The 72,089-nt window shown below is 39.1% G+C and overlaps 4 protein-coding genes and 1 pseudogene across 4 annotated transcripts; 3 read left to right on the plus strand and 2 right to left on the minus strand.

Moving 5' to 3' along the window:
- Positions 1 to 7,567: 7,567 nt before the first annotated feature.
- On the minus strand, positions 7,568 to 8,956 carry LOC138884160 (uncharacterized; annotated as a pseudogene).
- Positions 8,957 to 32,755: 23,799 nt separating this feature from the next.
- Positions 32,756 to 34,407, plus strand: LOC104239038 (uncharacterized). Its single transcript, XM_070163870.1, has 3 exons — positions 32,756 to 33,237; positions 33,339 to 33,703; positions 33,773 to 34,407. The coding sequence occupies exons 1-3, from the start codon at positions 32,756 to 32,758 to the stop codon at positions 34,405 to 34,407; spliced, it is 1,482 nt and encodes a 493-aa protein (XP_070019971.1).
- A 1,042-nt stretch (positions 34,408 to 35,449) lies between these two features.
- LOC104243587 (uncharacterized) lies at positions 35,450 to 36,220 on the plus strand. The gene has a single exon (XM_009798798.2). The coding sequence runs from the start codon at positions 35,450 to 35,452 to the stop codon at positions 36,218 to 36,220; it is 771 nt and encodes a 256-aa protein (XP_009797100.2).
- Positions 36,221 to 41,481: 5,261 nt separating this feature from the next.
- On the plus strand, positions 41,482 to 46,371 carry LOC104243586 (F-box only protein 6). Its single transcript, XM_009798797.2, has 2 exons — positions 41,482 to 41,740; positions 44,869 to 46,371. The coding sequence occupies exons 1-2, from the start codon at positions 41,586 to 41,588 to the stop codon at positions 46,106 to 46,108; spliced, it is 1,395 nt and encodes a 464-aa protein (XP_009797099.1). The 5' UTR covers positions 41,482 to 41,585; the 3' UTR covers positions 46,109 to 46,371.
- A 434-nt stretch (positions 46,372 to 46,805) lies between these two features.
- On the minus strand, positions 46,806 to 49,379 carry LOC104243585 (uncharacterized). Its single transcript, XM_009798796.2, has 3 exons — positions 49,217 to 49,379; positions 47,127 to 47,283; positions 46,806 to 47,021 (listed from the first exon to the last, which is right to left on the minus strand). The coding sequence occupies exons 1-3, from the start codon at positions 49,217 to 49,219 to the stop codon at positions 46,975 to 46,977; spliced, it is 207 nt and encodes a 68-aa protein (XP_009797098.1). The 5' UTR covers positions 49,220 to 49,379; the 3' UTR covers positions 46,806 to 46,974.
- Positions 49,380 to 72,089: the final 22,710 nt, after the last annotated feature.

A 72,089-nucleotide genomic window follows, 5' to 3' on the forward strand; every position in this document is an offset into this window, starting at 1 on the left:
ATATGTACGAGATGAGCAACGAAAGTAACCTAAGATTTTGTAGCAGACCTCAGTAATGAGAAATCGAGGTAAGTGTTATGGTATAGTATGACCTATGTAGATGCAGTAAAGTCATACGAATAGATAACCAGGTCTATAAAATAAGATATAGCAGTATTCGTAAGTTCAACAAAATACCAAGCGAAGAACTTCAGGATTGGCTAAAAGCTGGAGGAAAAAGGAGAAGAGAGTCGCATAGGCACACTTACAAGGTTAGTGTCGTAGAAACTGCATAATGGAAGGTAGCAACAGTTACGAGATTAGAAGGAATTCAAACACAAGTCAGGGCGTGGGAAAGAGGCCTAAAGGGGGGAATGCCCTGGCCTTTGAACTTATTCACAGAACAGTTGCCTAGATGACAAAAGGACTACTAAAGTATTCGCAAGAGCTATGGGATATGAGAATGATAAGCGCATAGGTCAACATTCGAGGACGAATGTTCCAAAGGGGGGAATGATGTTACACCCCATATTTTCGTACATGAAAATACGCCATAAATAAATTAGTGAGAGCCCGAAGTGATATGTCACGTCCCGCAATACTACATTAGGATGATGTTGCACCCTGTAGTGTTGTACATTGAATTTGTCGTATGGTAATTGACATCAGTCCAAGGAAAAGATTATTTGGAGATTATAAGGCTTATGCTATTTTCAAACAAGTGATGAGTAAATTCGTGAAGGTGAGAGGGGAAGCAAGTCAAAGAAAATAAATTTTCGTCCAAGTTTGGCATGTTGGGATAAAATACGGGCCGAGCGTTGATACCCGATATTTATGAACTAGTACCACACAAGGTACCATATGATCATGATAGTGGGATATATAATGTGTATTAAAAATAAGTAGAATTTTAAGTAATTAGAGACAATTATTAATTATGCTGGTAATTAAGTAATTACTGGATAGTGGGATATTACCAAATTAAATTAATTGAAAAATATTGGCTAATGATGGGAAAAGTAACGTGGCATAAGCCCCATTCTAATCAAATGAGTAAGAGTCTTTTAAGATTAGGTGGAAACCTAAGGCATTAAAATGAAGACACATCTCATTCTAATATATTAACTTCATGTATTCATTTCTAAAGATCTTGAATACCAAAACCCATTTTTCATTCTCTCAAATACATATATCAGATACTAAACTTTACACAACAAAGAAAACGTGAAAGCTCTCTGTCCAAACGTTCAAGCCTATAAAACTTTACAATGACCAAACGTTAAAGTCTATGAACCTTTACAATGTCCAAACGTTAAAGCCTCCGAATTTTTACAATGTCCAAATGTGATATTCTCTGAAATACTACAAGGCCCAGCATGAAATGTTAATTTAAAGAAAGCCCGATACAATCTTTCTCAAAAATATCATATTGATTTTCCCTACTTCAATCTGTCATTACGTGTTTTCGCAAAAAAGAATCGGTTCAGGTATGTTAAGGTTATCCCTTCTTTCTTTTGGCATAATCTATATGATATGAACAAAACGTGCAAATGCACAAATTCCATAAGTGATTCTACTCATAGAAGTAATAGAAATATCTATGTTATTTAATTTTCATGTGTCATAATATTTTATCATATGTTCATGGGTCTCAGAAAAATACGAAAGTTGAAAAGATGTTACTTTATGATATTGCTCAAGAGGCAAAATGGTCTTATTACATTCCGAATGACTTTATTGATGTACTTTACATGCATTGCGTTCATGTGCATTGAACCATGAACAGATGGTGTTATATACGCGTATATATGTAAATATATATATATGGGATATGGGAAAAGGTTACGGTGTTATATACGCACCACCACCTGATCAGCTGGTATACAATGATGATTTTGCCCACAGTGGCTGATATGATATGATGGGATGCCCTCAGAGGCTGATGATATTATGAAACATGTACCTATGCACGACATGACATTCATACGCATATGCATGACGTTAAAAGTAATTTATAATTTACAAAGTTATTCATAATTACAGATTGAGTCATGTACTCTATATGTCTTCCATATCTCTCATGTATTTATTTATGTGCCTTACATACTCGGTACATTATTCGTGCTGACGTCACTTTTGCCTGGGGACGCTGCGTTTCATGCCCGCAGGTCCCGATAGACAGGTCGTGAGCTCTCCAATTAGGCTATCAGCTCAGCGGAAGATGTTGGTGTGCTCCATTTGCTTCGGAGTTGCTCGTTTGGTTAGTATGATTTAGACGTGTATTGTTTGGTATGGCAGGACTCTGTCCCGACCCTTATGACATTTATGTATTCTTAGAGGCTTATAGACATATGTTGTGTACATAAAAGATAGTAAGGCCTTGTCGGCCTATGTTTTAAGTATATAAAGGATCTCGTTGGCCTATTAGGCCCGTATGCATGTGTATATGATGATGTATTAAGAAAGATACATTACGTTGGTAATCGAATGAGTAAGGTACCTGGTACTCGTCCCGGCCCATCGGTTTGGATCGTGACAAAAGTGGTATCAGAGCAGTTCTATCCTAGGGAGTCTATAAGTCGTGTCTAGTAGAGTCTTGTTTATGGGTGTGTCGTGCACCACACTTTTAAGCAGGAGGCTATATGGCATTTAGGATTGTCACTCTTTCTTCTTACTCTAGATCGTGTGGTAGAGCTCACTTATAAGAATTCAAGTTCCGAAATTTTATTTTATTCGTAATAAAAAGATTCCTACATCAGGAAAGAAGGTTGGGAAGAGAGATGGTTGTGGAAGAGCTGAGTCAGAGGAATTGGATTTTCGTATGATGCCTACGATAAGTAACTATGAGGTCTTTAGCAGATCATGGGTGTACTGAAAGGTGCAAGCTTCCTGATAAGAAGCCTTAAGGCAGGAATGCCTATCCATCTTTATGGTAAAGGACAATGAGAGATTAAGAAGATAAGTACAAGTTTCAGCAAGTAAAAGGAGCAAGATGAAAAAGGGTACGTGGTACCCAGTTAATAAAGGTTAACATCGTTTATAATTGAGGCAGAGGAATGTAAGCTTTTTGATTTATATTCAATAGTAACAGAGGTATATACAATTGGTCGCACCCCTTCCAGATATGCCCTATGGGGGTTAACAAAAGTAGTATAAGAAGATATGATGGATGAATTGATTGCGTCAGTTGACATTTCCAAAGGATATTGCAAATGTGCAAATAAATCTCTTTATGAGACATCTAGATGGTGCACTCTAAAATAGTGCAGACAGATATGAGTACTACAAAGACATGCACTATAAGCCTTAAAGTTATAAATATTACCTTAGTGTGGCTCGCGTCCCTATTAAAGCGAGAATGTTAAGCAACTTGAAGAGCTACTGAATGGAGCAAAGGAAAGCTAAAAGTGAAAGAATGGCGTATTGATGTTTTCACAAGAAAAGGGATATGTAGAAATATTAGTAGAGCAATGAGAAGAGAGATAAGGAAGTATTATGAATTAGGTCTGATACATGGATGAAAACGGTAGAGTGTTACGGAACCTATAGTCAAAGGAAGGAAGAGACGAAATGTGATGGGACTTAAGACAACAAAAGAGTATATGCCATAAGGTTATATCCTCATTTCGAGAAATAAGTTCGTGACTCCAACGCGACTACCAAAGAGGAGAGTTAATCCCCAGAGTAACAGAAATCGGTATGGACTGGTAAACAAGATAAACTAAATATGAATTAGGGACTGAATGATTGGAAAGTACTTGGCATCATGGGAATTTCAAATTTTGTTCTGGCGGTAATAGAATGGACCACAGAAGAAGATTCATGTTGAATTAAGAGAATGGTCATTCAAGGTGACGCTTCCCTAGAGCAAGCAATGTGAGTAAAGTTAAGCTTAAGAGACTGTATTGACCCATGACCAGATGGTGTTATATACGCGTATATATGTAAATATATGTATATGGGATATGGGAAAAGGTTACGGCGTTATATACGCACCACCACCTGATCAGCTGGTATACGCTGATGATTTTGTCCACAGTGGCCGATATGATATGATGGGATGCCCTTAGAGGCTGATGATATTATGAAACATGTACATATGCACGATATGACATTCATACGCATATGCATGATGTTAAAAGTAATTTATGATTTACAAAGTTATTCAGAATTACAGGTTGAGTCATGTACTCTATATGTCTTCCATATCTCTCATGTATTTTTTTATGTGCCTTACATACTCAGTACATTATTTGTACTGACGTCCCTTTTGCCTGGGGACGCTGCGTTTCATGCCTGCAGGTCCCGATAGACAGGTCGAGAGCTCTCTAAGTAGGCTATCAGCTCAGCGGAAGATGTTGGTGTGCTCCATTTGCTTCGGAGTTGCTCGTTTGGTTAGTATGATTTAGACGTGTATTGTTTGGTATGGCGGGACTCTGTCCCGACCCTTATGACATTTATGTATTCTTAGAGGCTTGTAGACATATGTTGTGTACATAAAAGATAGTACGGCCTTGTCAGCCTATGTTTTGAGTTTATAAAGGATCTTGTTGGCCTATTAGGCCCGTATGCATGTGTATATGATGATGTATTAAGAAAGATACGTTACGTTGGTACTCGGTTGAGTAAGGTACCGGGTAACCTTCCTAGCCCATCGTTTTGGGTCGTGACACCAGCACTTTTTTGTATCATGACCCGGGGTACCAGAACAATACTCATAGCTGACAGTATAGTCAAGATTCTTTGGAGGAGGATTTGGCAGTTTGGACTGTATCGGCTTTAGCATATCTAGCTGTTTTAGCCTGTGGAACAGACTAGTGTATGATTCTCCCAACGGAGTAAAGGTTTTCTTTTTCTGCAACCTTTCACCCTTGAATGCTTGACTAGGCCGGAAAATTGGTCCGGGAGTGTTTTGGTAGGCTCGTGGATGTGGATAAGTATTTTATAGGACGGGAGCACGCCATTGAGTGTGGGCAAGAGGTTGGTTGTATACTTCTGCATGGTGGACGGAAAAATGAGGTTCTGGTGGGGGATAGCAGTGTTGGGGTGGATTATGGTGATAAGTTTGTTGGTGGGGTCGAGGTTGATTGTAGTGGTAAGGTGAACCTCTGGATCCGGACCAAGTTCCTGAATCAACCATTGTTGCTTCCTCTCTCTTCTTCTTCCCAATCCCTCTTATGCCGCCCTGAATAGCCAGAGTAGTTGCTTTGATAGCCGAATAGCTCATGATTTATTAGACTTGAGGCCCTCTTCTACCATGCCCCCCATCTTTACCACTTCGTTGAATGACTTTCCCACAGCTGAGACCAAATGGCCATAGTAAGTAGGCTCCAAAGCCTGTAGGAAGTAATCTACCATCTCACTTTTCTTCATTGGGGGATCTACTCTTGCTGCTTGCTCCCTCCATCGGAAACCATATTCTCTGAAGCTTTCACTGTGCTTCTTCTCCAGTTTAGTCAAGGACAGTCTATCTGGAATGATCTCAAGATTATATTGGAAGTGACAAGCAAATGCTTGCGCCAGATCATCCCATGTGTACCATCTTCCATGGTCTTGGCGGGTATACCATTCCAATGTTGATCAACTCAAACTCTGACTGAAGTAATCCATTAACAATTCATCTTTTCCTCCAGCTCCCCTCATCTTGCTGCAAAAACCCCTCAAGTGGGCTACTGGATCACCGTGCCCGTTGTATAGATCGAACTTGGGCATCTTGAAACCTACCGGTAATTGTGCATTCGGGAACAGACATAGGTCCTTGTAGGCCACGCTGACTTGCCCTCCCAACCACCGCATGTCTCTGAATGATTGTTCGAAGCTTTTAACTTTCCTGAACATCTCCTCCTGTTCAGTATTTTTTACTAGTTTATCAACTTCTATCGGGAGGTCAAAGCGATGAGTATAGGAATGGGTTTCTGGAGCTTTGAAAGTGGGATCTGAGGGGTAGTATTGGTTGTCCTGGGCCTGGAACATAGGCTTGCTAGGAGATTTGTGGAGTGTAGCTGGTGGAGGTGCTACAAAGACAGGAGTTACTGGTGGAGGAGGGTATGGAATTGGTTTAGGGGGTGGAGATTGTGGTGTATGAGAAGTGGTGCCCCGGTAGTGTTGGTAAATGAGAAATCTCGGGGATAGATCGGTGGCAGGATGATCCTAAGTTTGAGCTGGTGGTGGAGTGAAGGTAGGGTTAGTCGGGTAAGCGAATGGAGGTTGTCCTTTAGCCCAGGCCTGATACATTTCGGCCATTTGTTGTTTTAATTTGTACATCTCTTCTTTTATGGCGTTAACGTCCAACTCTTCTCCTTCAATGACACTGGTGTCTACATCTGGGATAGACATGATTATTTCTCCTTTGGATCTGGTTTGGTATGGGTGGGTTGCCAGTATGCTTAGGTGAACTAACTGCTTGAATTCTGGGACAACAACCAAACTTGTTAGAGATTAGAGTTTTAACAAATAAGCAACCACACATAGAAATGCAATGCACCTAGGCAATTAGTCATTTCTACCATGTATTTGCTCGGTTGCTTGTGTCATCCCGGCTTTTCCTGACCTTTTCCTTTTATTGTCACTCACGCCTATCTTTTATTCCCCTCCCCTTTTTTTCATTTTATTCTTTTCTTTTGGTTGTGGTCGAATCTTATGAAGATTGCCTACGTATCATGACCCTGTATGAATCAGACCGAGCGTAGTTCTGGTGGAAACAATTATTATTATTTTTATTTATTTTAACAAACGAAACAGTACAAAGACAGAAATGACCTTACATTTGGACAACACTTTAAGAAAATGGTTTAAAAGACTCGACATGTACTCAAACTAAAACATGACTATTATATGAAAAGTTTCAACAACTATGACTATGCTTCACTCCATAATCTTTTGCTTTCAATCACTAGAACATCTGCTCATGGCGGAGCTTGACCCGGCTGACCCCCTAATGTACGGTACATCCTCTCTAACTCTACTGTAAGATGACGGTCAAAAGTAGGCGCATGCTCCAAAAACCTTTCATAATCTATCCCCTGGCAGTTCACATAACTTTGATAAGTATAAACGGCCAAATCATGGATTTGTGCTCTGAAATCTTGGAGATTTTGGTCTTGGTTTTGCAATTGTTGTTGGCGAGTGGTGGTTATATCTCTTATGTGGCCCTCGCGATCTAAAGCCGACTCCAATTGAGCCCAAGTCTGGCTTGCTCGAGTCTTGCCTGTGCTATCTCCTTATCAATATCTGCATGTTGATGTTCTCTGTTGTACCTTCTCATTTCTTCCAATTATGCATAGAGCTGAGCCTTTGAACGTATCCAATGATCCTTCTCTTTCTCGAATTGAGCCACTTCTTCTTCAAATCTCATTACTTGGTGTTTTTTGCTAGATTTGGCCTCCTCATTCAACTGTATGATTTTTTCCTTAGCTTTATCTAACGCCTTCTTGGTTCTTGCCAAAATGGAGTCATAATCTTGCATCCTTTCCATCAGATTGGAAATGATTTTATGATCTTTCCAACTTCTCACTGGCGCTTCAGAGGCTTTCTTCATCTGTTGAAACTGAGCGCAGAGAGTTTTATTCTCGCAAATCAGACTCTTCTTTTCACCTTCTGCTTCTTGTGCTTGTAAGTTTTTCTCCAAATTGAGGTTCCTAAGGCTTTCTTCTAAGGCATGAATAGTTGCTTTGTACCCCTTTTCCTTTTCACCCCAAGCCAACCGTTCTTGGATTTTGTCATCAAAGGCTTGGATATGCGGTCTTTTTATGGTCCTTCTAGGATCGGTTTCTGGTGCATCATCCACATGAGATCTTTTCTCAAACCACCTAGCATAACCCGGATTTATCTCACCTTTCGCAGGATCTGGAACTTGGGTATCATCTTTCAAGTATCGACAACCATTCCAAATCCATTGGATTAAAGCCTCAGGGAGTGTGGCTTCAGGGTGTAGCTCAATCACTTGCACACTCAAATCTTCATCATCAAGCACCACTTGGTATCTCCCTAGCTGTCTTAGAACTCTCTATGGTGCATACGGCTGGACACTTCTTAAACCCAACAACAGCAAATAACTCTTTAAGGTTGACATGTGTATCACCTCTCTTACCGGGACCCATCCCAAAGTCCACTCAATTTGACTTGCCATTAAAGATCTTAAATGGGATATCCAGGCTTCCACCCCTTTTGGAGATTTATAATCTTTTATTCTTTCTTCATAACTCTCAATGAAATTGTCCTTGCTCGGACCATACTGCATGAACTTGGGGTGATGTCGGAGATGTTCAGTCAACCACATTTGCAACAAAATATTGCACCGTTCGAAGAATTTTGCCCCGGACTTACACAAAGTCAACGTCCGATAAATGTTTGAGAGAATGATCGGGGCAAGAGTGTGATGTTCTTTGGTAGTGGGGACTTGTACGACTCTGGCTATGCGAATATCAATCGTCCGCTCTTTGTTTGGGAAGACCATGATTCCCAGAAAAGCCACCATGAAAGCGAAGCAACGGTGAATCTGCCAGGTGTCCTTGTTTTGTTTGTTAGTAAGGCCCTTTTCATGAATTTCAAATCCACCCGGCTTTCCGAACCTTGAATATAGGAAGTTGAAAGAACAACACCCTTTGACAACGTTGCTTTTTCTGATTTGATTACTGATATTTAGAAGACCAAAGAATCGGTGTACAGAGGGAGCCTTTGGGAATATAAGATTCCGGTTTCTCATATCTCTGTCAAACCCGGAATATCCAGTTGTTTCTTCTAATGTGGGAGTAAGCTCGAAATCAGAGAAGCGAAAGACATTGTGAACAGGGTCCCAAAAAGTCACTAGTGCTGTAATCAAATCATCGCGTGGTTTAACTTTCATAATATCTGTGAGAGCTCCCATATACTTAATGACCCATTTCTGACCATCTCCTCTTAATTCATACCACCACATCTGAAGCCGAAATAGAAACTCATCTACATCTGTGAACGGTGGGTTTTGGATGGTGCTCATTTTGTACCTGTGAGTGATTTTAATTTTTAAAATTAAGACTCATTTTGAAAAAAAAAATCATCAATATTTCTAAAAAAAATCATAAAAAATCACTTCGATGAAGAAGATTTAAAGGCTGTGTTTGCTCACCGGCCAAATTTTTTTAAAAAAAATTACCAAAGGCGGTTGTTCTTGCAAAAATGGCCTTCCGGCGCCCTTTTAGGGACATTCAGCATATTTTGGACAAGAATGGCATCGCCTTACTTATGACAACACAATGACATTTACGTACCCACATTTTTATTTATTTATTATCTTTTTCTTTATTAAAAAAAATAACTGGGCCCGATGTGAGTTGCCTACGTATCTCACATCCGGCGAGAATCAAACTTACGTAGTTCATAATAATAAAACTATTTTTAAAAGAAACACAAAATTTCCTTCTTTTGTTTTTCAAAATTTCGAAAGAATTTCAAAATATTTTGGAAATTGTATTTTTTTCGAAAAACAACCAATTTTCTTTCTCGGTCCTCACATTGATTTTCCTTTTCTAACTTTTTCCTATAATCTGGTCAACATGCAAATCCGAAACAAATGAATGCACAAGTAAGATGCATCAGGATGGTCTTTTCATTTCGGGTACACCTGTCCTAGACAGACCCAACCCTTGTGTTGAGTCTCCGAAGTCAAATGTACATGATACAAACAAACGTTCCTACTAGGGATCCGGCATGAAGCTGAGTTATTCTAAGTGTAAATCCTGGGGTATACTGTTCTAGACTTGGCTTACCCAAGCGGATAGCTCGAGCCGAAGTGGGGGCAATGTACCGGGAGCACGAAAGTCTACCCGGCCTAGTAACTTGGACCAACTTAGTTCTATTTGGTATGACTTCTAATAGAAAGGTGGGCCACATGCACATGTGCACCATAAATTCAGAAGACTCAGAAAGAAGAAGGGTTTCGTAACAGTTTATATATACAGTTCAGATAATATCAAAGCGGTAAAAAGCAACATTTAGCACATTAGGCCCAAACATGTAAAAATTAGATAATAATAAAGCCAAATATAACAGTTACTATAAGCTCGAATTCTTGAACCCTGAACCAGAGATTCTGGGTTCGGGTCCCCAGCAGAGTCGCCAGAGCTGTCACACCTCCTTTTTTACCTACACCCCCATAAGGGTGTAAGGGAGTTTTCCAATTAAAGTGATATTATTCGAAATGGGATTATTTAATTAAAATTCAGAGTCACCACGGGATAATTTATGATGTCCCAAGTCACCAGTTCAAATCCCAAATCGAGGAAAAAATTGACTCTGCTTAACAGTCCCTGAATCAGAAATTCGGGTAAGGAATTTTGTTACCCGGGAGAAGGTATTAGGCATTCCCGAGTTCCGTGGTTCTAGCATGGTTGCTCAACTATTATTATTGGCCTAATTATCTGATTTAAAACATTTTCAAACCTGTGTGCATTTTTCAACTATTAAACCGCTTTTTAAATCACTTGATTTATTCGTAAATAAAGAATTGAATTACGCATATGTATACTCTTTCCCTTTGGCGCGTCAAAAATCATGTCACGCGAACGTGTCCACAATTAATAACGCTTTGTTTATTTATTTAAGAAAAATTTGATTGAGGTTGCGCAAACGCATCCCTCGAGTCTTTTTTAGAGTTAAATTCGCAATTATGTTACGCGAACGTATACATAATCACAATACTAATCTAAATCGAGCCTAAATCAAACTACAAATATTTGTTATTTTTATATTTAGGGTGTGAAATTTATACGAGGGGCATGTGTGATTTAATGGTGGATGGCACACCTCGGACTATATGAACTAAATTTAGTTAGTACCCTATGAAAACCCATTTTTATTATCAAGAAGAAATTGATCGAAGTTGCGCGAACGCATAATCCAAATTGGTATGAAGATTATAACTATGTCACATGGACGTGTACATAATCACAATAATTTATCTATTAAATACATTGCCCAATTCTTCTCAAATCCAAACAAAGAAGGCACCATGCGTACTATCCTTGCATTTTGTAATTGCATATTCAATTAGATCATCTATTTGCAATTTTAGATTCGTGTACAATTTATCATGTGAGTAAAACTTCATAGAAGTAGAATTGATATTTAATATTGTGCAGAAAAGGAAAAACTAATCTGATAGCATTCTATATGGGAGAAAGTGTTAAAAGTAGACAACTTAGGACAAGGATGTATTCAATCAATTGCTGCACAAACAAAGATATTCATCTCAAACAAACAAATTAAATTAAAGATATGACATTCTATTCAACTCCAAATCACTCAATAAACACGGCCATTTGAAACTAATAAGTTGAACCTATTATTTTGGTAGGTACATACATATTCGTTTGCATATGTACTAATCTACTCACTTTTCAATTCAATGGTCGTTCAACAAACCAAATCAATAAGAGGTAATTAACTTGTCTAAATGAAAATTGGAAATGGACTAAGACTCTAACAGATGTCAAGAAATTTAATTACAACATGATATGAATCCATTTATCATTATTGGAATACTACAACCCCATAAATATAAACAGACTATATAATGACTAGCCTTTTTTTTTAAAACCAACCAATTTGGAGTTTCGAACATTCACGTTAGTACATACTTATAAAGTAATATATACCTTCTTGCAACAACATCGATTAGTGCTTGATTAAGAAATAAATGAGCTATATATTCAACTAATTAAAGCTTAAGTCATATTTAGCCACACAAAAATAAAACATGAATTTTAAATAATCAAAGTCCATAGTCCACTTATCAATATACATACAAAACACTTTATAAGTCACTCTCCTATACACAATTTCAGGAAAAAAAAGTCTAGTTAATGTCTATAATTCAAATCCTAAGTACAGAATACAAAAATAGTAAAGAAACAAGGAAATCAACTTTGAATGCAGCCTTAACGTTATTCCAATCCTATTACATATCCAACAGTCTTTCCTTAATCATTCTTCATATGAAATAGGATTTAAGAACATTTACCTGGGAAATAGGAGAAACAAGAAGAAAACGAAGGTTCAGTAAATGTACAACACAACAGCAACACAGCTAAACTCAACCATATGAGTCCCTTTCAACCAGAAGATGAAGGGAAATAGTCCAAAATTCACTCTCAATCAACCAATAATCAGAGTTGTCCTAAAACCAAACTTCTAATGATTCGAATGCAAACTTATTTCACCTCAAATGAACCAGAAAAGTTTTTTGTTTCAGCAATCAGAACCTCAAGATTTAAAAAAAGAATTTTAATGGAATAGTAGTTTTTTTTAGTATTTTTTCGGGTTTTTTTTTTTTTACTCTATAACTGTATTTTCCAGTCCTAAATCTCTCCTACTCGTGTCCCTTAACACCTCTCAAGTTCAGCCTTTAAATAGGCATTCATTTTAGTGTATCCTCCATTATCAATTCACTTTTTCATTTTTAACTACCCACTAGCTTAGTGCTTTCTTAATTTAAACAGTTATTGCAATCCCAACCCTACTACTATTAGAAGCTTCTTAAGTAGGTAAACACTTGAATTATACTTATATTAATCAGTTCTTATCAACATAATTAAACAAGAAGTTAAACCAAACTATTGAACTAATCCTAATTATTCTGACTAAGTGATTAAATGAGATACGATTTTCAAATTCTAAACAAACTGACCACACGAACTTATGAAACCAAAAACAAATTTACCAAACATTCTGAAAAACAAAACAACGAATCAAAAGATAGTTTATACCAGAAGATTGGTCGAGTTTTCAATTGAAATTGACCAGAGAAAAGAAAAAGAGATGGGGAAAGACGAACAATAGAATAATAATAGCGAAAATAAACAAAAACTAGGAAAGAACTCACCGGACAGGCTCGAACTTGGAATTGGCATTCTGAATCAACCCAAAATAATACCAAATGTTTGTTCTTGGTGCAGAACAAACGAGCATCATTATTTTGTAATGAAACAAACTTGAATAAGCCCAGAATTCCAGCCAAAAGATATTTCATGCACTGATCAGAATTTTAGGGTTCTAAGGCTCAAACTCAGATTTGATATTTGAAGGGTTCTGGATACATTCGAGGGAAACTAATGATATATTGGGCATGAGGAGGTTTTGGAGGTTATGGGGTGTTAGTTTGGGGTCGATTGGAGGTGGCGCCGCCACCGGAGAAAGTTAGGGCGGCGCTAGGGTTCATCCCTTCGAATCGATATTCGAAGGGCTCCAGGAATGTTCGAAGTTAACGGGTTACGGATTTGTGAAGAGGGGAGTGAGGGGGTTCTACGGTGTAAATTTGGGGCTGGTTAGCCACCGTCCGCCGCCGTGGGTGATTTCCGGCGGGCGGAAGGTGGTGGTATGTTGGTTGGTCTCTGAAGAGAGACGAGAGACAAAGGAGGCGGGTTCTGAAGGGGTAAGGGGATCTGATGGGTTTTGACATATTAAAATTATTGATTCAATCAGGGCCCTTGGATGATTGGAATCCAACGGTTCTGATTGAATCAATAATTAAAATGGGGTCGTTTTGGTTTCATGGGGCCAGACCGGTTCAGGGGCGGGTCAGAGGCGGGTAACGAGCGAAGCTCTGGACTGTTTGATCATCAAAGATCAACGGCCAGGGTTAGCCGTTACAAAAATGACGTTGTTTTGGGTCTAGGCTGAGACGGACCAGTTAGGGGTTTGTATTAGGCTGGGTTAATTGGATTTGGACCCGGAAAATAGAATTGGGCTTATGAATTTAATTAATTCTGGCCTCAGATTCCGATTTTCTTGTTTTCCTTTCTTATTTTATTTTTCTTTTCAATTTTCTTTCTAATAAAAATACAAACCTAAACTAAACCTTGACCAAATTATCCTAAAAATACTAACTAACTCTAAGTAGTAATTATCACAAATAATTAAAGACCAATTTAAAAGAAAATCACACAATTTTGACATTAAATACTAAAATGCAAACGTTATTTTTTGTGATTTTTCTTTTTTGTAAAACACCTAATTATTAATTAATTCCAAAAAAATATAAAATCAAATCCTAAATGCAGATGCTATATTTTTGTATTTTTAATGTATTAATAAAATTAAACATGCACACAAACATATACAAACACTCAGGCAAATTGCACAATAATTCCTAATTTTAGCAAATAATTAGATAAAAATCTAATTTTGGGAATTCTTTTTGGAGTAATTCGTATGAGGCAAAACTCACGTGCTCACACTCGGTACGAGGACTCGCCACAGCAACCAAAGTCGAGACCTAGGCGTCAGGCCGAGGACTTCAATCTTTAGGTTTCTCTAATTTGGGAGACTCAGTCGATGCCTCTTTCTTCCTCTTTTTACCCTTATCGGGTTTCGAGGTCCCTTCCTCACCATCAGGAGATGGTATCATCAACACTCCATCCCTGAGGCCTACACGAGCGTGATACTCAAATTTACCACCATAAAAGATATACATAAGCAAACACGGTAAAGATAGCAATAAAGAGTATATCGTGGTTCTTGGCTTGCCACCAAGTTTTGGCCAAGTCATGCCAAGAACGCTCGATATAAGGAAAAGTGGAGTCCAACTATCTGATCCATCCCGCTAGGTTCTAAACTGCGTCGGGGTACCAAACGGTGGTTGTATAATCAAAAGAAGATCATTTTTTAAAAGGGGATGAAAGGGCAATAAAATATGCTCGAAGTAGGGGCACTTACGGTTCATATTCCATTCCTCCGGGAATGACATCCTATTAGCCGGGATGATGTCCGAGGTCCTCACTCGGACAAACCAGCTCATCCACCCCCGATCCTTATCCTCATCGATGCTCAAAAAGAACGGCCTCGCGGATCGAGGGTGAAGCTTGATCAAACCCCGAAAGAGACGAAGGCTGTATAATCTGACCAAGTGGTTGAGGGTGAAGGTCATACCCTCAACCTGGTTGAAAAAGTATCGGAGCATATAAATGATCCTCTAAAAAAAGGATAGATTTGACCGAATGTCACTCAGTACTCATGACAAAAGTCGAGAATCACCAGATCTATCGACGGGGAAAAAGGATTCAAAGAATCTACGGGACCTAGAGTAAATGGGCATGTATACATACTGAGGAAGACAACTTTGTGGTCTACTATGCTTTCCCCAGAATTGAGGATCTTTACTAATATTGCCTTCTCCCATCGGCAGTCTTCTTTCACTCTATTCGTATTGGTTACCATGCTGATGTACCTAGACACGTGCTCACATCGACCTAGTGTAGAAGGGGGATGCTTGATAGAAAAATAGGATACAGTATCGAATTAGGGAGGAGTATATTGCTCGACAATTAGGGGTACTTTTGGTTTACCCCTGGATGGGCAAGACGAAGAAGCAGTGCCCTTTTTCTGAGGTATCGCTCTAGAGGTCCTAGCCATGACTATTAAAAAGGTTTCCAAGAAGGAAAGTAACAAGGCAAGCGTAGAAGGGAGAAGAATGTAGAAGATGGTGAACTTGGATCTAGAAAATTGAAGATGTTGTAAAAGTGTGAATAACAAAACGGTCGAGGTATTTATAGAAGCCATATGGGCAGCGTTTGGGAAGCAGAAAGGCCAAACCAATAGCGGTTCGTGGGCTTCTCGATAGTCATGTTGACAGCGACTCCTGCGCAGCCTTTGAGTCATGGCATTTAATGCTCTGATGGGCTGACGTCACGATGGTAGTACCGAAGAGGCAAGAATTTAAGACCGTTTCTTATCATTTTCATTCTAAGAAATGCGAGGACTATCTATATACGGTGCAAATTAGAGGGTCCGATTTTATGGTCATAATGACGCTTCATAAGCACGTCTCCAAAGGGTCGAGGTTCAAAACTAAAGGGTTCTTACCGATCGACCTCGAGGCAGTGCAAATCAATAGCTATGATGGAAAAACAAAAAATTCCCAAGGCACGTGATTAAGGCTGACCCAGTCTACTAGCCTAGAACTAGCCCGTACCGTGGCATTAAATGTTTGCACCAGCCATATATCTTTGCAATAAATGTGTCTATACTATATTGGGATTCCCCCTCATATATAAAGGGGACCCTTGTCATTTTGTAACATAGAACATTACATACAACATTCAATACAAGAACATTCTTTGCTCTCTAACTTAAACACATTCTCCTTTGATTCTATTACTTACATTTATTGCTTACATTTATTGTGTTTCATTAATTGTTCTTCATTTATTACTCATTATTGATTATAAAGAGCTCTTATCAAAGCTCTTAGAATTGTTAGACCTTCATCGGCCGGTCACTGCCTAATGCTTAGCTCGACCTCGAGGCCCCGTATAGGCCAACTCGAGGCCCAGATTCTCAGCCACTCAATTTGCTTAATCTACTACCTTCAGGCTTTTACCTTAATTTCTAGTCTCACACTTAGCATCTGCTGCCTAACAACTAGCATAAAAATAAATCACGTATTTTTAGAACTGCAAAATCAAATCTAATTGTTATTACCATTATCAAGGTAAACAAACACCCGCTCAAAAGAAAGCAAAATTTTGATATTTTTTTTGCTACAAATAGCTAATTGGATAATATTAGTAATTTTTTATGAACTGGCCAATTTTTGTAATGAACTACTTATAAATGGACATAGCTGGTTTTTGCAGTGCATTTGCATCTATACCTGCTATTTGTGTCACGTTTTAACTTGTGCCCGTGTGATGACATCACTTGCTTTAAATTAAAATCTGTGTTCTGAGGCCTTGAAAACCTCATTTAGAGTTACCTCGATTTGCGTGCACAGTCCGAGCGCATAGCCGGAAAGTTCAAATATGAAATTCTGTGAAAAATGATAAAATTTGGTTACAAAATGAGTTAATTTGACTTCGGTCAACGTTTTGGGAAAATGGACCCGGACCCATGATTTGACAATCCCGGAGGGTCCGTAGGAAAATGTGTGACTTGGGCGTATGCCCGGAATCAAATTCCGATGTCCCAAGCCCGAGAAATGAATCATTAAAGGAAATTGTTTTCTGAAATTGTTTAAGGAAAATTGAAATGAAATTTGATTAGAACATGATGGTATCGAGCGTGTATTTTGGTTCCGGCTCCTAGTACAAGTCTTATATATGATTTAAAACATTTCTGTGGAATTTAGTGAAAAACGGATGTCATATGACGTGATTTGGACTTAAATTGCAAAGTTGATGTTTAAAGAAGTATTGAGAAGATTTCATTGATCTTGAGATTTAATTTGATGTTCATGACGTTATTTTGATGATTTGATTACATGAACAAGTTCGTAGGATATTCTTGAGGTTTTGTGTGCACTTGATTTGGAGTTCTGAGGGCTCGGGTATGTTTTGGGTAGGTTTCGGGATGTTTTAGGCTTAAAACCAGAAATTTGCAGGTCTCTGAACCCCACCAGTGCGGTCCGCGGTCGACCTTGTGCGGTGCGCGGTGAAGGTTGTGCGGCTGTGGTCGGCTTTGTGCGGTCCGCACATGGCGCTATTGTGCGGCCGCAGTTGACTTTGTGTGGTCCGCACAGGGCCCTGCTGTGCGGCCGCAATTGACTTTGTGCGGTTCGCACAGGGGGTCTGAGAGGGGTATAAATAGACGGGATTTTCAGTCATTTTTTAATTTTCAAAACCCCAAAAACATAAGAGGCGATTTTTCAAATAACCTTTCTTCTCCAAATCAATTGTAAGTCATTTTTAACTAGTTTTCTTCAATCATTAACATCTTTTAACATGATTTCAACTTCAAATCAGTGATTTTCATGGGGGAAATTGGGTGTTTTGGGTAGAACCTAGGTTTTTCAAAATTTGGGGATTTGGACATCGATTTGAGGTCCGATTTCAAAACAAATTACATATTTGAACTCGTGGGGGAATGGGTAATCGGGTTGTTGGTTTGAACCTCGGGTTTTGACCACGTGGGCCCAGGGGAAATTTTGACTTTTTGGGTAAAACTTTTGATAACTCATTTTCATGCATTCAAATTGATTCATTTAGCATTTATTGATGTAATTAAGTAACTTGTGGCTAGATACGAGCGAATTGGTGGTGGAATCAATAGGTAAAGCGATAGTTGAGGCTTGAATTGCATTCGTGACATCGAGGTAAGTGTCTGGTCCAACCTTAGCTTGAGGGATTAGGAGTTGAGTCCTATTTGCTATTTGCTTCTTGTTGAGTACGACGTATAAGCATAGTAACGAGTATCTATACATTGGTGTTAAGCATGACCGTGAGTCTTAAATTGATACTTGTTGTATTCTTGAATGTTACTATGGTTGAAATAGTGAGTAAATCCTTGATATTGAGCAAAGACTTAGTTTGTTTATCGTGGAATCTACTTATGATTGAGAAATGGTGGTATTTGAGACGAGTAGGAGTTGAGTTAAGATTGGTTATAGCTGATTCTCCCTTTCCGGGACGTATATACTTGTACTGTTGAGTTCCCTTGCCAGGATAGTGTAGTCTATTGTTGATCCCTTGCCGGGATGGTTAATTATGATTATTGGTGACTATATAGTTGGAACGGGTTGCGCGCCGCAATAGATATTATATCGGATCGGGTTGCACGTCGCAACAGATATTATATTGGATCGGGTTGCACACCACAATAGCTATATATATGTGGATCGGGTTGTACACCGCAACGATGTTAAATAATAAGGGATCGGGTTGCGCGTCGCAACAGTATTGTTATTGTATCGTTGTAGATATTGAGTTGTCCTTTCATATTTTATTAAGTTTCTGTTGGTCTTGATATGTCTCCCCTAAGCATGTACCCCCTCCTATTTTAAACTGCTCATTCCTGTTTATTTTCCGCCATATATTATATAACTACACAGGTTTATCTGGAGTCTAGTCCTAGCCTCGTCACTACCTCTCCGGGGTTAGGCCAGGCACTTACCAGCATATGGGGTCGGTTGTGCCGATACTACACTCTGCACTCTGTGCAGATGCTGGAGCGGCGCTTGATCAGCAGCAGTAGGGGAGCCAGCCTTCAGTCCACCGAGACACTGAGGTAGCCTTGCAGGCGTCCGTAGGTTTGGCATCTCCTCTATCTTTTATTATGTTCTGTTATCTCATGTATCCGAGACAGACAGTGTTATTTTTCCTTCAAATTGTTGTATGTAGTACTCTTAGTAGTCCGTAGATATTGTGACATCAGTTTCTGGCTAGAGGCATGTGTTGACTTTAGAAGCATTTTGGTTTTATATTTCTTTAAGACTTCCGCTTAAATCTCATATTCCGCTATCATTTAGATGTTTATCACTTGTTAATATAAGTTGTAAAAAAAGATTAAAACAGAATAGTTAAAGATTTCTAAGTTCGTGGCTTGCCTAGCTTCTACGAGTAGGCGCCATCACGACTCTCGAAGGTGGGAATTCCGGGTCGTAACAAGTTGGTATCAGAGCTCTAGGTTACCTAGGTCTCACAATTCACGAACAAGCTCAGTAGAGTCTGAGGGATCGGTACGTAGATGTCTGTATTTATCCCTCAGAGGCTACAGAGTTAGGAAAAACTTCACATTTGTTCTTTCATGTCGTGCGGTCCTGTTTCTTAATGCTAATTGAATTTTTACTCTGTTCTTTCACAGATGGCGAGAACATGCGCTTCCTCATCTACCGCTCAGCAGCCTGAGCCCCCAGCAGAAGCTCCCACGAGGGGCAGAGGGCGAGGCCAAGGCCGTGCCAGAGGCCGAGGTAAGGGTAGAGCTTAACCCCGAGTAGCAGCCCTAGTAGCGGAGTCTCAGGTTGACTTTGATGGCGAGGTTCTGTCTCCAGTAGCTCCGGTGAGCCCAGCTCAGGTCCTAGAAGGGTTTATTGCTACCCCAGTCCTTCAGGATGCTCTTGTCCGATTAGTGGGCCTCATGGAGAGTGTCACCCGAGCGGGCTTGCTTCTTGTATCACCAGCTATCTCTCAGGCTGAAAGAGGGGCCCAGACTCTTGCTACTCGCACTCCGGAGCAGGTAGCTCCTCAGATTCAGACTCCAGCGGTTCAGCCAGTTGGAGCAGTTCATCCGGGTGTGGTAGCTCAGACTAGTGATGGAGCGGCTATGTCTGCCGATGCTTTGTGGAGGCTGGATAGGTTCACCAAGCTCTTCACTTCCACTTTCAGCGGTGCATCTACTGAGGATCCCTAGGATTATCTAGACAGCTAACACGAGGTTCTTAGGAACATGGGTATTGTTGAGACTAATAGGGTTTATTTTGCTACATTTTACTTGTCTGGATCCGCCAAGACTTGGTGGAGGGATTATTGCTTAGCTAGACCAGCTGGATCGCCAGCCTTGACTTGGGAGCAGTTCACACAGCTATTTATGGAGAAGTTCCTCCCCATTACTCAACGAGAGGCTTATTGTAGGCAGTTTGAGCGCCTCTAGTAGGATTTCATGACGGTTACCCAGTATGAGACCAGGTTCATCGACTTAGCTCGCCATGATCTTGTCATACTTCCTACCGAGAGAGAGAGGGTGAGGAGGTTTATTGATGGTCTTATTCAGCCGATTCGCCTTCAGATGGCTAGGGAGGCTGGGAGTGAGATCACTTTTCAGGAGGCGGCCAATGTGGCCCGTAGAGTGGAGATGGTCCTGTCGCAGGGAGGTGGTCATGGGTCGGATAAGAGGCCTCGTCATTCAGGTAGATTCAGTGGTGCCTCGTCTAGAGGTAGGGATTCATATGGTAGAGGCCATCCTCCTAGGCCATTTCAGTCAGCTCTTTAGGTCTCTCACGGTGTTTCAGGTAGTTGTGGTTCGTAGATGCAGTATTCCGATCAGCATTCCTACAGTGCACCGTCGCTCCAGAGTTTTCGGGTTGGTCATTCGGGTTGCCAGGGTCAGTCTCAGTTTCCTTAGCCATAACACTCAGGTGGATGCTATGAGTGTGGTAAGTATGGTCATATCAGGAGGGCTTGTCCGAGATTGGTGGGTACTCAGTCGCAGCAGCAGGGTTCCCGTGCTATGGTCTAGGTACCGGGTGTTCCACAGATCGCCCAGCCAGCTAAGGGTGGGGGTAGAGGTTCTAGAGGTGGAGGTAGAGGATTTAGAGGTGGAGCTCAGGCCGCTAGAGGTGGAGGCCAGCCAGCTATAGTCCATCCCAGAGATAGAGCCCAGGGTGGTGGGGCCCAGCCCCGATGTTATGCTCTTCCAGCCAGGCCCGAGGTTGAGGCTTTAGATGCAGTTATCATAGGTACTATTCTGGTTTTTGATAGAGATGCTTCAGTGTTATTTGATCCAGGGTCCACCTACTCGTATGTGTCATCTTATTTTGCACCATATCTGGTTATGCTTAGTGATTCATTGAGTGTTCCTGTTTATGTGTCTACACCGGTGGGTGATTCTATTGTAGTTGATCGAGTCCATCGTTCTTGTATTGTGGTGATTGGGGGTCTTGAGACTCGTGTAGATTTGTTGCTTTTAGACATGGTCGATTTCGATATTATATTGGGGATGGACTGGTTATCACCTTACCACGTTATCTTGGACTGTCATGCCAAGACTGTAACCTGAATTTATCGGGTATGCCACGTTTAGAGTGGAAAGGGACTCCTAGTCATTCTACCCATAGTGTTATCTCTTATGTGAAGGCTCGGCGCATGGTCGAGAAGGGGTGTTTGGCCTATTTGGCATATGTTCGTGATTCTAGTGTTGAGGTTCCATCTATTGATTTTGTGCCCGTTGTTTGTGAGTTTCCTTAGGTATTCCCTTCAGACTTACCGAGTATGCCACCTGAAAGGGATATTGATTTTTGCATTGATTTGGCTCCAGGCACTCAGCCCATTTCTATCCCGTCGTATCGTATGGCCCCGCCTGAGTTGAAGAAGTTGAAGGAACAGTTGCAAGACTTGCTTGAGAAGGGTTTCATTAGGCCCAGTGTTTCGCCTTGGGGTGCGCCGGTGTTTTTTGTTAAGAAGAAGGATGGGTCGATGAGAATGTGTATTGATTATCGGTAGTTGAACAAGGTTACAATCAAGAATAAGTATCCATTGCCGAGGATTGATGATCTGTTTGATCAGCTTCAGGGTGCCAAGGTATTTTCAAAGATTGATTTAAGATCTGGCTACCATCAGCTAAGGATTAAGGCATTCGATGTCCCTAAGACAGCTTTCTGCACTCGGTACGGGCATTATGAGTTCTTGGTGATGTCATTCGGGTTGACAAATGCCCCAGCAGCTTTTATGGATTTGATGAAACGAGTGTTCAGGCCTTATTTGGACTCGTTCGTGATAGTCTTCATTGATGATATTTTGATATATTCCCGCAGCTAGGAGGAGCATGAGCAGCATCTCAGAGTGGCTCTTCGGACTCTGAGGGATAGTCAGTTATATGCTAAGTTCTCGAAGTGTGAGTTCTGGTTGAGTTCAGTTGCATTTCTGGGTCATGTTGTATCAGCAGAGGGTATTCAGGTTGATCTGAAAAAGATTGAGGGAGTCAAGAACTGGCCCAGACTAGCATCAGCTACAGAGATTCGGAGTTTCTTGGGGTTGACAGGCTACTATCGTCGGTTCGTGGAGGGGTTTTCATCCATTGCAGCCCCGATGACCAGGTTGACCCAGAAGGGTGCCCAGTTCAGATGGTCGGATGAGTGTGAGGCGAGCTTTCAAAATCTCAAGACAACTCTGACTACGGCACCAGTGTTGGTTTTGTCCACAAGTTCAGGGCCTTATACAGTCTATTGTGATGCATCTCGCATTGTACTTGGTGTAGTGTTGATGCAGGATGGCAAGGTCATTGCCTATGCTTTGCGGTAGTTGAAGATTCATGAGAAGAACTATCTGGTTCATGATTTGGAGTTGGTAGCCATTGTTCACGCATTGAAGATTTGGAGGCATTATCTGTATGGCGTGGCATGTGAGGTGTTCACAGATCACAAGAGTCTTCAGTATTTGTTCAAACAGAAGGAGTTGAATTTGAGGAAAGAGATGTGGTTGGAGTTGTTGAAGGATTATGATATCACTATCTTATATCACCCGGGAAAGGCCAATGTGGTGGTTGATGCCTTGAGTAGGAAGTCAGCCAGTATGGGCAGTCTTGCTTATATTCCGATCGATGAGAGGCCACTTGCTTTAGATGTTCAGGCCTTGGCCAATTGGTTCGTAAGGTTGGATATTTCTGAGCCTAGTCGGGTATTAGCTTGCACGGTCGCTCGTTCTTCTTTATTGGAGCGTATCCGTGATCGGCAGTATGATGATCCCCATTTGTGTGTCCTTAGAGACACGGTGCAGCGCGGAGGTGCCAAGCAGGTTACCCTAGATGATGATGGAGTTTTGAGATTGCAGGGTCGAGTGTGTGTGCCAAATGTGGATGGGCTTTGGGAGTTTATTTTAGAGGAGGCCCATAGCTCCCGGTACTCTATTCATCCGGGCACCGCAATGATTTATCAGGATTTGCGGCAGCATTATTGGCGGCGGAGAATGAAGAAGGATATCATAGCATATGTGGCTCATTGTTTGAATTGTCAGCATGTCAAGTACGCGTATCAGAGGCCTGGTGGATTATTTCAGAGGATTGAGCTTCCCGAGTGAAAGTGGGAGCGGATCACTATGGACTTCGTTACTGGACTCCCGCAGACTCGGAAGAAGTTCGATGCAGTATGGGTCATTGTTGATAGGCTCACCAAGTCAGCGCATTTCATTCCTATGGCAGTCTCCTATTCATCCGAGAGGTTAGCTGAGATCTATACCCGGGAGATTATTCGTCTTCATGGTGTGCCTGTGTCTATCATTTCGGACCGAGGTACGCAGTTTACCTCGCGTTTCTGGAGAGCAGTTCAGCGAGGGTTGGGTATGCAGGTTGAGTCGAGCACAGCATTTCATCCTCAGATGAACGGGCAGTCCGAGCGGACTATTCAGATTTTGGAGGATATGCTTCGAGCTTGTGTCATTGACTTTGGAGGCTCGTGGGATCAGTTTTTGCCTTTAGTAGAGTTTGCCTACAATAACAGCTACTAGTCGAGTATCTAGATGGCTCCTTATGTGGCATTATATGGTAGACTGTGTCGGTCTCCGGTGGATGGTTTGAGCTGGGAGAGGCTCGGTTGTTGGGTACGGATCTGGTTTAGGAGTCCTTGGACAAGGTCAAAATTATTCAGGATAGGCTTCGTACAGCTCAGTCCAGGCAAAAGAGTTATGTAGATCACAAGGTTCGAGATGTGGCTTTTATGGTTGGTAAGCGGGTATTGCTCCGAGTGTCACCTATGAAGGGCGTGATGAGATTTGGGAAGAAGGGCAAGCTTAGCCCTAGGTTCATTGGTCCGTTTGAGATTCTTGATTGAGTGGGAGAGGTGGCTTATAGACTTGCATTGCCGCCGAGCTTATCAGTCGTGCATCCAGTGTTTCATGTGTCCATGCTTTGGAAGTATCACGGCGATCTATCCCACGTGTTAGATTTCAGCATTGTCCAGTTGGACAAGGTCTTGTCTTATGAGGAAGAGCCGGTAGCCATTCTAGACCGGCAGGTTCGTCAGTTGAGGTCGAAGAGTTTTCCTTCTGTTCATGTTCAGTGAATAGGTCAGTCTCCTGAGGCATCGACCTGGGAGTCGGAGTCCGATATGCGGAGACATTATCCCCATCTTTTCCCCGACTCAGGTACTTCCTTCTTCTGTCCGTTCGAGGACGAACGGTTGTTTTAGAGGTGGAGAATGAGCTAGCCCAAAAGGTCATCACTTCCTTTAAATTAAATTATGTGTTCTGAGGCCTTGAAAACCTCATTTAGAGTCACCTCGATTTGTGTGCACAGTCCGGGCGTATAGCTGGAAAGTTCAAATATGAAATTCTGTGAAAATTGATAAAATTTAGTTATAAAATGAGTTAATTTGACTTCGGCCAATGTTTTGGGAAAATGGACTTGGACCTGTGATTTGACGGTCCCGGAGGGTCCGTAGGAAAATATGGGACTTGGGCGTATGCCCGGAATCAAATTCCGAGGTCCCAAGCCCGAGAAATGAATTTTTAAAGGAAATTGTTTTCTGAAATTGTTTAAGGAAAATTGAAATAAAATTTGATTAGAACATGATGGTATCGGGCCCATATTTTGGTTTCGGCGTCCGGTACAGGTCTTATATATGATTTAAGACATTTCTGTGGAATTCCGTGAAAAATGGATGTCATATGACGTGATTTGGACTTAAATTGCAAAGTTGATGTTTAAAGAAGTTTTCAGAAGATTTCATTGATCTTGAGATTTAATTTGATGTTCATGACGTTATTTTGATGATTTGATTACATGAATAAGTCCGTATGATGTTCTTGAGGTTTTGTGTGCACTTGATTTGGAGTTTCAAGGGCTCGGGTGAGTTTTGGGTAGGTTTCGGGATGTTTTAGGCTTAAAACCAAAAATTTGCAGGTCTCTGAACCCCACCAGTGCGGTCTGCGGTCGACCTTATGCGGTGCGCGGTGAAGGCTGTGCGGCCGCGATCGGCTTTGTGTGGTCCGCACAGGGCGCTGCTGTGCAGCCGCAGTCGACTTTGTGCGGTCCGCACAAGGCCCTGCTGTGCGGCCGCAGTTGACTTTGTGCAGCCCGCACAAGGGGTCTGAGAGGGGTATAAATAAACAGGATTTTCAGTCATTTTTCATTTTTCAAAACCCCAAAAACATAAGAGGCGATTTTTCAAACAATCTTTCTTCTCCAAATCAATTGTAAGTCGTTTTTAACTAGTTCTCTTCAATCATTAACATCTTTTAACATGATTTCAACTTCAATCAATGATTTTCATGGGAAAAATTAGGTGTTTTGGGTAGAACCTAGGTTTTTCAAAAATTGGGGATTTGGACCTCGATTTGAGGTCCGATTTCAAAACAAATTACATATTTGAGCTCATGGGGGAATGGGTAATCGGATTTTTGGTTCGAACCTTGGGTTTTGACCACGTGGGCCCGGGGGCGATTTTAACCTTTGGGTAAAACTTTGGAGAACTCATTTTCATGCATTCAAATTGATTCATTTAGCGTTTATTGATGTAATTAAGTAACTTGTGGCTAGATACGAGCGAATTGGTGGTGGAATCAAGAGGTAAAGCGATAGTTGATGCTTGAATTGCGTTCGTGACATCGAGGTAAGTGTCCGGTCTAACCTTAGCTTGAGGGATTAGCAGTTGAGTCTTATTTGCTTTGCTTCTTGTTGAGTACGACGTATAGGCATGGTGACGAGTATCTATACGTTGGTGTCAAGCATGACCGTGAGTCTTAAGTTGATACTTGTTGTATTCTTGAATGTTACTATGGTTGAAATAGTGAGTAAATCCTTGGTATTGAGCAAAGACTTAGTTTGTTTATCGTGGAATCTATTAATGATTGAGAAATGGTAGTATTTGAGACGAGTAGGAGTTGAGTTAAGATTGGTTATAGTTGATTCTCCCTTTCCGGGACGTATATACTTGTACTGCTGAGTTCCTTTGCCAGGATAGTGTAGTCTATTGTTGATCCCTTGCCAGGATAGTGTAGTCTATTATTGATCCCTTGTCGGGACGGTTAATTATGATTATTGGTGACTATATAGTTGGAACGGGTTGCGCACCGCAACAGATATTATACCGGATCGGGTTGCACGCCGCAACAGATATTATATTGGATCGGGTTACACGCCGCAACAGATATTATATTAGATCGGGTTGCACGCCGCAACATCTATATATATGTGGATCGGGTTGCACGCTGCAACGATGTTAAATAATAAGGGATCGGGTTGCGCGCCGCAACAGTATTGTTATTGTATCGTTGTAGATATTGAGCTGTCCTTTCATATTTTATTAAGTATCTGTTGGTCTTGATATGTCTCCCCTAAGCATGTACCCCCTCTCATTTTAAACTGCTCATTCTTGTTTATTTTCCGCCATATATTATATAACTGCGCAGGTTTATCTGGAATCTGGTCCTAGCCTCGTCACTACCTCGTAGGGGTTAGGCCAGGCACTTATCTGTACATGGGTCGGTTGTGCTGATACTACACTCTGCACTCTGTGCAGATACCGGAGCGGCGCTTGATCAGCAGCAGTAGGGGAGCCAGCCTTTAGCCCACCGAGACACCGAGGTAGCCTTGCAGGCGTCCGCAAGCCCGACGTCTCCTCTATCTTTTATTATGTTCTGTCATCTCATGTATCCGAGACAAACAGTGTTATTTTTCCTTTAAACTGTTGTATGTAGTACTCTTAGTAGTCCATGGATGTTGTGACACCAGTTTCTGGGTAGAGGCATGTGTTGACGTTCGAAACATTTTGGTTTTATATTTGTTTAAGACTTCCACTTAAATCTCATATTCCGCAGTCATTTAGATGTTTATCACTTGCTAATATAAGTTGTAAAAAAAAGATTAAAATAGAAAAGTTAAAGATTTCTAAGCTTGTGGCTTGCCTAGCTTCTACGAGTAGGCGCCATCACGACTCCCGTTTTTTCGCATAACTTCAGCATACGGGGCTGAAGTAGCAAAGGCAAACACGCAAAACTTCAGCATTCTAGTAGATGGGCCTTAAGTTTAGCTCTAGAGCTGAAGTTTTTGTTTTGTAACTTGCGAACTTCAGCTCTAGAGCTGAAGTTTTGTTTTGTAACTGGCGAACTTCAGCTCTAGAGCTGAAGTTTTTGTTTTGTAACTGGCAAACTTCAACTCTAGAGCTGCAGTTTTTATTTTGTAACTGGCGAACTTCAGCTCTAGAGCTGAAGTTTTTGAGAGTTCCAATATGGGTATCTGATAAAGAGCCTTAAATATTCCTTCTCTATCAAACTTCACAAGTCGATCAAAAGTTTCAGTTGCAGAAAAAGAAAAAAAGAATTCTGCATACATATTGAAATACTTAGACCAATATGTATACCTGTTAAGCCTGAATTTACATGTAATTCTAAAAGGAGTCTTTTCTTCCGTTTTCCTTCAAGTATTCAACTATTCAACTACATAGAAATAGGAATAGACAGTTTTCTTGAACGTTTGTGATAGTTTCCTTCAAGTATTCAACTACCAGACAGTTTGTGAACGTTTGTGGTTGTTTGCAAGAAGAAGAGGAAGAAAACGAAGGAGGAGAAAGGGGGTTGGAGTTGTTTAAAAAGTGGGTACAAGTTAAAAGTTTTTAAAAAATGGGTATAAATTAAATGGGAGCGACCAAATAGGGCGCCCCGTGCAATTTTTACTACTTTTGCTTATTTATTTTCATTACTTTATTTTCAGCTCTTTTAGCCTAATTCTACGATTCATTTAACAAAGCTTTGATTCAAACCAATTGCCAGTGACCCCATTAAAAATAAATTTGCCTATTTATTTCTGACACTATTTTTGTAGTAAAAAAAGGTGTAATTTATGAATTGTGGAGACCATAATTTATCTTTGTGTTTTAATGAATTGATTATTTTAGTGAAACGATCGTTACTTGGACAAATGATAAAATGACTCAAGGTTTTATATTAAACCAAGGAGGTGGAAATGGTTGCCATTTTGGGAAGAAATAATCAATTGAGGAAACACTGATTAGAAGTTATGAACTATAAATAATGAGTGGACACCTTATAAAGTTGTTGGTAATTTTATTATTTCCTTAGGTGGAAATACGTCTTGTTCTTTTAAGAATTTCATGTTTTATCCAATTTGCCAATTAATTGACAATTCATCAAGTTGGTGAAGCATTTATTTGTTATTTTATTTTATTTTAACTTTTAATTGTTTGTTATCACCGTATACAACTTTTGTCTTGCTTCTAAGGTTCCTTTCCCATTTCCTTATTTGTTTTTTAAATTTATGTATATCAGAATTGAAAGTTTGAATATGTTTTTATCCTGCAAAGTGATAAGTCTGTAATAATTCAACGAAAGAATACTTTGCACAGGAATTATATTCCGCGGGATTTCGACAAGTGACTTTTTTCTTTGGTTAACCAACTTTTTGAAAATTTAAGACCTAATTAACTTTTGCGGTTTCTTTGAAAAAGATAAAACTCTAGAGCTCGTTTGGACATAAAAAAAATTCACTTTTTTTTCGAAATTTTTTTATTTTTTTTCGAAATCAATGTTTGGTCATAAAATTTTCAACTTTCACTTGAAGATGAATTTTTGAATTTTTTGAAAATTTAAAAAACTCCAAAAAGTTATTTTCAAAATTTTCACCGAGATCACTCACAAAAACTTCAAAAACAATCTAAAATTATATTCATGTCCAAACACAACTCTAAATTTCAAATACTATTTTCACTTTTGTTTTTGGGAATTTTACCATTCTTATGTCCAAACGCCCACCTAGTTTACTCTCTACATTCTAGTTTAGTTTTAAAACGAGAATGTAGAATTTCAACAAGTTTATGGTTAGTAGTTAAAATCGGATGAAGCAAATATAAAATTGTAGATTAAGATTAAAGAGTAAAATTAAAATTTTCACATGCTAACATAAGAGTAGAGAATACAATTAGTTATTGGTAGCCAAAAGATTATTGCATTCTTACTGGAGTTGTGTTGATTGCGTTATCCCATTAGAGGAAAAGAAAAATTAAAATAAATTTTGCACTTTTTGACGTTAAAGATTTCGTTCCTCAAGCTTTAATAAAAGAAGAGGATTGTAGTAAGTTGACGACTAATATAAAAATACTATTGTAGACAATTAAAATTTTATTAAATTTGAATCCACAAGTAATTTAAATTTTATCATATATTAAATACATATTAGTCCAAATGATACTATGGGCTAGTATAATCGGGTTGATTATTTAAATCTAAAATAAATTGATTTAAATAAAAGTCCAATGTATTATTGGGCTAGTCCGTCAGTTGGTCTTCTATCAAATGGACCGGCCCATAAGCCTCAAGCCCAATGATCTACTAGGGTTTACTCCACCCACACCTATATAAAGGGGTCAAGGGAGAAGGCTAAGGGACAAGCAAATAAGCAGAAGGAAAGGCCGAAGAAGCTCTGAAGAATGGCATCAAGGTCTCCATCCATATCTGCAATCATCGCCTGTGGTCAAATTCCAAAGGCAAACTCAAGTCATAGGCGGACGACTTCAAATCTACCGTTCGTGATAACTCAACACCAAATCCTGGTTCGTGACGACCTTCAAATTGTTCGTGACGTACTATAAATCTGAAATCCGTCAAGTTCAAGATCAAGCTTTCAAGCTCTTGAACCATCATCCGTGAGGAGAAGAATTAGAAGACTACATCTCTTTAGATTTAGAGATATTTTAGAGATTGTAACCTCATCACTTGATATTGAATATAATATTTGTCGCTATATTTCTTGTCTTGATTATTATTTTTCAGGAGCAAAATTTAGTTGTTACAAATTTTGGCATGCCCAGTGAGACTATCTCTACCTCTCATCTCTTCTCAACTCTCAACATTCAAGATCACTAAAATGGCTTCAAAGAAGATCGACTCAAAAGTTGTTTGACTCCAAATTTTCTTCTAACGTTGAAAGTATCCTGAATGTTACTATAGGGAGTCTTGGCCAATCACCCGGAGCAAGGCGAGCATCTTGGGACAACAAGCACTCCAAGTGTCGTCTGCACCAATTCATGCTTTGAGATCTTCATCATCCGAAGAAGAAAGGTCCTCTGCTAGCAAGTCAGAGAGAGGAGATAATATTGCAGAAGTTGTGGAGAAAGCTCTTGCTCAACTTACTTTATACAATACTAAGAGTCAGCTTACCCAACCTGATGATGAAGTCTTAAGTGTTGGCTTTACGCCAATCTCGCCACATGACATGTTCCAAACTGAGTTCAATCTGTGGGAAGGTCTTGGTTATTCTTCATCATCTGCAATAATAATGGAGGCAATGATGACTAACACTTCGACAATGGAGGAGCAACTCGCAAACCTGACAAAGGCGATTGATGGGTTAACAAAGTATGCTCAAGATCAAGATGTTCGTATCGCAAAATTGACAGGCATAGTTGAAAGCATGATGGATGGAGAATCAAGTCATGCACCTAGAGAGCTTCCTGAAGTCCACGAGAAGGCTGATCCTCCAACAAAACAAGTGTCATCCGCCAGAGATCTTCATGTCTCCTCCGAAGGATCAATTCCTATAGTACAATTGAAGGAATTCATTATGGGAACTATCAAGGATAAGTATGAGGTCTCTTCAAAGTCTTCTCTCACGTACGCAAAGCCGTATACTGCAAGAATCGATAGATTGAAGATGCCTGGCGGCTATCAACCTCCCAAATTTTAGCAGTTCGACGGCAAGGGAAATCCAAAGCAACATGTCGTGCACTTTGTTGAGACATGCAACAATGCAGGGACTTATGGAGATTACCTTGTCAAGTAGTTCGTCTGCTCACTAAAGGGGAATGTTTTTGATTGGTACATCGACCTCGAGGCTGGATCCATTGATAGTTGGGACCAATTGGAGCAAGAGTTTCTCAATTGCTTTTATAGTACAAGGCGTACTGTGAGCATGGTGGAACTTACGAACACTCGCCAACGAAAAGACGAACCAATTATTGACTTTATCAATCGATGGAGGAATGCAAGCCTTAACTGCAAAGATAGGCTAAGCGAAACTTCTGGCATAGAGATGTGCATCTAAGGAATGCATTGGGGACTTCGTTACATCTTACAAGGAATTAAACCCAGGACATTTGAGGAACTTACCCATGCTCATGATATGGAGTTGAGCATGGCTTCTGCAAGAAATAAAGGGCTTCCCATCTACGAACCTCGCAAGGGAAGGGATAAGTAAGAAGTCAAGAAATGGAGAAAGTTCGTACCCAAGAATGAAAGCAAAGAATCCATGAACATCAATGCCTCTCCTTTGAAGTTTACTACCAAGGTGAGCAAGAAACAGAGTATGAAAACAACTTCCTCTCAAGATAATGCAAATCTAAAGTTGACTCTCAAAGAGATGCAAGAAAAGGAGTACCCATTTCTAGACTCTGATGTGCCTGCAATATTTGAAGAACTCCTCGAGTTAAAGCTTATTGAGCTGCTAGAGATGAAACGGCCAAATGAAGCTGGAAAAAGCAATGACCTGAATTATTGCAAATACCATCGGCTTATAGGTCACCCTCTTGAGAAGTGCTTTGTTTTCAAGGACAAAGTTATGGATTTGGCTCGTCAAAAGAAGATTGAGCTCGAGGACGAAAAGGCAAGCACAAACCATGTGTCCATTACCTTTGGCTCATTCGATCCGATTGAGATATGCACCTTGAAGGGAATGAAGATGAAGAATTGTTGGAGGATGACAAAGTCTGAGTTGATCAACCTGATGAAGAAGGATGGACCCTGGTGACTCATCGAAGATGCCGTAAATTGAGTCTGCAAAAAGGATCAATGAAGCAACCTACGAGGAATAAGATGGTGAGAAGACTAAAGAAGCTACAAACGGTTAAGAACCCAAAGAAGGTGGAGATAGAGACACACCATCACCAAAAGCCACGCCACCTGGTGACTTTGGGAGAATTTTTGCCGAGTTGGTTTCGCATGAGGATTTCTGACGATGATGACAAGGCCTTGTGTTGTAATACTGATAAAGAAGAAGAGGAAAAGAACGAAGTCAAGTCAACACTCTCTCCATCACTGTCTAATAGTCTTGTTGAGTCCTCTTTCTAAGAAGTAGATGTCTGTAATGCAAAAATCACCTTCACTGAAGACAATCTCCTACTTGGTGAGACACCACACAATCACCCTTTGTTTATGGTGGGTTATGTGCTCGAGAGAAGGATAAATAGAATCTTGATAGATGACGGACTGCAGTTAACATTCTTCCCATTCGCATAATAAAAGAACTCGGCATCTCAACTGAAGAACTTTCTGAAAGCCGGCTGATGATTCAAGGGTTCAATCAAGGAGGACAAAGGGCCATAGGAGCTATCAAGCTAGAAATCACCATGGGAGATACGCAATCAACTGCATGAATGCATGTGATTGATGCAAAGACTTCATACAATTTGTTGCTTGGAATTCCGTGGATACACGAGAACAAAGTTGTCCCATCAACCTACTACCAATGTTTGAAGTATAATAAAGATGGAGTTGAAAAGAAGATAGTTGATGATGATAAGCCATTCGCGGAAGCTGAGGCATACTTCGCTGATGCAAAATTCTACTTGAAGAACCGCATCGTGAAGGAAGCAAGAATTGGTGACATCACGAAGGCCAGAGGTGATAATATCGTGTCCAAAAGGGCTGAAGTAGCTTCTGATGAATATAAAGTTACAATAGAAGCATGCCAAGTTTCGAAAGCTCACAAAAAGAATGTTGCAATTGCAGGTAAGAAAATAGCTCCTTTACTTCGTTACGTCCCAAAAGTGAAGAAAGATGAAGGAGAATCATCAAGCCTCCAAAAAGTTGCACTAAGAGAATTAACCCTTCCTATCAAGCAGATTGATACCATAAAGTTATCTTCAAAGCTACTGAAAAATTTTGTGGCCCCTAACATGCCTCAAAGGCACTCCCCACGAAACGCACAAATGAAGGTTTCGATCTGAATGCGTACAGGTTGTTCGCAAAGGTTGGATATGATCCCAATGAACCATCTAAGCTAGGGAAGCTCCCACCTGAAGCTATTAGGAAAGCAAACACAATGAAGAATAGGGAGCATGTGGTGAAGCAATCACGTGAGGGTCTAGGTAACAAACAACCCCCACCAGTTCGCATCTCTATTAGAAGAGCAAGTATTAACTATATCACGATGGAAGATAAACCCACTGATCCTAATAAAAGGCCTTCTATCTTTGATCGACTTGGAGAACCAACTATAAAAACTTCTGTATTTGAGAGGTTGGGGCTATTAAAAAAGAAGAAGAATAAGTCCCAAAGAAATTATGAAAAAATAAGAAGACCTTTTCCATCTAGAGTCCAAAGTATCTCCAAAACGTGTCAAAGCCTGATCCCTTCCAAAATGAGGTGACAAACAGGACTTTTGATTTCAGGTGGAGAGGTACTCAAAGTGAAGACTCACACAGTGGTCCACACAAGAGAGCGTGACGAAGATGAAGAAAGTGTAGGATCCTCATATCATATTACTGCGAATGAGGAGCAATACACTTCATCCCTAAGGAAAGTTGACGAATATTTGGGAGATTCCTCTTGGTGTGGCCATATATCTTTTAACGATGGTGATCCTCAAGAAGACGAAGATGTCGAGGATGCTCCTGCGGAACTAGAAGAAGGAATTAAAATGACTGTTGATGCATTGAAAGAAGTCAACCTTGGCACTACAGAAGACTCCAGGCCCACCTATGTAAGTGCCCTATTAACCACAGATGAAGAAAGCACTTATGTGGAGCTACTCAAAGAATATAGAGATGTCTTTGCTTGGAGCTACAAAGAGATGCCTGGTTTAGATCCTAAAGTAGCAGTTCATCATCTCGCAGTCAAGAAAGGAGCTCGTCCTGTTAAGCAAGCCCAAAGATGCTTCAGGCCAGAATTGATCCCATCAATCGAAGCCGAGGTCAATAAGCTCATCGAAGCTGGTTTAATTCGGGAGGTTAAATATCCTACATGGATTCAAGCATTGTTCTATGAAGAAGAAGAATGGCCAAATTCGAGTTTGTGTCGATTTTAGAGACCTCAATAATGCATGCCCTAAGGAAGAATTTCCGCTCCCCATTCCAGAGCTTATGATTGATGCTACCACCGGATACGAGGCAATGTCTTTCATAGATGGATCATCTGGATACAATCAAATACGTATGGCACAAAAAGATGAAGAGCTTACTACATTTCGCACTCCTAGAGGCATTTATTGCTATAAAGTAATGCCTTTTGGCTTGAAGAATGCTGGCGCCACATATCAAAGGGCAATACAGAATATCTTTGACGATATCCTCCACAAGAATGTGGAATGCTATGTGGATGATTTAGTGGTGAAATCAAGAAAGAGAGGAGACCACTTGCAAGACTTAAGAATGGTGTTCGAATGACTCCGGAGATATCAACTTAGAATGAACCCATTGAAATGTGCCTTTGGAGTTACTTCTGGAAAATTCCTTGGCTTCATTGTTCAACATTAAGGGATTGAGATATATCAAGCCAAAGTTGATGCAATCTTGAAGATGCCCGAGCCCAAAAATATACATGAACTAAAAAGTCTACAAGGAAAATTGGCGTACCTTAGAAGATTCATCTCAAATCTAGCAGGGAAGTGCCAACCTTTTAGCCGTCTCATGAAGAAGGGCATACCTTTTGAATGGGACCAAGCTTGTAGTAATGCATTCCAAAACATCAAATCCTACTTGATGAAACCTCCAGTTCTGGCAGCCCCTATACCAGGAAAGCCATTGATTCTATATATTGCAGCCCAAGAAAGGTCAGTGGGAGACCTTTTTGCCCAAGAAAATGGTGAAAGTAAAGAAAATTCCCTCTACTACTTGAGTAGGATGATGACCCCAAATGATCTGAAGTATTCTCCGATCGAAAAGTTGTGTCTGGCATTGGTTTTCGCAATTCAAAAGCTGAAGCACGACTTTCAAGCTCATGTTGTCCGTCTCGTCTCAAGGGCGAACCCGATCAAGTTTGTTATGTCAAAACCTGTCCTCAATGATTGATTAGCAAGGTGGTATCTCCAATTTCAACAATTCAAGATTGTGTATATCCCACAAAAAGCTATGAAAGGACAAGCTTTGACAGATTTCTTGGCAGATCATCCAATTCCTAATGATTGGGAGTTGACTGATGAACTACCTGATGAGGGTACGATGGTCATCGAAGTGCAACCACCGTGGAAAATGTATTTTGATAGTGTCGCACATCATGAGGGAGATGGTGCAGGTGTTGTGTTTGTCACTTCTCAAGGGGAAGTCTTGCCATATTCCTTCACCTTAACACAACATTGCACCAACAACGTTGCGGAATATCAAGCACTCATACTTGGGCTTGAGATGGCCATTGATATGAGACAACTCCAATTACATATTTTTGGAGACTTTGAGTTAGTGATCAATCAATTGCTAGGTAGCTACGAGGTCAAAAGGCCAGAATTACGTCGTTATTATGATTATGCACAGAAATTGATTGGATGGCTTGGCAATGTAACTCTTCAGCATGTGCGAAGGAAGGAAAATAAGAAGGTTGATGCCCTAGCTACTCTAGCTTTAACATTGACTCTGCCCGGCCAGAAACAAATCACTACCTGCCAAAAATGGATAGTATCGCCAAATGAGAATGAGGATGAAGAAAGCAAGCTCGAGCATTTGGTAGCCGCCGCTGAAGTTGTGAAGCTTGGTTGGCGACAAACCATGATCGACTACTTATGTTATAGGATACTTCTAGAATATCCAAGAAGAAAGACCGAAATTTGTCGACGTGCCCCTCGCTTCTTTTACTACAAAGACACTTTGTATCGAAGATCATTTGAGGAGTTCTCTTGCGTTGTTTAGGGGAAGATGAAGCAACTCAAGCTATGCAAGAGGCACACTCTGAAGTTTGTGTATCACATCAATCTGGGCCGAAGCTCCACTTCCACATAAAGAGGATGGGTTACTACTGGCCGACAATGGTGAAAGATTGCTTAGATTATGCTCGAAGATGCAAGGCTTTCTAGTTTCACGCAAATTTTATACACCAACCACCTAAAATGTTACATCCTACTGTTGCATCTTGGCCATTTGACGTTTGGGGATTAGATATTGTTGGACCACTTCCTAAATATTCTGGAGGACATCTATACATCTTCGCCGCAACTGATTATTTCTCAAAATGGGTCGAGGTCGTCGCTCTCAAGGAAGTGAAGAAAGAGAATGTGGCAAACTTCATTCGAGTGAACATCATATATCATTTCGGTATTCCTAGTTATATAATAACAGATAATGGCAAACCATTCGATAACAAATTGATGACCAAGATTTGTGAGCTTTTTGGCTTCAAGCAACGTAATTCATCAATGTATTATGCTGCTGCAAATGGACTAGCTGAAGCATTTAACAAGACACTTTGCAACTTGTTAAAGAAGGTCGTCTCCAAGTCTAAAAGAGATTGGCATGACAGAATGGAAGAAGCTTTGTGGGCATATCATATGACTCATCGCACACCGACACAAGCAACTCCTTATTCTCTTATTTATGGAGTTGAAGCAGTTCTTCCTCTTGAGCGTCAAATACCATCCTTGCGACTCGCTGTCTAAGAAGGTCTTACTGAAGAATAAAACGCTCATCTGCGCCTTGAAGAACTTGAGTCCCTTGATGAAAAAAGGCTAGAAGCTTAACAAAGTCTTGAATGTTATCAAGCTCGTCTTTCTCGTGCTTTCAACAAAAAGGTTCGCTTGAGGTCCTTCCAAGTTGGCGATCATGTTCTTTCATTAAGGAGACCTATTATCACCTCTCGCAAATCTGGGGGCAAATTCACTTGAAAGTGGGATGGTCCATATGTTGTGCAAGAAGCCTACTCAAGTGGAGCTTACAAGTTAGTTGATGCAGATGGCATGAGAATTGGACCTATCAACGGGAAATTTTTGAAGAGGTATTATCCTTGAAGAATAAACGCTCCTCAAGGCACGAGCCTAAACTGCAAGTCATGAAGCTCCTTAATGCACGAGCCTAAAATGCATGTTGTTACGCTCTTCGGCGCACGAGCCTAAACTACAAGTCATGAAGCTCCTTAATGCACGAGCCTAAAATGCATGCTGCTACGCTCCTTGACATAAGAATCTAAACTACATATTGTAATGCTCCTGACCCGCATGAGCCTAAACTACGAACAACACCCAAAACAAAAGAGTCCGCTAGGTTGAAAACCTCGAAAGAGGCGGCCTAGGCAAAAGTAGGACACCAAAAAAACTCACCAGGGTCCATCATTCTTCATCAGGTTGAGCAACTCGGACTTTGTCATCCTCCAATAATTCTTCATCTTATTATACATAGGTGGGCCTGGAGTCTTCTGTAGTGCCAAGCAATTTTCGAGATGGTATCTCCAATTTCAACAATTCGAGATGGTATAAACAAGTAATTTTTCGATACTTCATATACAACGTAAACACGAGTTTGTCCGTGATAGAATAGTCCCCTTCCTTCTGAAATCATCTATAAGATCGTACAGCTTGAATAGGTTTTCTTCTGAATTTAGCTACTACATAATATATTTTCCTTACTCGTTATTTCCTCTTATGAATTGGAGAGACTCCAAATTGGCCAGCATTAATAACTTGACTATTACAAACATAGAAAATTTTACTGTCCAGTGGCATCACATATAGAAAATTTTAAAGCTTTTCCCACTTTCCCGTAACAACACTTGGGCTGACAATAATTTTCCTTTCCTACTTTGATTTCCTAGTTTCAAACCTATTCATGTACAAATCGGACATGATATTTCCTTATTTGCACATGTTAGTAGCTTGAACACCAAGAATTTCCTTAATTTCTTCCTTGCTAGTTCCTATAAATTGGCCACTTTTTCCTTGATCGTCTTCTTGTGTCAACTCCTTAGCTGAGGGGATAACTTCGTCATAGAATGACCCATGCATCGGAAGGCCTCTGATTACTCGCAAGTCCCATAAAGAGATGGAGAGTTCACCTATAGAGGTAGAAATTGTGTTGGTAGATAGACGCCAAAACTCACAAAAGGCACGAAGGACATTCTCATTGTAGTCATATGTGAACAACGAAGCAAAGATGGCGTCATAGACCTTGATGCCATCTAGAGTCAACTTGTTGCGGGCAAGAACATCTTCTACCCACTCCCAATATTTGGACGTATAGCGAACTTCACCAAATCCAGAAGGAGGAACACTCTAAGTGACGAGACGTCTATCGTAATCACGATGAGGAGGACTAGCAGACGCTACCTTTTGATGGGTGGAGGACTTCAAAAGTAGGACCTTCATGTTGGTTTCTTTGCCCGAAAATCTATCCAATGCATACTTCGTCTCTCTAGTCGACCATTCTGCAAGATCAAGGGAGGCGTCAAGCGGCTTTCTAGCCCAGCGGGAAAGCACCTATCACCGGAGGATGAACTTTTAAAGTTAGAACTTGGGCGTGCGGATTATGCTTGTCGCTAATAATCTCAAGTTGTGGGTATGATGTATCATGGTTGATGAAACGCATCCTTGCTAATGGAATTCACAGCCCTATGTGCTGCTTCGAGAGTCTGCGAAAAAAAAGAGGAAGAATCTATGAAAAAACAGCAAGACAGAATGGGGCAGCATGCCATAATATATTGCCTAAATTCGAGAAAACATCTAGGAATATATCAGCATATTCTGATTATGATTTTTACTATGTCGTATCTCCGGAAGTCTAGTTTTCATCGCCGTAAACCGCTCGTGATTCGATACTCCTATACCAAGATATGATTTTTTTTTGGTTAAGACGCGCAAAGCTGAAATGTCGAGCATGACAGAACTTGAACTAAGTTTAGGAAGCTCACCTGGGATGATACAATGCGAATCTAAATTTAAATTTTTGATATGTTGCATTACTCTGAGTCTAGTTTCTGTAGCCACAAACCACTTGTGATTTCGGCATTCCTACACCAAGATATGATTTTTTTGGTTAAGACGCGCAAAACTGAAATTCCTGGTAGCAGCTAAAAAATGTTAGGAGAATCGAGCAACGGGATTGCGTTGCCAACTATTGAAGAGTACCTTTAAAACCAACCAAAAAGTAGTACGGTTGCTTTCATCAAAGAGCGGAGGACTACTACTATGTTAACGATACAAGGAGAAAGTGGCCAATTTATAGGAACCAGCAAGGAAGAAATTAAGGAAATTCTTAGTGTTCAAGCTACTAACATGTGCAAATAAGGAAATATCATGTTCGATTGTACATGAATAGGTTTGAAACTAGGAAATCAAAGTAGGAAAGGAAAATTATTGTCAGCCCAAGTGTTGTTACGGGAAAGTGGGAATAACTTTAAAATTTTCTATATTTGATGCCACTGGATAATAAAATTTTCTATGTTTGTGATAGTCAAGTTATTAATGCTGGCCAATTTGGAGTCTCTCCAATTCATAGGAGGAAATAACGTGTAAGGAAAATATATTATATAGCAGCTAAATTCAGAAGAAAACCAATTCAAGTTGTACGATCTTATAGATGATTTCAGAAGGAATGGGACTATTCTATCACGAACAAACTCGTGTTTACGTTGTATATGAAGTATCAGAAAATTTCTTGTTTATACCATCTATGAATTCTGTTAGCTCGAATTCTTTTGGTTCTCTGCTGTAATATGATCTCAGATGAAGAGAAGGGTTTCAGTATCAGATTGATAAAGTTGTTTGAAAGTTGTGATGTCACCTAAATATAGTTATGTGATAAGTTTCCTGAAAAAATGTAGCAACTAAATTGGAACTATGTTGTGAGAATTTTATTTGAGTAAATGTTCCAAGCGCATCAAAGGAAAGCATATCTCTTGAATTAGAATTCAAGTGAACAATCCAAAGGTCACACTAAACAATGTCCGTTGGCTCCACAACGGTTACTTCAAATCATGTCTTCAAGTTACGATAAGCCTACACCTCGACAAGCTTTGAAGCAGGAGACATTTGTAGACAATTAAAATTTTATTAAACTTTAATCCACAAGTAATTTGGATTTAAAATATATTAAATACATATTAGTCCAAATGATACTATGGGCTAGTATAATCGGGTTGATTATTTAAATCTAAAATTGATTTAAATAAAAGTCCAATGTATTATTGGGCTAGCTCGTCAGTTGGTCTTCTATCAAATGGACCGGCCCATAAGCCTCAAGCTCAATGATCAACTAGGGTTTACTCCACCCCACACCTATATAAAGGGGTCAAGGGAGAAGGCTAAGGGACAAGCAAGTAAGCAGAAGGAAAGGCCGAAGAAGCTCTGAAAAATAGCATCAAAGTCTCCATTCATATCTGCAATCATCGTCTGTGGTCAAATTTCAAATGCGAACTCAAGTCATAGGCGGACGGCTTCAAATCTTCCGTTCGTGATAAATCAATACCAAATCCTGGTTCGTGACGACCTTCAAATTGTTCGTGACGTACTACAAATCTGAAATCCGTCAAGTTCAAGATCAAGCTTTCAAGCTCTTGAACCATCATCCGTGAGGAGAAGAATCAAAGGACTATATCTCTTTAGATTTAGAGATATTTTAGAGATTGTAACCTCATCACTTGAAATTGAATATAATATTTGTCGCTATATTTCTTGTCTTGATTATTATTTTTCAGGAGCAAAATTTAGTTGTTACAACTATAAATTATACTAAATGAATTTGAATAAAATAGGATGAATAATCATAATTTTGAGATAGAGGTATAATTATCTCTTGATTAATTTAGTGGGTATTCCTTTTGTTCCAGTTTATATGAACCTATTTCCTTTTTGATCCGTTTAAAAAAGAATAATTGTTTCTAAATTTGAAAATAATTTAATTTAAACTTTGAATTCTATCCAAATAATTCACATAAATTGAAACATGGAGAGTAATAAGATTTTTGTTGTAGAGAAAAATGGAAATGAAAAAGAAGAAGGTTAGAATGGGAAAAGGGGGAAGGAATAAATAAAGATGGTATGAGAATTGATTAGAAAGGTGGAAAAGTTGCGTACACGGTCAATACTACTCATGATCAAAGGGGCCCTAGCTGACGTGTTAATAAAGGAGTGGGTAATAAGTATCGCACACGAACAACAAAGAAAACTCAAAATAAGAGAGATTTTTCATTTCATTACATTTTCAGATGGATGAATAGATATAGATACAGAAGAGAGAGAGAGAGAGGTGGTGGGTGTGAATATGGTATAGGGCCTGAGACCCCTGAAAGGGCATGGAAGTGCTGGCCATGCTGAGGCAACTCATTGGACAAGTTAAACAACTCTTACAACAACAAAATACACACTCTCCTTCTTCTTCCTCCTCCTCTTCTTCTTCTTCTAACTTCTCTTTTCCTCTTCAATCGCCACCGCTTTTACACCTCCCAAGGTTTGATTTTTCTCTTTCTTTCCTTATTTCCCCTCATGGGTTTTCTGTTAATCTTTAATTTTTATGTGTACTTTGGTCGATCTGTATGATTAAATGCTGTTTGATATTGAATTCCCACTTTGTGAAATGTTCTTATTCCTTGCTTTCTTTGTGCTTTTGGTTTTAAAGGTGTCAACTTTATGATATTTCTGAGGGCTTGGTTTTTTTTTTGTTGCCTTTGCTGCGGTGATCAAATTGGGGAAATTGCATTGTTTTTTTAGTGTGGTGTTTTCATGTTTGGTAGTTCTTGACATACTCAAATTGCTCTTATTAGTGTTCCTTAGCGCTACCTAACTGTCAAATTAGTAAACTTTAGGTCTTACAGCTTGGTCTTGCTTTTCTTTAGTGAATAAAAATATGTCACAGGTCTTTTTAAAATTCTGTTTTATTCACAATGGTGGTGCCTGGTTCAGCTTGCGCACACCTTTGCTATTCCACCGGTTACTTGTTAACTCCTGCCAATACAGTTACTGGGTAACTCTTGTCTTAGTTATTGTTAAAATTTTAAGGGCTAATATATTCTGATCACCTGCAACTATGATAAGCTCACAATCCCAATGCTAGAGCCGTTATACATAAATCGAGCTCATGTTCTCTTGGTTGTAGAATGATCACTTCAAAAGTAGTTTGTTCCTAGTCAGCAATGGTACAGTAGTTGTCCTAATTGTCTAGTGATTCATATGTTGTTTCATTTGTGGTATTGTGCACTGTATGGTATTGGGTAAATACTCAATGACATTCTTTCAGAATGAATGTTTGAATTTTCAAGAGGGATTTAAAGAAATCTAGCCAGCCAGCCTTAGCTTGTACTATCGAGACAGCTGGTTGTTGGCAGCCACTGGGTGAAGCCAATGGTCTTTTAGACAAATTAAAGGTAGTCGGTATCTGAAATGCAAACATATGGAAACAATACTCACTAGGCTAGGAACTTGGTTCAACTGTCCTTTAGGGATTGTTTTGCCATCCCCCACTAGGGAAAGAGCATATATACTGTCTTGTAGTATTTCTGAAATGCACAAACCCCGAGCTCTTTGTTTTGCAGCATTATAAGTTCGCGAACTTCTTTTCTGAGTTTAAAGTTTATCTTTCTAAGTAAGAGCCTTTGCAATTTAGCCAACAAAATAAAATTTTGATATACTCTAGTAGAGTCTTTGTCTTTTGGAGAACAGAATTTTTTAACACCTTCAAAGAATAGTAAACGAGATACTAGTTTCTCTGTTGGGATTGAGTGCTATTTTTAAATTATAATGATTTAAAACCTGTTTGGTAGTCTAAAACTTTCCTTTCGTTTGTGAAACACAATGCCAACCTACTTCTAACAAAGTACCCTCATGTAATGGAATTATCAAAAGATGCTTTATACAGCATAATTTTCATCCATTTTGAAGTCTTTTATGGTTCTACAATTTGAGCATGTTGCATTCTCATTGCAAAGTACAGTCTTATGGAATACATGGAAATCAAAGCTTTCGTCTTCTTTGTCATTATTTTTATTTAAACATAAGCAGATGAAGGCCAAAGTTTCCTCAAAACAATAGTGAGTATTAGTTGAATCGAAGTTGAAACTCATTTTCAATTGGAAGATAGAATCTTTTAGAAAGCAAAAGTAGTGGAGCTTACATCAGGATGATGCTTCTCTTGTTAGCCAGAGATGGTTGCCTGCTTGCATGGCCTCAATGCTATGGTTATGGTTTCTAGCATTTCTTTTTTCTTTTCTTGATAATGGTGGTGTCCAGGTCAGCTTACGCGTACCTCGCTATTCCATCGGGTACCTGGTCTTTTGTCTTTTCCACCCGAACAGGTATAAGTAACTCTACCCACCGAAGCTTAGGAAGACTTGAAGAATCACCTAGCATATTTTGTCTTTGCTAGTATTTGAATCGTGGTGCCCCATGGTTATCACCCTTTTCATTGACCACTGGGCCACATACTTGATTACATGTTTCTAACATCTTTGTGACTGAATTATGTGCATTTGAACACGTTTTCTTCCCCTTTAAGTAACATCATCTGGTGTGGGCTAGAATAACCGGAATCATTTGAAAGTCACAGTGTTTACATATAACATATTTGCTAGCTACTTTGTGTATTGGTGAGTGAATTAAGTAGAATATTCACATGTTAAGACTGTCTATCGGAAACAGCTTTCTGTATTAACAAGGTAGGCATAAGGTCTGCGTACACGTTACCCTCCCTAGACCCCACCTGTGGGATTACACTGGGTTTGTTGTTATTGTTGTTGTTGTTGTTATTCACATGTTAAGCCTAGCAGCTATGTTCTAGAGATATGTAGAAGAATAATTAGGGAATGCTATTTCTGGATATTTCCAAGTTATTAGGTATGCTAATTCTTACTTTCAGAATAAAAGGTTTATTGGCGCTTCCACTCTGTAACGACTTAGGTTGACGATACTGGTTACACAGTTCTGGCTAAAATGCATTAATTTGTGCATTTGGTCAAACTTGACCATAAAAGTGAAACATGTGAAAAACAAATCAGAATGTTTTGGAAAATTATGGAACATGAAAAAAAACCTCCATGTTTAATGTTCTCTTAGACATGATGGTAATCATATGAATTAAATGAGCTAGTAAAAATAGAACTTTGTAAGTTAAGCATGTTTGTAAAATCAAACTTTCTCGCTAGCTTTGCCAAGGTTGAGGTGCAGAACCTATATTTACCTAATCTGGAATCTTCTCAAATGCCTTAGCCTTTTAGATAGAGCTGATGCAGTGCTATGGTATCCGTTACGGGGTCATTTTGCTGAGTTCCTTTGATATGGTTCTCTGAAGCTTCTTAGAATACTATATTTTTTTACTTGTTAGGTTTGGGTAGGTCAGTTCACCTGGAGGATCGAGCTCCCAATTCAAACTTTTTTCTTGAATACTCCATGAGTAAACAATAAAACTTGTATCTAAATCCATGGTTATACCCAATTTTGGATTCGACTATTAAGGGTCAACTTGCGGTGGCGTTCAGTCCTTTTTCAGTTTCTCATATTTATATGATTTCATTGATTCACTGCATAATTTGAAACTTTTTACCTTGGAAGAAAATATGTGAATGAACCAGGTTTGTATCTGTGCAGGTGTTATGTTCTGAATCTTGATGACAGTTCTGCTGAAGACAGTTGCTACAATATCATTATGACTGCTGGAAAATCTGAAAATCTCAAGATGTTGGAACCTGGCAAGCCTCCACCAAAAAAGAAAGCTCGGAAGGAGAGGAATCGAGGAAAAGTGACTGGAACTTCATGCTCCATAGAGAATTTGGATCCGCAAATATGGAAAGAATTTCCTGAAGACTTATTTGAAGCTGTTATTGCAAGACTACCAATTGCCACTTTTTTCCGCTTCAGATCTGTCTGCCGCAAATGGAACTCAATGCTGATGTCCCAAAGTTTTTCTGAACAGTGCACCCAAGTTCCTCAACCACAACCGTGGTTCTACACCATTACTCATGAAAACGTGAATACTGGAGCCATGTACGACCCTATGTTGAAGAAATGGCACCATCCTACTATACCTGCACTGCCGACCAAGTTGATAGTCTTGCCAGTTGCTTCTGCAGGAGGTCTTGTCTGTTTCCTTGATATTGGACATAGGAGCTTCTACGTATGCAACCCTCTTACTAGGTCCTTTAAAGAGTTACCAGCCAGATCTGTTAAGGTGTGGTCTCGTGTGGCAGTAGGGATGACATTGAGTGGGAAATCAGCTTACAGTATCCTTTGGGTTGGTTGTGATGGTGAATTTGAAGTTTACGACTCCAGAAAGAACTCTTGGACTCGTCCAGGATCTATGTCCTCAAATGTTAAGCTTCCTATGGCACTCAACTTCAAGTCGCAGACAGTCACCATCGGTAATAAATTTTACTTTATGCGCTCAGAGCCTGATGGAATCGTGTCCTATGACATGGTTACTGGGATCTGGAAGCAGTTCATTATCCCTGCACCCCTACATCTGAGTGATCATACACTAGCAGAATGTGGGGGCCGCATAATGCTTGTCGGGCTGCTGACAAAGAATGCAGCCACTTGCGTGTGCATATGGGAACTGCAAAAGATGACTCTTTTGTGGAAGGAGGTTGACAGAATGCCAAATATATGGTGCTTGGAGTTTTATGGAAAGCACGTTCGGATGACTTGCTTGGGTAACAAAGGTTTGCTCATGCTATCTTTAAGATCAAGACAAATGAACCGGCTAGTAACGTATGATTTCTCAACCGGAGAATGGATGAAGGTCCCCGGTTGCGTGTTGCCCCGTGGGAGAAAGAGGCAATGGATCGCGTGCGGGACTGCTTTTCACCCCCGTCTTACAGCTTTGGCTTAACTTGGGATGCCCAGTAAATTTCTAGTCACAGCAGAGTGCGATTTATTATATCATGTGGTTTTAGCTTTTCCCATCATAATCTGCAGCCTAGTGTTCTCTTTGCTGAATTTATTACCACTCTCTTGTATAAACATCTAGTTGTTAAGCTTTTCATTCCAGAGGACTAATCTACGACTACTTATTATTACATTAAAACGTACAACCTCTCAGAATTTGAGAATTTGTTGTGTCTTATGTATCGGAAAATTTGTTTCTACCTTTTCTATTGTGGATCATGGCATTTTACGTGTTGGGACTTTCAGATAGAATGGCGTTTTAACTTAATTTTGGTTAAATTTACTTGTGGTGATTTGCCTACTGTGCCTGTGAGTTCCAAAACGAGGAATTACAAGTATTGCACTTGTTTGTGATTGTTCCAAAAGATTTTGTAAAGCAAGGATAGTTAGTGTGTGAGGTCTTGTAGATGTTTACTGGCATCACATGCACAAGTGCTCTCTGAATTGTGCATTACTGTTACCCATTACATATATACAAGTGTTCTCTGAACTAACACGGCTATACCTGCTATTCAATAATATTAGGAAAATTCTTCCATTTGGTAATATATGTTTCCCAGCATAAAGGATTTTATAATAATGGTTTATACTAGAAGTGAAAGGATATTTAAACCTCTGCAAGAACGCAATGGACACAAATATATCAACACACGAGACAGGAGAAAATTTATACTTCTCCGAGTATCTCACAAGTTAAAAACAGTTCTATTGAAGTTTCTCTTCAATTTCTACATTGGGCTAAACTTTGAGAAAAACACTACTACAACAAGCAGGCAAAGCCTATAACACCACCACTTTTAACTTCCATGCTTAAGCCATGCCCCCGCTGGTTGCGGTCCTTATTATCTGGAACAGAGCTGCAATGGGAGAAAAACGATTAATTCAACCAAAAAGAGAACAAACGAAAACAAAAGAAATATGCATGTAGTAACCTAAGTCACATGAAGATAGGAAGATCTTACATGAGCCAATGACAACAAAGACAAAGAAACCAAGCAATATAGGGCCAACAGGATACTGGTTTCCCTTTTTTGCGGTAGTTTCAGGAACAGCTCCTCGCTTGGTAATGTTTTTCTCAAACCTCTCAATCTTCCTGTCAGCAAGACGCCTCGATGTCGTCTGATCATATGCAGCAAAACAGAGGAATGATTCAGAACAAAATCTTGTTCAAACTACTAGTATATCTTTTTGAAAAGAAAGCATAGCCAGCTTTCAACAAGCAACCAAGTCTCTCGTCGGACAGGATAAGCATCAAGCACTCTAGCAAGGAGCTCTAGTATTCAACATTCATATTACAAATATCCAATAACTTACACCTCCCCTCTGGTTTAGGGGTTTAGCAGAGGTAAGCCGCCTCTCTTTTGTCGTGAAATATCTATTACCTCCCTTTGAGCCTAAATCAATGCTGTCCATTTTAAAGGTTATCTGATCAAAATACCATCCTTTTCTTACGTTATTCACAGTGTCAATTTTGAGATGAAACTTAGAGCAAAGAATATGAGAACAAAAAAATAATAACTTAACAATTCGCAACCTTCTCCAATAGATAGAGGTTGCCATACTGGATTCAAGGGTCAAGCTGACACAGTTGAAGATTGGAGAACTGCTCCCTCTTTATCATTTGATGGAAGAATTGGAAATGTTTTGATAAAAATGTTTTGAAAAAGATTTTTCTCCACACCAAACACACACACACACACTATATATATATATATATATATATATATATATATATATAATTTATATGAGCCTAATGCGGATTCAACTATTTAAACAACGGAAACACTAAACAGCCTAAACCATCATTAGAGCATCTATACCAAGTCATGGAATTACCAAAAACCAAGCTCCTAGGCTCCTGGAAAAGTAGAGCATGAAAGCAATGCAAGGAATACATAGGATTGCCAATTGGGAGAAGCACTTTCAAAAGAATCCAAAGCAAACATACTATCAATTCTACGACAAAAAAAAAGGGCAGCCCGGTGCACTAAGATCCCGCTATGCGCAGGGTCCGGAGAAGGGCGGACCACAAGGGTCTATTGTACGTAGCCTTACCCTGCATTTCTGCAAGAGGCTGTTTCCACGGCTTGAACAATTCTACGCCAAAAAGCTAAATAAAATTGGAAAGTCCAAGCACTAAAGGTCTTTTGCGCATTAAGTAGGTAAGATACCCAAGTTTACCAATTGCATAGATAACAAGAAAAGATCTACGCTCAAAAGACACCTATCTTTTCCCTTTCGATTAATCATTGGATTCTGTCCCAAAAAAAAAACAATTGATTTCATATAACTTACTTAAGATAACTCCACCCATTACTTTCAAGGTAAATTATGTACTACTTACTTTCAACAACAAAAGAGAGAGATCTATTTACAAAAAAATTGTTCTGGCTAACAGATCAACAAAATACTCAAAAGATGAATTGAATATCAATCATCTGGCAATGGATCACAACAATTAAACAAATATGAGCCACAAGCAATGCCATTGTTACCAAAACCCAGAAAAAAAAAATTAATCATGAAAGGAAAAGACGAAAATATAAGAAGTTATTGAACTGAGACGAAATCAATCATCAGATCAATAATGTGGCCGCCTTGAATTTCAAATCTTAATTAAACTAAGAAACCAGAAATAATAAATAAAAATAATCAAGAGACTAGGATTTAAATTATATGGGTTCAACATTAAAGTTTATAGCATTGAACCCATTATATTTATAAAATTATGCGTTCATATCTACTATTTGTTTCAATTTTAGTTAATTTTTACACATAGGAATCCACCCTGGGAATATCCAGGCAGGTACAAAAAGGAAAAAAAAAACAGCAATTAATCCATCGTAACTTCACATTTCAAGATCTAAAACAAGAAAAGAAAAGACAAAAAAAGTTTCGAGTTTATTGAATTAAAGTGAAATCAATGATCAGACAGATCACGGGATGACGGATCACAACAATTAGTAATCCAAATAATAAGCTTGGAGCAACGACATTGACTCAAAAATTCATAAAAACAAAATTTAAAAACAGATTTAAGTTTGCGTATTACCATAGTTGAAGCAAAATCCGGTGGCCGCTGATAGATGAGAACACGAAAAATTCAGCTAAGGGTTTCTTCTTCCACCTTTTCTCTGCCCCAATTTATTTTGACTTTTTATTCATTGAATTTCTAACTGCTTTTGAAAGATTTTATTTATAGCCGGGGAAGAAGGCAGGAGCCCATGAAAAACGCGTCACACTCCTTCCATTAATTGGACAAATGGGTCATAAACCACGTATCTTTGCTTAGCTGTCCATATTTGATTGGGTAAGTTGAACACGTCGGAATCCTTGGGCCTGGGATTATAAAAAGAATGAGGTTTTGACACAGTTACCCACAAAAACAAAACTATTTACCCATGTCTATTTTTTTATTTTTCTACCCATAAACTAATTATATTTACTACCCATAATAGATTTTGTGGGGAATATTTTCTTTATTCTCCAATTCTTTTTTATTTTTATGCTTCTTTTTTTCTTTTCTCCTTTTCTTTTTTCTCGTTTTCTTCTTATTTTTTTCTTTTTTCCTTTTCTAATTTCATTTAACTTCTTTCTTTTTATATTCTTTTTTATTCATAATCTAATTTTATTTACTATTTTCACTATTTTTTATTATTCTTTTTTTATATTATTATTAAAGAAAAATCAAATTGTGTACCAATTAAATATAGCTAATACAACTAAAAAAATATTAACTAACATATGATACCAGTATAATATATAGCTATACCAACAGGGTACAGAATTGTACGCAAAAGGTTAAAAAAAATTTAATTCAATTATTAAACTGAAATAATATCAGTTGTCAATAAAAATTTCAAAAAATTCTAAAAGGATCTAATTGCAAGAGTATACCGTTACATTATATAGCATACTATAATATTATTATTTTTTTGTATTTTCAATTTGCCCCTCACGCTGGGTAAAAGCTTAAAGCAAATTAAAAGGGAAAAGACAAGTGAATTTACGGGTAATAAGTATACTATTATAGTATTTTGTATACTATTACAGCATATTGTTACAGTATATTTCATATTATTACAGTATACTATAACAATTATATTGTATACTATAATAGTATACTGTTGCAGTATAACTATATACTCCTATAGTATACAATATACTGTAGCAGTATATTGTTAGGTAACTGTGTTCTTCTTCGATTATTACAATATAACATTGCAGTGTATTGTAAACTATAATAGTATATTGTTGCAGTATAGCTATATACTCATACAACATATTGTATACCGTAGCGGTATACTGTAGTTGTGTTCTTCTTCGATTTTCAAATGAAAATTTCGATCTCAATCACCTCAAATCAGCTCCAAATGCTATCAAATTTCAGTATGAACTTCCAGAAGGTACTATAAGCAATATTTAACAGCACCCACTTTGAATCAAACAAGAAATCTTCAAAAATAAAATTGAGCTTCAAGCCCAACAATGGTGAATATTCAAATACACATAAAAATTTAGATCTGGGAAGCTTACTCGAAGATACTATAAGAAATATTTTATAGCACCACATTGAATCAAACAATAAATCTTTAAAATAATAGCACCACTTCAACAATTAATGTGTACTCCATTAGAAAATCGAGCGAGAGAAAACAATATCCAAATTGTTAAGATTCTATTGAAACTAAAACTAAATTAAGGTTGAATAAGAACGAATATTACGTGTTGCTGATGTGACTAGCTAGTGGCGACTACAGTAACAATAAATAAGAAGAAATATAAAAGAGATGGAGAATTGGAGGAAGGTAAAATGAGGAAGAAGAGGAACATAATAAAGGCGGGTAAATAGTTTGGGGATCATGGGTAGGATTAGTAAATAGTTTGGGCCTGGTAATTAAAGGATAAATAGTTTGAAATTAATGGGTATAAAGTGAGATTTTCTCTTGAAGAATTCGTAAAAATAGCACGGGTTAACCAGTTTTCGGACTGGTCATTCAAAAATAGTCAGCGTTTACAAAGTCATTAAAAAATAGCCACTATTTTGTTGCAATACGAATAGTTCCAGCATAATATACTGGAGATCGGTGCACCTGTGTATGAACTTCCAGCATATTATGCTGGAACTCCAAAACGCGGACCGGTCCAGCATAATATACTAGAGAATGGAGCACCGGTGCTCCAATCTCCAGTATATTATGCTGGACCGGTTTATTATACTGGAACTCCAGTATATTATACTGGAGCATTTTTCCGGATTTTGAATATTGTTTTCGTTCAGATTTATATTTACATGAAAAATGGCTAAATTTCGATTACTTTTAAAACTGTGGCTAATTGAATGACCACTTGTAAATCTGGCTATTTTTGAATTTCTCCCGAAGAATTCTCCCAAAGCCCATTCACAATAAGCCCCGTACTTAAAAACCAAAATAATTACCCTTGTTCTACCCATACAAAATAATTACGCGATCAAACCGATATACTATTTCAGTATATATGTATACTATTATAGTATACTATTGCAGTATAGCTATATACTCTATTATTGTGTACTCTTACAATATATTATGATACAATAGCAGTATATTATCGGTTAACTATATTTTTATTTAAATTCCAGCTGAAAAATTGCACATTATACCGTTTGGATATATGTATACTACACTCTTATGGAATACTTTGATACCGTAGTAGTATACTATTTAGTAAATGTGTCTTATTCAAGTTTCAGTTGAAATAATGCATATAATTGCAATATATCATTTCGTTATTTTTTTTCTTTTATAAATCTTTTTTTGGTCACTAGATTGTGTATCATATAATAAGTCCTAGTAATAATAGTCCTCAAAGTTAGTTAATCTCAATATGTGGTTGCAAAGTAATCCTATTCACGTAATTCATTAATGAGACGTTTTGGATCGGGGGATGTTGATCTATGAATGCAGAAAAAAAAATACAAAGAAGCTCTTGAAGCCTTCAAACAAAAGCACATATGATGAAGAGATGAATAACGTGCAATGTAGGAAAATACATGAGAGAGAAAACACAAAAAGGTAGAAAGTAATTAGTCGGCCAGATTCAATATTTATTTTTTCTAGCTGATTCACATAGACACGGGCAGAGCTAGAGAGCGAGTTAGGGGTTCGGCCGAACCCAGTAGCTTCGATTCAAACCTTGTATTTATTTTATGAAATTCATTAAACATGTATAGATTATTAATTTAGAACCCGATAACTTAAAAATAATTGGAATCCCGAACCCATAAGCTTCAAATCCTAGCTCCGCCTTTACTGATATAACATTAATTATATATAATTATACATAAATTATACATGAATTTTATATATATATATATATATATATATATATATATATATATATATATATATATATTCGCTAGCTATATTTGATTTAAGATATTAGATGGACAACCTTTTGGGTTAATTCTTCAAGTATGTCACGGTAAATAGGAAAAAATAGGAGAGTGAAAACACAAAATAATTGAAAGTAATTTATGGGTAAAAGGAAAAGTCAGGGAAAAGTCATGGTAATATTTTGGACCACATAAATGTATTCCCTAATAAGTTTCGAGTGGGTAATTAGTTTGGCCTAAACGGGCATTTTGTATAGATTTCCCTTAGATCAATTTTTTTTTGAGCAAATAGGAAATAGATATATTAATAACTAAGGAACATCTAGTACATGGTCGACATGACTTGCATCTCGGAGGATGCATTTGTTTCCTAAGCTTGCTAGCCTATTACAAGCTTTGTCACATAGAAGTTTTTCGTGACAAGTAGATTCAAGTTTGTCACTTTCAACAAAATCCGTTACATCAAAAGGTGGTACGACAAGAACTTTTTTAGCGGACTTCACTGCTTTACTTCTTCCTGCCAATCCCTGAGCTTGGCTATCCCTTTCTAGGACCCCTTTTGCTAGCTGGTGGGCAATCCTATTCCCCTGCTTGAAAGTGTGCTGGAGAGTAACCCTCTGCTGGTGCATTAAGGACCTACAATCATTAACAGTTTTATTAAATAATTTATTACCATTTTGTATTGTCTGGATAGCCTCTGAGCAGTCTATCTCAATCTCAAGTGGGAAGAGATTCCATTCCTTTGTTGTTCTTAGCCCTTCTCGTAGTGCTTTTAATTCAGCTGCTAGAGAGCCATTTGCATGTGCTAGTTTTGCAAAACCAACCACCCAGCTACCTATTGCATTTCTAAGAACACCGCCTAAACCACAATTTTTGTTATAGCTATGAAAACTGGCATCCACATTCAGTTTGTACCACCCCCAAGGAGGTTTGAACCAGTTGATTTTTATAAGGGATTTGGGAGGATTAATAGAGGATTTTTCCGTGAAAAGTTTAAACTCCACTGCTTTTTGCATGATTTGGGAACCTCTTATTTGGTTGGCAGTGTTGTTGATGTTATTACTATTTCTATTAATCCAGATATGCCAGATGATGAAGGGAAAGAAGTTATTCCAGTTTATAAAGTTATGGTTTATAGGAATATTGAAGTCCCTTATTTGGAGAAGCCAGTGCTTCCCACTTTTGTTGATAGGGTAGGTCCCTTGCAAGTTGCTCCAGAGATTACTGACAGCTCTACAGTCAAGGAATATATGTTCAATTGACTCTTCAATAGGGTTTTTGCAGATGGGACAATTAGAATCAATGTTTAGTCCAATCTGTGAAAGGTACTTCCTGCAAGAGATTCGACTGTGAAGGCATTGCCATAGGAAAAATCTGATTTTATTAGGGCACTCCAAATGCCATATCCATTCAAAGTTAGAGTTAGAGTTCTTCGGAGATTCTAGCAGTGTATAAGAAGAAGTGGTGGTAAAGACTCCTTTAGTGGTGAGGGACCAAATAGGTAAGTCAATGGGAAGGCCTTTTTGGTGGATTTTTGTTTTGGAGACGGTAGTTAACAAATCATGAGAGGGGGAGAAGGTTAAACAATTTAGGTTCCAATTGGTACCATCAAAGACATCTCTAATTTTGGTGGAGGAATCTTTGGCCGAAGGAGGGCCTGTAACTAGGTTCCTTAGGTTACCAATATTTGGTATCCAATTGGCCTCCCATAGATTAAGATTGGAATGGATGTGAGGGGAATGTGATGCCTTTGGAGCAGATGTCCCATCCTCTGCAAATGCTTTTCCAAAGGAAGGAGGATCTATTCGTAGAGGAGCTATTGCAATAATACGATATGATAAACTTTGCCCAAGGAATTAGAGCATTTGTAAGGAGTCTCCAGCTTAAGCTAGCCAGAGTACAAAGGTTTTTATTGAGAGCATTATGGATCCCCAATCCACCATATTTTTTGGGTTGGCATATAGTGGTCCAGTTTACCAAGTGAAGTTTCCTTTTTTCTACCGTACTACCCCAAATGAAGTCCTTTTGGACTTTATCAATCTCTTTAAGGGGTTTTCTAGGGAGTAGGGTGTATTGCATGTAATGGTTTTGGATGGAATTGAGGCATGATGACGCAAGGGTTGTTCTTCCTGCCAAACTAAAGAACCTCATTTTCCAGGATGCAAGTTTGGTTCTCATCTTGTCTATGAGGAATTGGTAATCCCTAGGTCTTGGGATGTGGTGGAGGATAGGGAAACCAAGGTATGTACCAAAGTTGTTACTCTTCTTAATACCTAGAGAAGTGGTAATGCTAGTGATGATTGAGTGGTTACAATTTTTTGAAAACAGAATCTTCGATTTAGTAATGTTGATGCTTTGACCAGATAGAGAGCAAAATTGGTCAAGCCCATTTTTTATGGCCTGACAAGATTTAGCATTAGCTCTAGCCATCAGAGAAAGGTCGTCAGCAAATAATAAGTGGGAGATTTTTGGACATTTATAACCTAGGGAAATGGGGTCCCAATTTTTGATGTCCACTTGGTATTCTATATATCTGGTAAGCATTTCTGGGCAGAGGATAAAGATGTAGGGGAGATGGGGTCGCCTTGTCTAATACCTCTACATGGTTGAAAATAGTTTATAATAGTTCCATTGACTAAGATTGCTATTTTATTGGTAGAGATGCAATTTAGCAGTAGTTTAGAGAATTTTGGAGGGAAATTAAAGAAATTTAGGGTGTGACGAATGAAAGATCATTCAAGACGATCAAAACCCTTTTCCAAGTCAATTTTCAGAATCATATGGCCTTGCTTACCTTTCAGTTTATTAAACTTAGAAATCATTTCCTGGATGATGATAGCATTGTCAGAGGCTCTTCTGTTTTTCATAAAGCTAGCCTGATATGGACTGATAAGTTGATCAAGGAAAGGTTTGATACGATTGGCCAGAATCTTGGTAATTATTTTATAGATAGTGTTGCATAAGCCAATAGGTCTGAAGTTTTTGATATTATTAGCATCATGGAATTTAGGAATGAGGCATAGAAAAGTTTTGTTAATTTCTGGAGGGATTTTTTGGTTTTTAAAGATGTTATAGTAGAGCTTCTTGACAGAATCCCCTATATGGAACCAATATTTTTGGAAGAAGAAAGGGTGCAGACCATCTGGTCCGGAAGATTGAATGGTATGAAAGAGAAGACTGCACTTTTAATCTCATTATCCAGGAGGGGGGGTATCTAGATGATCTAGGTTAATTTTTTTACATCTGGATTGAGTATTTAGGGGGTTAGTCCAGGAAGAGTGAGTATGAGAGGAGGTAAATGCAAAGGTAAAGTAGTTTTGGACATGGGATAGAATAAGACTATGATCATTTATCCAGTTACCAGCATTATCTTTGAAGAAAGTAATTTTGTTTCTTCTTTTTCTATTGGTGGCAGAGATGTGGAAGAATTTAGTATTTGTGTCACCATCATTAAGCCACATTATCCTGGATCTAAGTTTCCAGTAGTCTTCTTCTATCTTTAGAATATCATTGAACTCATGTTGAAGATCTAATTCTAATTTTTTTAGGAAAGAGCTGGTAGCATAGCTGTTAGAAGATTGGATGCCTTGGAGTCTAGCTAAGAGTTTTCTTTTCCTTCCCATGATATTTCCAAAAGTGTTGTCCTTCCAAGGTTTAACATTATCTATAAAGTTAGAGCTAGCCTTAAAGTAGTCACTATTATTCCAGGAGTTTATAACAACAGATTGAAACTTTGGATGTTTACACCAAAAGGTTTCTAGCCTAAAAGGGACCTTATGAGGAGTTCTATTTCTAGGAATTAATTCAACTAGGATAGGATTGTGATCGGAGTGGGTTCTCTGTAGATGGATAATAAACCTTTTAGGAAAAAGTTCAATCCATTCTTCATTTCCAAAAACCTTATCAAGTCTTTCTAAAATAAGACTCTTATTATTATGTCTATTATTGGTCCAGGTGTATTTGCTTCCCTTGAATCCTAGATCAACTAGATTACAATTATTAATTTTAGACCAAATATATTTAGCTCTACTATCTTTGATTGGTTTGCCTCCAAATTTTTTACTAGCGGTTAAAATATCATTAAAATCACCACCTACTAGCCAAGGTCCTTTATAAGTATTACTAATATTTTCGAGGTTATCCCACATCATATTTCTATAATGAATATTGGTACTAGCATAAATCGAAGTAAAGAGCCAAGGTTTACGTAAAGGATGTACCTCTATGGTTGCATGGATCTCTTGACCTCTTCTAACAGCATTTTGGACGTTGATTATATTATCCCTCCACATTATAACTATACCACCTAACTGCTCCTCCGAAGGAACTTCTATCATCTCAGTGAAACCAAATTAATTGAGCAAGGCAGCATGGTTGTTCATCCTTGTTTCCAACAAAGTAACCAAGCTCGGCCTATGAGTATCTAGTATCTCCCTAAAGTTCCTCCTAAAGTTGTCATTGTTTCCTCCCCGTATATTCCATATTATGAAATTATTGGATTGATTCATGGCTAAGTTAGAGTCCGTGTTATTCATCTCCCCATTCTCCCTTATCCCCCCCTCCCCACTTGGACGGGGTTCCTCCTCATTGATGGAACTAGGATCATTGCTTTGTTTCCTATAGTTGGGTTGTGTGGAGTGTGAATATACATCGAGCATTTGTATAGGGCTAATGGGCAGCTGAGAACATACCTTTTTCTTGTGCCTCTCCGCGAAGAGAAAGATTTTTATTCCATCTAGGTTTGAGAGTTCTAGGGTTGGCCCTAAGTGAAGATTTAGGGGGACATCGTCCTCCTCCATCTCTGCCTCCACTGGCCCTGGTATGGGGTCTTCTTGTTGTTGCAGTGGGGGTACTGGTGGTGGTGGGGGGTACCATCCCTTGGTTCCCGAGATTGACATCCCAAGGGAGAAAGATGGGGTTTAGGTGGGTGTACATCTCCATTGGAAAGAATGGGAGGTCCAGTGGTGCATTTAGAGGGTGCATGGGGTTGAATTGAGGAGGCATATTCCATTGTTCTCTCATTGTTTGGTCCATTTGAGGGTTCAATGATGGAGCCATGGGATGAATGACATTGTTGAGCCATACTTGGTTGAGATAATTGTTCATTGCCAATCTCATTCCCCCCATGATAAGTTGAGCTAGATATTGAATATTGTGAAAGATCACAATAGCTTCTTGGCCGTTGATTGGCACTGTGAACGAGAGGGCATGGCCCATGAGCCCTAACTCCATCCAACTCGTGGGTTGATAATCTTTTGCTTGGGGAGGTTGAGCGTAAATAATTTGGGGTTGTTCATGGGGATGGAGGGGGGGAATGTTTTCCATTTGGAGAGGGTGTCGTTGTCTCAGGATTTGGATTTTTGAGTTCTTCTCCTTAGGGTTGAAGGAACTCTTGGCATTTTGGTTAAAACAAGTTGAATTTATTGCACTGGAAGTTGGCGTGGGATTTTGGGTAGGAGGAGAGGTTAGTCGATTGGGTGGGGAGGTGATGATTGCTTCGGTTTTGTCTATGGCTTTTGATTGCCCTAGGTCATGTTTTATAGAACACTTAAAGGTTTTGTTTGGATTACCAATGGGAATGTCCATTTGGCTACTTTCTTCTATGGTCTTTGCCATTTGGCCAACATGCATGGAGGGGGAGATCTTGTCATATCTTAAGGAGGGATTTTGGGTAGATTCTTTAGATAATGAAAGATTTTGGAGAGATTTCAGTTTAAGGAGGGGGATTGGGGCAGTAGGGGGTAGGATTAGTGGTAGGGGTAGATTCGTCCATACTAGAGTCATTTTGCATGGCATTGGTTTTCACTAAGGAGTTGGCAATATAAGGTGCCACGGTGGAGTCTTGCATGCAAGTATCTTGTGTGTCAAGATCCAATTCATTTTTTAATTGATTAAAACTATTTTTACTAATAAAATTGACATTATCCATAGTGGTTAGTGTCAAAACCATTTGTCTCTCTTCTAAAAGGTGGTTTTTCATGTGAGAGGTAGTTTGATCAATAGTCGATTCTGGATGGGTAATGATAGGAGGAATTTGATAATTAGAAGGATTATTTTTTGTTTTATATTGGAGTGTTTGAGTAAACAAAAACTTACCTGTTTTTGCATTGAATAAATTAACCGGAATACCTGGACCTTGATTGCCTTTTGCATGGATGGTGGGCATTTGGTTTGGAGATTTTTTGCCTTGATTCTTCTTCTTGTTGAAGGAGACAATTTTTCATTTAGAGTCACAAGTATCTTGTGTAGCTACTTGTTGATGTTCTTGTCCTGCATGGTGAGGATCCAAGCTTTGCATTTTGATATAGGTGCAATGTCTTAGTGTGTGACCAAAACGGCCACAATTTTTGCAAAGAAAATCCTCCCCTTCATAGAGTATATCTTGTTTGGGGTCTCCAACAAATAGGAAGGATTGAACTGGAATTTCCAAAGGGATTTCGACACAAATCCTTGCATAACGACCTCTTAGGGTTGTTGAGGTGCATGTGTCAATTTTCAGTAGGTGTCCTATTGCATTACAAATTTTTGCTAGGATTTTACCATCGTAGAATTCAGTTGGTAATTGGGGAAGCTGTCACACCTTCTTTTTTCACTTACACCCCCGTAAGGGAGTATATAAGGGAGTTTTTCCACTTTAAGTGACATTATTCGAAATGGGATTATTTATTTAAAATTCAGAGTCGTCACTTGGGATAATTTATGGTGTCCCAAGTCACCGGTTTAAAATCCCAAATCGAGGAAAGTTGACTCTATTTACGGTCTGCGAACACAGAAATTCGGTTAAGGAATTCTGTTAACTGGGGAGAAGGTGTTAGGCATTCCCGAGTTCCGTGGTTCTAGCACGGTCGCTTTGATCATACTTGGCTTACTAAATTGTTTACTTACTCATTTTGGAACCCATGTGCTTTCACCTCTTAACCGCTTTTAAATTAAGAAAATTATCTTGGAAACGGGTCACGCGTATGTGTACCCGTTTGGCGCGTCAAAAATCATGTCACGCGGACGTGTCCACAATTAGTGACCCTTTATTATTATGAAGAAAAGTTTGGCCAAAGTTGCGTGAACGCATACTCTGGTTTGGTTTTTAGAAATCGTAATCACGTCACGCGAACGTGTACACAATCACAATTGTATTTTCCTACAAATATTCATTTTAGGAAACGTACTCTTACAAAAAAAAACATGTTCATAAGGCTAATGTTGCCCTATTAGTTCTAAGCTTCAAATGTCCCCCCAAAAAACCATTATTGAAGTACTGCAAATTAGAGAATTCGAATGCCAGGAAACGACACATACTATTGCAAATTAACACATGTGATTCTAACAAATTCTTAATGATGCCTTAAAAATGAAGGCAAATTTCATCCAGAAGCAATTTATGCCAAAGTGCCACTCCTAGAGATCCAGTACATATGTGAACAATTCCCAATCCATCGTATTGTCGTTTACACGAGTAGATTAACCCTCTAATTCAAGAAAAATCCAATTGAAATACAATGCATTCAGTATAATTGAGGGGGAGGGGCTTATCAATCCTTACTTCATGGTATTTTCACAAAAAAAGTGTCCAAAGGGGCTAAAAATGATCTATAGTTGACAATACAGTATGAGTGGATACAAAGTTAATGAAGTCGAACACATTTAACAAAATCATCAGCACTCAAGAACTTTGTTGAAGTAGAATGATGGGAAGGGGTTGTTTTTGGTTGAAGGCCTTCTTCGTTGTTTTATCATTTAGGCAGATGAATAACAGGGGAATTTTATCAAATCAAATGGTTTCAACGATGCTTAAAGTCTGCTACTCTAGACCTCTTAACGCAACATATTTGCATAAGCTCGAACCACCCTCATAGACTCACAGAAAAAAAATAGGAAGAACAGACTTCTCCAAATCATTCAAATCCATCAATAGCTCAATTCGAAGAAGAAGAAGAAGAAGGCAAGCAAAACAATGTTGAACAGAATTGCTCAACACAATGCAGAACAGAAGAGGTTTAACAGCTTAACAATCCTAGCAAATGCCCTCAAAACACTGCATGTTTCAGCCTAATTCACTGCTCGAATTAACTGCTTTTAGCAGCACTAAAGAACAGAGCTCTTAGAGATGTAACAACGTAGATAACTTCCAAGCAGGAGAATGAGAATAGAGCACATCCAAACAAGTAGTGAAACAACTTAGTTTTAACACTATTTTAAACCAAGATTTGATAAGAATGGATCATCAAGCAGCGTACCACATTCACACATTCTGGTAAGCAACAGAGGATCCTACTGCCTGTGTGATTTAACATAAAGAAGCCAAGACAAACTAACATGGGCTAACTCACTGAGACATAAACCAATGCAGATTAATGTCAGATTTTAAAATCTAACAGAACATGATACTACATGGATCACTGAGATTCAATCCAGACATTATTGTTATCCTAGGAATACAAGAAGAATTACCAGGACTGAATTTTAGGATTTAAATAGCATATTTCCAGTACAGCAGTCTACAGAACTATTAATTAAACCCCTGAACTTTACGGCTCAAACAAGGTACAGCGGAAGGAACATAGAAGGACTAGATGAAACCTTAAGTCAATAACTCCATCACAGTCTTCCGGATTTCAAATGTTAAGCAGGAACAAGAATTGGGTCAAACTTTCATGTTTTAATGTCATAACAGAAGTAGGAAAAAGGATACGACTCACGAATATACGAACATTCCTTCGACATGAGAGCAATCCATGAACATAGACCAATGAATCAGAATCACAGCACACTATTAACACGAGCACGGATTATATTTCAATACTTGAAACCTTGGATTTTCATGAATGGTCACAAAACTTCCATTTTGTTTCCTCAGAAGAAAAAAAACAATCTGAGCTTAGTTTCATTTCAAAAATTTCCAGTTACAAAACATCGGAGAAAATCGACATAACTCAACAAACTTTACCAAAAAATCTCAGCTAGTCACAAATCGATAAGAAACTAAATTCGAACTCACTGATAACGCTCAAATGACAGCAACAATGGAGTACAAACTCAGAAATTCCATAGCTCAAGAACAGCTGAGAAAATAGAGTGACATGGGAGAAAAATAAAAATCAAACCTGAAGTTGCAACCTTCTTTTAATAATTATAGCTCTAATAATATGCCTTTTGCCTCCGAGTCATAGCGAGGTTCAGCAGCAAATCAGCAGGACGACAATAGAAAACCTAGCTTGAACTTCAATTTTTATCTCTTTGGAACTCAAATCTGGATTCCGAAAAATAAAAAATGTGTATGCTTCTCTTAACCTCTGAAAGAACTCTTAAACGAAGGAAAAAAATCAGAGAACAGAAACCAGAAGTTAAAGAAAACCCTTCAACTTTTCTCTCCAAATTTTTTTTACCAGCCTCCCCCTCTCAAAATCGGATCCCGTTCCTTTTTTAGAACGAACCACTTGATGAATGTGGGGCTCGGATTGAGTGTAATCAATCCAACGCCTCACACTCATCCAGCGAATCGTCTCTAGGACCTTCTAATCGCATGTCTTATCTCAAAATCGAGCGAGTGCAAGGAAGGAGAATCTTCGGTGTCAGAAACCGTTAGAAATGGTGATGAGGAGAGAAGGAGGAACGCGTGGGTTAAGGATTTGGGATTCACTCGCCCGAATTTGGACTGGATTTGGGGCTTGGTTCGAGTGTCTTCTTGGAGAAGAAGAACACTGCGCTGATGGGGTGTTAGGGTTCTGGGTCTCGTTTTTTTGTGTGTTATAGTTGGAGTGGGTCGGGTTTGGTTGGGGCGGGTCGTGTATGGGTTTAAGTGGAAAGGAGAGGTATTGGGCTAAGGTGATTTGGAGTGAAAGAATTGGGCTTCAGAATTTCAATTTGGCCCAATTTCGAATTTTTAAGAATAGACCCCTTTTTTATTAATAGAAATTCTTAAATTAAATTCCTAAATTAATCTAAATTGTAAAATTAAGCTAATTGTCTAACTATAAAAATTATAAAAGTTACTCAATCCTAAATTAAAAGAGAGAAATCAATAATCCAAAAATTAAAAGGAAGAAAAATGTAAAATGAGCTATTTTTGTAATTTTTATTTTTTATAAAACAAGTAATTTCTAATTAATTCCAAAAAAAAAATGTAAGAATCAAATCTAAATTCAATGCATGGTAGTTTTGGTATATTGTTTTTTGATTTTTAATGGAAATTAAATATGCACAAAATTAGTAAAATTCTACAAAAATCCTATAAAATTGCAAAGAGAAAAAAGAAATTATTTTTCTTGTATTTTATGGGAATAATTCATATAGGGCAAAAATCACATGCTCACAGCTGCCCCTCTTTGCCCGGAAATACGAAGAGTTTTCGTGCAAAGATAAGTGAGCGGATACGAGCGATTTTTGCCCGTTTGAATACTCCGTATGAAGCATTTTGAAAGATTTGGATGCACCCTTCTTCTGAGGTTGCCTACGTATCCTTGGCTAAAAAAGAATCAGGTCAGTGTAGTTCGGAAAGTTTGGTAGCTGGGACTACCATGAAGCTGTGATTTCACTGTTGTTGTTGTTGCTGCTACTGCTTACTGAACCCCCTTATTACACCATGTTGAAATAAAAAGAAGTTAGACTAGGCTATGATCTAAGCATTACAAAAATCCTATCTATATCTTCAAACTTGCTCTTGTGTTTCTTGTCGCCTTGTTGACTTGTATTCTCCCGGTGAAATTCCTTTGTTGCCGCCTTGAATTGTAATCTGAGATGTTTTCCCTTTTCTTCAGGTGGACGCCTGACTGCTAAAGTTGAATTGTATCCTGAGATGTTTTTCCTTGCTCTCCAGGTGGATGCCTGACTGCTAAACTTGATATGTATTCCCATCCTCTCCAGGCGAGGCTCCTGACTCCAAAACGTGAATATATTCCCATGCTATCCAGGCGGGCTCCTGACTTCGAAACATGAATGTATTCCCCTGCTATCCAGGTGGGCTCCTGACTGCTAAACTTGAAAGTATTCCCTGCTTTCCAGGCGGGCTCCTGACTGCTAAACTTGAAAGTATTCCCTGCTTTCCAGGCGGGCGTCCTAACTTCAATTTGAAATGTATTCCATGCTCTTCAGGCAGACTCCTGACTGCTGCGCTGGAATGTATTCTCTGCTCTCCAGGCGGGCTCCTGATTGCTAAACTTGAGAATATTCCCTGCTTTCCAGGCGGGCGTCCTGATTTCAAAATAGACAAAACAGAGGATTTGGAGGTTAAACTTAAATTGTACTCCCTTGTTCTCCAGGTGGGATCCTGACTGTTGCGCTTGAAAGTATTTCCTGCTCTCCAGGCGGGTTCCTGATTTAAAAATAGACAAAATAGATAAAAAAGAGAAATTTCTGCCCCAGTTTGGTAGCTGGGCACATGGATGAGTGTTAAACTGAATCATTCTACCAATATTACTAAGAATTTGAAAGCTAGGTCTCATTATCCAGGGGGTCCTGACAATTCTTACCTAAACGACAATTTTAAATCTAAGTTATATCTTCTAAAGGTGTGACTTTCGCTAAATCTTGTTATCTAAGAGGGTCTTAAAGCTACACCCCATTATCCAGGAGGGTCCTGAAACTCAGAATCAAATCTTGTCCTAAAAAAATGCTTTTACGACTGAATTATATTACCCTACGGCAGAGCTTATGATACATCTTGTGATCTAATGGAAATCTTAAAACTAAGTCTCATTATTCAGGAGGGTCCTGGAATTTTAAAATTAAATCCCATTATCCAGGAGGGTCCTGAAAATCAAAGGTCAAATTTTATCTTAAGCATGACAACTTTAATTATACTAAGCTACATCAGAATTTACGCTAAATGTTGTTATCTAATCGTAATATTAAAGCTAAGTCCCATTATTTAGGAGGGTCCTGAAATTTTAAAATTAAATCCCATTATCCAGGAGGGTCCTGAAATTTTAAAATTAAATCCCATTATCCAGAAGGGTCCTGAAATTTTTAAATTAAATCCCATTTCAAGCATGCGAACTTGAAACCATCTTACACTCCTTGGGGTACATTTACGCTAGATTTTACTACTAATGATTGTTTTGATTTTTAAGCTAGGTCCCATTTTTCAGGAGGGTCCTGAGAATTTCCAATTAAATCCTATCTCGGGCATGCAAGCTTCTACGCCGACTTATATTCCTTTGGGATGCATTTATGCTAAATTATGCTATTTTTGAACATTTCAACTAGGTCCCATTTTCCAGGAGGGTCCTGAAAATCACAAATCAAACTTGTCTGGTGACTGCCTTTCTTCGCGGAGGTTTCTCCGAAACAACTGAAATTTCTTGGCCCTGTTTCAATCAAAGAAAAATTTTGTCAGTTTAGAATGTGGTGGTTAGTTGAAGGCACTCTTGCTGCATGTCTCTTCACTGCATTGTTTGGTTTTGACTGGCTTCCCCGAACTGGCCCTGAACCACTTGACTTTCTGACTGACTTTCAAACCCCCATGACTTTGAATGACCCGAGTGTTCTATACCTGAACCGTTGTTTCATACCTCTGACCCTTTTAAATAAACCTCTGCATCTCTCATGAAATTACCAAATCATTTTGCCGATGGAACTCTTGCTGGCACTTTATCCCATTTTACATCATGCTATCTTTGGTATGCTCTGGCCGCACTATGCTTTGCAATCTTGAAGGTGGTAGTGAGCTTTGAAATTCCTTCTTGTTTGCTTAAACAGAACTGACATTGGGAACATCTTAGAGAAATAAACCCAAAGAAATGAAATGCAATGACTTTCAGAGTTAAGGATAAGGAAGTCCAAAACTGGAGGACTATCTGAAGAGAAAAAAGAAAAGAGACTTATCTGAGTGGAGCAGCTGGCACCGATGATCATGACATGCAATTTGGATTAGTCGGCCCAATCCGCCCAACCAATCAACTTCCAATTGCCATACTTTGTTGCAAATCCTGACCTTGTTCATCCTGTGGTGCCTTGAAAGGTTTTCACCAGTAGACCTCTTTCATTCGTTCATCTCTCAACTCACTTTCTGTTACAACCCATATCCACATGTGTTAGTTCATGCCATATATTAGTTAACATAAATCCAAGAAGGAATTATCTTTTAGATGATAAGAAGTCAATCCTATTGGTCTTAAGTGATACAAGAGTGTATAAGGGTGATTAACCAGTATTAGAAGTTAAACGAATCAAGGATGTTGTAACTCGTATTTTCAGGTAATCTAGCGGTGCTTAATACACTCAAGAGGTCATTTATTAAGGTATTTTAATCATATAATATCCGTATCATAAGTCTTGAAGTCAAACGAGTTATGAAACAAAAGTCGACAAAAGTTGTCGCAACTTAGGTTCATAATTTTACTTAAACATTGGGTCAAATGTTTCTAATCTTTTCTCATAATTTACAAGGAATTACGGGGTGATCTACCAACCAAATTAAATATCTAGGAGTCTAGTTTCCAACGCATTAAACCGTTCATCGATACGATCTTGGAGTAGAGAGATATTCGCGTTTTTGCGAGACTGCGCCAAACACCTCTCTATGGGGCCCACTAAGTCGGTTTAAGATATTTGGACCTATATAGGATGACTCCAACCCGTTTTAAGTCATTTCTTTTCACTATTTTCAGACCTTAGAACCCTAGGAACATCCTCTCAAGGTTCTCTCAAGATTCAAGACCCAAAAAAGGGCAAACAACACAAATCAAGTGTCGGGAATTCCGTGGCGCTAGTAAGTCTCTTGTTCTTCTTGTTGTTGCTCATTTTTGTGTCGTTCCAGCTCGTGTGGGAGGTTTTTTTAAAGGGTTTATGTTCTGTAAATACTCCCTCATGTTCTTAATATCAATCCTAGGTGATTTCAAGCCTTCTAAAGTGATTCTAGTGCCGAAAAACACTAATTGATCGCTAGTTTCGCTTTTTTGTTGTTGTGGCAGCATTGGAGGGATATTTCATGGAAATTTAAGGTCAAATTGGAGTTGTTATTTCTGTATAAAGGTAAGGAACCTCTTACTCTATATGTATTTAAGATTATCCAAGTTGCAGCTAAGCCATTGAAGCTAGAACTTGTGAAATATATATCGAAAGGCTTGGAAGTAATGTTATTGTTTTGTGGACTGTTTTGCGTTGTTGTTGGGCTGCGTATTTTACTACTATCTTGTGGAGTTTTGGAGGAGGAAGGGTGTGGAGAAACACCATATATATGTAGGGTTATGGGCTGATAGTTATTCGTAACATTTCCAGGTTGTTTGACACGACTACGGTGGTCGTCGTATGTATGGAGTGATTAGGCTGTGTGTGGACTATTTTGGGAGGCTCAATATGTTTATTATTGATGTTGTTTGGGCTGTTTGGTGATTGTTTTGAATGGTGTGAGGTCATATATATAGGGGAGGTGCTGTCCGTTTCATCGTAAAATAGGTTGTGGTCGATACATAATAGTTATGACGCTTAAATGATAACGATAGTATCGTTTCTCTTATTGTAGACTAAGGAGTTTTGACAATTGCATAGCTTGAGATTGGGGCAGTATATACAAGGTATGTGAGGCTATCCCTTTCCTTCTTTTGCACGACTCCGATTGTACATAATGTAATGAACGAGCTTCCAAGATACTCTACTCTTAGAAGCTAGCAGTACTTACATTGTTTTCCCTCTTATGGAACGATTGATGTTAATGTTGCTTCTCTTATTCTTATGTTATCAATGTTATTGGTACTTCCTGATTCTTATAAGGTTCATAGTGAAGAGTTAGTCCTAATAACGTGTACAGAGGATACCGACCTTACGTCACTCCAAAAGGTTTAGAATGTGATTCCATGAGTCGAGCATGCATTATATATATGTATCTATTTTACTCTACCGAGCCACGCTATAGTTGGCCGGGTACGGCACCTATTGTGCAACCACTGATCAGTTGGGTTTTACCGAGCTCCACGTGGCCGGGTACGATTCTACCGAGCCTATTATGGCCGGGTACGATATGATGATGATGATGCCCACAGAGGCGAATGCTTTAAAGGTTTATGTATTTATACATATGTATCATGCATTTCATGTAAGTAGCCCTCAGAGGTACTAAGATGTTACAGGTTGTATATTCTCTATCCTTGCTTACATTACTGATCGTATTTATGGTTCCTTGCCTTACATACTCAGTACTTTATTCGTACTGACGTCCTTTTATTTGTGGACGCTGCATGTCGTGCTGCAGGTCCTGATAGACAGGCAGGTGCAGCTCCCCCACCACAGTAGACTGTCCAGTTCAGCGGTGATTGGCGAGATCCCTTCTCCGGACTTGCCTTGGTCTTGGTATGCAATTTTTGTTATAGACATTATGGGTATGTCGGGGCCCTGTTCCGGCTATGTTGCAACACTTATGTTCTTTTAGAGGCTCATAGACAGGTGTCGGCTCATGTATAGTTTGGTATGCCTTGTCGGCTAGTTTTTGTTGTATAGTCTTTCATAGTAGCGTGGTAGCTCATACCTTATATGTAGTTTCTTGATTGTCTGGTCATCCCCTGCTATGTATGTTCATGCCGTCATATTTTATTGCTGGTTGTCCATGATCTAGGTCTACCATTTATATTGATCTCGTCAGCCTTAAAAGATAATAATGAAGGTTAGATGAAATGTACGTTGGTGCTCGGCAAGTGTGGTCGGGTGCTAGTCATGGCCCTTCAGTTTGGGTCGTGACACTTTCGCCTTATGGTGCCCGTGAGAGTTTTCACCAATAAGACTCTCTTATTTTTGATTTCTCTCAGCTCCCGTCACCTTATGGTGCCCGTGAGGGTTTTCACCAATAAGACTCTCTCATTTTTTATTCTTTCCCTATTTGGACTAGAGTGTTGCCCTTGATATGAATCACCTCTACCTGCTCGACTTGGCATTTCTCGAAGACTGATCGGAGGTCTTTCTTTGGACCGTAATGTGGCTTTTGGATGGGATTATCAAGAAAGGGTATAAAAAGGCTCAAAACCATTCGAATGGGTTCAAAATTACAACTTTCAGAATCAAATTTCTTACAACAACCACAACTTCTACCCCAGTTTCTTGCTTGGGGACTTTTAGATTTTTATTTTGACGGGACCGAACCGTGAGGCTGCCTACGTATCCTTAAAAGGAATCAGGTCGAACGTAGTTCATGTCATAGAAATTACTTTGTTGTTGTGATTTTTCTTTTTCTCTTTCTTTTTTTTCTTTTTGCTTTTCTCCTTTTCTTTTATTTTTTTTCTTCTTCTTTTCTCTTTTCTTTTTTTTCATTCTTTTCTTTCTCTTTCCTTTTCTTTCTCTTTTTATTTTCTTCCTTTTCTTATCTTTCACGCTTGTGTTTCTGATATTCGCTACTGATTCTGAAAGAGGGGTATGAAAGAAAATAAATAAGGCTCAAAAGGGGTGACGAGGGATAAAGTATTTAGATAGCAGAACAAAACGCCTTCGTCATTTCAATCTTCAAAATATGCCAAATACAAACAAGTACAATGAAACAAAGGAATCATACATAGTATCTCTTGACTGCATCAGAATTGATAGCCATTTCTACACATTTCTCTTCTACATCTGTCAAATATAACGCGCCATTGGACAACACTCTAGTTACAATAAATGGCCCCTGCCAGTTTGGGGCGAACTTTCCTTTTGCTTCAACTTGATGAGGAAGAATGCATTTCAATACTAACTGCCCCACTTCAAACTTTCGTGGACGCACCTTCTTGTTGTATGCTCTTGCCATTCTCTGTTGATACAACTAGCCATGACACACTGCTGCCCGTCTCTTTTCATCAATCAAACTCAATTGTTCTAAGCGGGTTTTGACCCGCTCCTCTTCATCGATCTCAGCCTCCGCGACAATTCAAAGGGATGGAATTTCCACTTCTACGGGTATCACTGCTTCGGTGCCATACACCAACAAATAAGGAGTCGCCCCTACTGAAGTACGGACATTAGTGCGATAACCTAGCAATGCAAACGGTAGCTTTTCATGCCACTGCCTAGAACCTTCCACCATTTTTCGAAGTATCTTCTTTATATTCTTGTTAGCCGCCTCAACTGCTCTGTTTTCCTTGTGGCGGTACGGGGTAGAATTGCAATGTGTAATCTTGAACTGCTGACATACCTCTTTCATCAGATGACTATTGAGATTAGCCCCATTGTCTGTAATGATCACCTTCGGTATCCCAAACCAGCAAATGATATTTGAATGCACAAAGTCAACCATCGCCTTCTTGGTTACGGACTTGAATGTTTTAGCCTCTACCCACTTGGTGAAATAATCGATGGCTACCAGAATAAACCTATGCCCATTGGACGTTGCTGGCTTGATTGGTCCAATGACATCTATTCTCCAAGCAACAAAAATCCATGGTGCCGACATTGTATGTAATTCAGATGGGGGAGAATGAATCAAATCACCATGCACTTGGCACTGGTGACATTTATGCACGAAACTGATACAATCTCGCTCCATAGTGAGCCAATAATAACCTGCCCGGAGAATCTTCTTTGCCAGCACATACCTACTCATGTGCGGTCCACAGACTCCAGAATGTACTTCGGTCATGATAGTCGCAGCCTGTCTGGCATCTACACATCTTAATAACCCGAGATCTGGAGTTCTTTTGTACAAAACTCCTCCACTAAAGAAAAATCCACTTGACAAGCGATGAATTGTTCTCTTTTGATCACCTATGGCTTGTACCAGATATACTCCCCTTCGTATGTATTCCTTGATGTCGTGAAACCAAGGCTCCCCATCGAGCTCTTCCTCCACCATGTTATGAATAAGCATGCTGATAACGGACCTGAATATGCAACGGGTCAACATAAGCCTTATCCGGATGATGTAACATTGACGCCAGAGTAGCCAAAGCATCAACGACTCATTGTGGATCCTCGGAATATGCCTGAACTTTATTGATTGAAACTATTGACAAAGATCATGCAAGCATTGCCGGTACGGTATAAGTTTTAAATCATGTGTTTCCTATTCTTCCTGAATCTGGTGTACCAGAAGGTTCGAGTCACACAAGACCAAAACTTCCTGGACACCCATATCCACAGCCATCCTCAATAGTAGAACCGAAGCTAAGCCGTAATAGGGTAGTGATGCCCTATTTCAGAAACAAGCACCGTTCCTATTCCAACGCCTCTCATGTTAGCAGCCCCATCAAAGAAAAGTTTTCATCCTGGCTTTTCAATCTGTTCCGATTCATCAATGTGCATTACTTCTTCATCAAGGAAGTAAGTCTTCAAAGGTTCGTATTCTTCATCCACAGGATTCTCAGCCAAGTGGTCAGCCAATGCTTGTGCTTTCATCGTGGTCCGAGTCACGTAGACAATGTCAAATTCTGTGAGCAAGATCTGCCACTTTGCGAGCCTTCCCATGGGCATAGGTTTCTGGAAGATATACTTCAATGGATCCAAGCGAGAGATGAGGTAAGTAGTATAAGAGGACAAATAATGTTTCAGCTTTTGGGCTACCCAAGTTAAGGCGCAACATGTCCTCTCAAGCTGAGTGTACTTAACCTCGTAAGATGTGAACTTCTTACTGAGATAATATATGGCATGCTCCTTCCTGCTAGTGATGTCATGCTGTCCCAACACACATCCAAATGAATTGTCCAAGACTGTCAAATACAGAATCAAAGGTCTTCCTAGTTCTGGCGGGACCAACACCGGTGGGTTTGAAAAGTACCCCTTTATCTTATCAAATGCTTCCTGACATTCATCTGTCCACCTGACCGCAACATCTTTCTTTAATAGTTTGAAAATGGGCTCACAAATTGTCGTGAGCTGAGCAATAAACCGGCTGATGTAATTCAATCTTCCCAACAGACTCATCACCTTAGTCTTGTTCTTTGGAGGTGGCAATTCCTGGATGGCTTTAATTTTTGACGGGTCTAATTCAATACCTCGTCGGCTGACTATTAATCCCAACAACTTTCCAAACGGAACACCGAACGCTCATTTTGCAGGATTGAGCTTGAGACTGTACCTGCAAAGCCTTTGGAAGAATTTTCTCAGATCTCTGACATGGTCAGACTGCTTTCTGGACTTTACAATCACATCATCCACATAAACCTCGATCTCCCTGTGTATCATGTCGTGGAATATGGTCATCATTGCCCTCATGTAGGTTGCCCCGACATTTTTCAAACCAAATGGCATGACCCGATAGCAGTACGTTCCCCATGGCGTGATGAATGCTGTCTTTTGTGCGTCCTCCTCATCCATTAAGATCTGGTGGTAACCCGCATAACAATCCACAAAAGAACCAATTTCATGTTTGGTACAATTATCGATCAATATATGGATGTTCGGCAGTGGGAAATTATCCTTGGGACTTGCCTTGTTGAGGTCTCGATAATCAACACACACCCTGGTCTTGCCATCCTTCTTCGGCACAGGCACTACATTGGCTAACCAAGTGGGATACCGAGTGACCCGAATGACCTCTGCATCGAACTATTTGGTGACCTCTTCCTTGATTTTCACACATATATCAGTTTTAAATTTCCTCAGCTTCTGCTTGACAGGGGGGAATGCCGGATCAGTGGGCAATTTGTGAACCACCAAACCA

This window comes from Nicotiana sylvestris, chromosome 12, assembly GCF_000393655.2.
Source record: "Nicotiana sylvestris chromosome 12, ASM39365v2, whole genome shotgun sequence".
Taxonomy (NCBI): Eukaryota; Viridiplantae; Streptophyta; class Magnoliopsida; order Solanales; family Solanaceae; genus Nicotiana; species Nicotiana sylvestris.

What these genes read in the sequence shown, in the direction of transcription:
- LOC104239038 (XM_070163870.1), top strand. Translation starts at nt 32,756, where the DNA reads ATGCATGTGATTGATGCAAAGACTTCATACAATTTGTTGCTTGGAATT. An exon ending in AAGCAGATTGATACCATAAA is followed by an intron (nt 33,238 to 33,338) that starts GTTATCTTCAAA and finishes GAATGCGTACAG; the next exon opens with GTTGTTCGCAAAGGTTGGAT. An exon ending in TTTTCCATCTAGAGTCCAAA is followed by an intron (nt 33,704 to 33,772) that starts GTATCTCCAAAA and finishes TTTTGATTTCAG; the next exon opens with GTGGAGAGGTACTCAAAGTG.
- LOC104243587 (XM_009798798.2), top strand. Translation starts at nt 35,450, where the DNA reads ATGAAAGGACAAGCTTTGACAGATTTCTTGGCAGATCATCCAATTCCT.
- LOC104243586 (XM_009798797.2), top strand. Translation starts at nt 41,586, where the DNA reads ATGGAAGTGCTGGCCATGCTGAGGCAACTCATTGGACAAGTTAAACAA. An exon ending in CCGCTTTTACACCTCCCAAG is followed by an intron (nt 41,741 to 44,868) that starts GTTTGATTTTTC and finishes GTATCTGTGCAG; the next exon opens with GTGTTATGTTCTGAATCTTG.
- LOC104243585 (XM_009798796.2), bottom strand. An exon ending in CTTTGTTGTCATTGGCTCAT is followed by an intron (nt 47,022 to 47,126) that starts GTAAGATCTTCC and finishes CTCCCATTGCAG; the next exon opens with CTCTGTTCCAGATAATAAGG.